Genomic DNA, 71,740 nt, shown 5'->3' on the forward strand with positions numbered 1-71,740 from the left:
TCCCCTTGCCGGTTTTCTCCTCCTTTGTTACTTCTTTAGCATCTTCACATATTTCAATCTCCCTTGACTCAACCTCAACATCACTTGCTTTATCACCTTTGTGCTTCTTGTCTTTTTTAACCTTCTTCTTGGTTTTCTCTTCATCATCATCCTTTTCTTCCTTCTTTTCTTTTTTATCTTTTTTCTTGGTTTTCTCTTCATCATCATCATCTTCACCTATTTCAATCTCCCTTGACTCAACCTCCACATCACTTGTTTTATCATCTTTGTGCTTCTTCTTCTCTTTCTTATCCTTTTTCTTGGTTTTTGCTTCATAGTCATCCTTTTCTTCCTTCTTTCCTTTTTTATCTTTCTTCTTCGTTTTCTCTTCATCGTCATCCTTTTCTTCGTTCTTCTTTTCTTTTTTATCTTTCTTCTTCGTTTTCTCTTCATCGTCATCCTTCTCTTCCTTTTTATCTTTCTTCTTAGTTTTATCTTCATCATCAGATTTGCCACATTTGTCTTTCTTCTTCTTTTTCGACTCTTTATCTCCGTCCTCTAATTCTTCACCTGCATCCTTCTTCTTTTCTTTCTTTTTTTCTTCATCATGTTCTTTATCATCCTTCTTGTCTTTCTTCTTTTTCAATTTTTTATCTCCTTCCTCTGATTCTCCACCATCATCCTTCTTTTCTTTCTTCTTCTTTTCTTTCATGTCAGCATTTTCATCTTCACCATCCGACTCCTTTTTCTTTGATTTCTTTTCATCATCCTTGTGTTCTGGCTTCTCTTTCTCAACTGACTTAATTTTTAAATCAATCTCTTCCGCAATTTTCTCTCCTTTCTCTTCATCCGCTCCTTTGATCTTGCACTCTGTTTCCAGATGAATCTCTTCCTTCACAACATGCTCAGCCATCTCAACTTAACCTTATATCCAAGTAATAATCTGCAGAGAAATATGTAAAACACTTCAAATCCAATACATGAAATAACGGATGTGCAATAAGCTAGATATCAAATACTCAAATAGTTGTAACCAAAACCATCAAAATAACCAACTTCACCAGCAATGCAATTACCATTGCAATAAGATTTTAAATCATTTCAAACTTAACTTTCCAGTCCACATACACCATCTTACTAATATTGTGAAACACTATTAACAAAACAATTCATTTTGCTATTATTGAATCCCTTGAGAACCATTTTTAATAAATAGACAAATGAAGATCATAGCATCAACTTGGGACCTAATTCAACTTACCATGTATGGAATGTGAACTACCAACTATATACTATATAGAGGTATAGACAATATAACTAGTACAATTATGGATATAAGATCAAATACTGAAGATGTTTCACTTCTCAAACAAAAATGAATTCAACTTTCTGATTAAAGTTTGGTTAGTTGAAACTTAAAACTTCATAACAAAGACTTTTGAACCTACCCACCTTGCAAAACCAACAAAACAACTTATTTTGAAATTAAAACATTAAAGACTAAATTTCCCACTAGGGCTGCCGCTCCCAAGCTACTGGAGATTGGATCGATAAAATCCATGAAACGAGCCAAGCTTTTTCGAGCTTGAGCCGAGTCCAAGCCTCAAATAAAGTTCATTTAGTTATTGAGCCTGAGCCTTGTATGGGAAACTCATTTTCGCTTGTCAGGCTTTAGCAAGCCCCGTGTATTTTTAAGTTCTATGGACTTCTATGTATTCATTTCACACTAGACAGCTAAGCTCGAGCTGAACTTTGGCTCATTTAAGGCACTATATAAGCTCAGAGCTCGAGCTTAGACTCGTTTAAGGTTTTTGTTTCTCAATATATATTAAAATAATCAAGAACCTACATAAATTAATTAATAAATATATTTTAAATACTCTATATAATAAATAGTAGCCAAGTTTTAAATTGTTCCAATCAGGTCACTCAAAATGTTTTTCTAATCAAATCACTAAAGTTTCCTTTGTGTTCTAATCCAATATATTTTACCTGGATAGCAGGTTATGTAGTTTTTTTTTTTTTAAATAGTTTGACATTACAAAATATTTTTTTAAAAAGTTGACAAAATTAGTAAAAATTGACAGAAAAAAAAAATTGAAGTGCAAAAAAAACAAAATCTGAAAAGTTGCAATATTTTTACTTTGCAATTTTTCTCAATGTCAAACTATTTAGAAATTAAAAAAAAAAACTACATAACCGGCTAACAAGGTAAAATATTTAGGATCAGAACACAAAAGGAAAATTTAGTGAACTGACTGGAACAAAATATTTTCATGAGTGACCTGATTGAAACAATTTCAAAACTTGTTTACTAATCCCATAATAAAACAAGCCGAGCCCAACCTTGAAAAAAAAAACAACTCACGGGCCGAGCCGAGCTCAAAGAGGTCGAAACGAGCTCTCGTAAATCAAAACAAGCCTAGCCCGAGCCCAGTCGACCTCGAGCTTGGCTCAACTCGTTTACACCCCAATTAATTCCCACCAAATTTAGCTTGGAATCCCTTAACTTAAAAGGAAGGTAGTATCTGGCCATACAGAATATAACACCAATTTCATCAAACAGTTGGTGTGCAATAATAATAAAAAAAAAGACCAAAATCACAAGATCACCAACTCAAGATGAAGAATCAATATATTATTATAAAAAAATATAATTCAAATGAAGCTGAAGAATTCACAGAAAGAAATAAGACGGTTGGTTAATCAAATCAAGCTTACCGATAAAGTATGTCTAGTCTGTCTGTCGGCACCGTTTATTTGAATCCAAGTTGAATAATATTATAAAGGGTGTTGATTTATAAGCATTTGTTATGTCAGCAATTTGTTGATCGGTGACAGATACGGATTTAACGCGCCTGGCTTTTAACTTTTAATTGAATTCAAAGTGGAAAAAACTGATGCTGTAATGTGTCGGTGTCAATAGATTTATTTGTATTCATTAATTTCTGGATTGATCTAAACTCTAAAGTATAGTATTGTGTGGGTCATAGTAACTACTCTGACTTACTGAAAATGTAACGCGTATTGCACGGGATATCTTGTTTGTTTGTTTGTTTATGTTCATTTGTGTTTGTTGATAAAAACAATGAATATGGACCAGGTATTAATAGATATTATAGGATCAATTAAGTATGTCTGTGTTCGTTCGTTAAATTTTTAGCGAACAAACGATCAAACACGAAAAAAATGAATGGGGTTTCTTGCACGTGTTCATTCGTTAAGAAAACGAACGTGTCCGTGCTCGCCTAGAGGTGTTCAAAAAAACCGGTTATAGAACCGGTTTGGTCGGTTTAACCGAAAACCGGTTAATAGAAAAACCGGTTATTAAAAAACCGGTTAGACCGGTTATTGAACCTCCGGTTAGTACTTCGGTTACTCATTCGTGGATAAAAACCGGTTATTGAACCGGTTAGTAAAAAAACCGGTTAAATTTAAAAACCGGTTATTAAAAAACCGGTTAACCTAAAAACCGGTTAACCGGTTAACGGTCAAAAACCGGATAACCTAAGGTTAACCGGTTTTTGACCGTTATAAAACGGCCATATGACCGTTTGGGTCCTTTTTTGCCCGTTTTTTCTTGATTTCTAGCCGTTTTTTTTAACATTTTACCCCCACAAACAACTATATATAGTTTAGGTTGGGTAGGTTAGCTCACACTCGATTATACAACTCTACTAGCTCTAAACGTTTATTTCATACGCGATTATTTTGTTATCTCACACTCAATTATACCACATTACCACTCCATACGCTCTTATTTCGTAGTCGTTTATTTCATACTCGTACTCGTTTATTTCATACTCGATTATACGCTCTTATTTCCGATCCTCGCCGCCATGGCCAAAGATTTACTAACGGTCCAAGCTTCCACGGTAGCTTCGGAGTCTGCTTTTTCTGTTTCTGGCAGGGTTATATCGATTAGGAGGACTCGACTCACTGCACCAGCTATAGAGATGTCGATTTGCTACAAGGATTACTTGGACTCTTTAGATAGGGCACAACATCAACGCTCACTCGAGGGGGAAATGGAGTATGAAGCGGGCTTGTATGAAGACGAGGTCAATGAAGGACACACTCAACCAATGACCGATGAAGAAGCCGCGTACGACGATTACCTAAGAAATAGCTCGGGATCGGGTAGCGAAGAAAATTAGTTAAAGAAACAGCAAACATGGAGGCAAATCATGAGTAAGAAACAACAAGTTGTTCATGTAATCGTGTCTAAGCATTCTTTTTCCTAATATGTGCTCTTATTTACTTGTTGATTTGGATTTTTCTAATTTAGTTAAAGAAACAGCAAACATGGAGGCAAATCATGAACAAACTGCGATTGGGAACAACAGGAGCATCTGCTAGTTCACGATTTAATGTTTGTATTTTTGAGTTAATCATGAACAACAGTTCTTGGCAGAGATTTCTTCAGTGTTAATGATTTAATGTTTGTATTTTTGAGTTACGAATATGCGATAACGATTTAATGTTTGTATTTTTAATGTAAAAACTATAAATGAAAGTTATGTGTTTTTAATCTTTGGTTTGTTGAAAACACATTCACCAACACACACTCATACTCATCTTCCAAGCAAAGAACCCTAACAATGAAAGCAAAGAATGGCTTCGGTCAGTCCGTTTTGCCTTGTAGTTACCGGTTTGCCTTGTAGTTACCGGTTTGTTTATACTGTGAAAAAATAATGGTCTTCATTAAGTACAAAATATAAAAAACAAATATTCGTATTTGAAACCGCGAAATTTAAAAAAAAAAAACCGGTTAATAAAAAAAACCGGTTAATAAAAAAAACCGGTTAATAAAAAACCGGTTTATTAACCGGTTCTAACCGGTTTCTAAACCGGTCCTAACCGGTTAGACCGGTTAGGGTTTTGACAGAAAAAAACCGGTTATTAACCGGTCCGGTTATTAACCGAAATGGTTTTTTTCCGGGCCAAAAAAAACCCGTCCGGTTAATAACCGAACCGGTTTTTTTAAAAAAACCGGTTTGTGCACCTCTATGCTCGCCTGCATTTGTTTGTTAAAGAATGTGGACGGAGCATGTGTTTGTTCCTTTACCTTAAAGCGAACCAATTATCGAACACGGACGGTTAAACAAATTGGAGTTTCTCGCATGTGTTTGTTCGTTAAGAAAATGAATACATTAGTGTTATGTCTATGTTTGTTCGTTGACGTAAAACCAATTGAAATAAAGTTGAACAACAATGTATTGACCAAAAAGCTAGCCTAAATTAAATTGGAATGAGCCTACAAAAATTAAATGAATATGTTAACGAATTCGATAAATAGTAAAAGGTTATATAATTATAATGAGCCTAAAAAAATAAATGAATATGTTAACGAATAAGATAAATGAACGAACTTAACAAACGTAAACTATGAACGAACATTAACATATTTAAATGGACGAACATAAACAAACGTCCATTAGCATAAATGAAAGAACAAGACATATGTTCATATTCGTCCGTTCTTAGATAAACAAACACAAATGAATTTTCTGGTCAAACGGTTCAACAAATGTTTGGTCCGTTTATAGAATATTATGGAAGTATGGTTGTGTGACTTTCGAAGTAAGGAAAGGGCTAGAATGCTTGCTAGTTAAGGAATTCTTGTTCTTGTTCCAAAGTCAAATCAAAAGCTTGACATCTTGAACGCATTAAATAGTTGAGCCTTAATTCATAAGAAAATGTAAACTAAATAATAAAAAAGAGTTTTTTTTTTTCATTCTTTTTGTGCAACGGCAAATAATAAAAAGAGTTGTAAACTGTAAAGTAATTTAAATGATAAAATATTTAATCTACAAACTTGTTATTAATATTATTAAATTTCAGTAAATTTACAATAACTTCACGTTGGGAAAAATTATTTTTATTCAACGATAAGAACATGGTTATTTACTTAATTATATAATAGATAACTTTTTAAAATTGTTTAAAGATGAATAATTTAAAAAACCCACACGCATGTGCGAGCGAGTATATATTGTTTTTAAAATCTGGGTTAAAAGAGTTATATACATTACAATTGAAGAATTTATTGAACTCTATTTTACACCCTAACCATCTTACCATCTCATCAAAATAGAAATGACATATTATGGTGGTTTATTTTAAAGCGTATTCATAAAAACCTTTTGAATAATAATCTATTTATGAATTATAATAGTTTATATTTAAAATTAGTTTTCTTTATATAGTAATTTAATATTCTATAAATTTGAAGACTTAAATTTTAATAAATATCATCTTCAAAGTTTCTAAAATATCATATTACTTCATAACACAAGTTTCTAATTTGTAGTGTAAAATGTTTTTGAGACCTGATTTGAGGAATATGATATTTTGCAAAGTTTAAAGTTTAAGAAGAAAATTATGAAATGACCACAAATTTTTATATTAGCATGAAAAAAGTTAAAATATAGTAAATCCAATCATAAGAAATTGTTTTAGTTATAACACTAACTTTTTAAAATAGCTAAAATTCGATTGGGTTGGTTCTGGATGCTGGGAAAGGTAATAAATTCGGTCCCGGGCTGTCCGGACCAAATCCTAAGGCTCATCTTAAGCCCCAACAAAACCAAAACCGAAACTGACCAAATTCAGGTGCCATAACGCTGGTAACTGAGACCGACCAAACTCGCGTCGAGTTACCGCCTCAATGTCTGAGACTGATAGCGCTTTAGTTTTACCATCGCCTGAATTTTATCGACTTGCATTGGCACAACGCGTCGGGTAAAACACTAGTTGTTGTACATTTTGTTTAAAAAATGTACACGTTTTGGGTGTTTAAGAACTCGTTAACAATGAAACCCTTTGGGACCAGTGGTGGATCCAGAAAATTTTCTCACAGGGGTCGGGAATTTTTATGGTCGGTACTAATTATACAACTATCGGGTCGAATCGGGCCGGGTCGAACCGGGTCGAGTCGGGTCATATATATAAAAAAAAGATTACCAAACAAAATATTAGATAACAAAGTTTTCATTTTTTGAAATATAACCATTACATCATGTACTTTAACATTGACAAGCAAGTCTTTCTCATTGTAACAAATACAATTGTCGCTTAAATTTTCATCACCCATTCGATTACGCAAATCGGACTTCACATACTTCATCACCGAAAAGGATCTTTCAACGGTTGCGGTTGCGACGGGTAATACGAGAGCTAAACCATTCAAGTTTGAACCAATGCAAAGGAATGGTGTTTCTTTGTTTGAACCATCAATTGAACAAGACTTGCTAAACCATTCAAGTTTTTAAATCGTTTATCTCATTTCAAATTATCGATGTATGTAACGAGTTCAACCGGGAGTATTCTTTTCTCACTTTTATCAAAATCATATGGGTACAACTCGACTAATAATAATATTTTTGGAATAGAAAATGCCCGAAAATTATCACAATGAGTCAAACAACTCAACGAAACAAGTAAGTCGGATGTTACCCCAAATTCCCCCAAATTTTTTTGCATAGTAGTCTAAATATCATAAACCTAAAAATCTAAAAACCAACCTAAATTAGACATAATTAAATGTATCATGCCTGGAAGGCTGGAAACAATTTTTGTGGACGTGAGGGTTGTTGTCTGTTGGAAACTTGGAAACAATTTGTAGTGCAGTAGTGGACGTGATATTGTGTGAGAAGATGAGGTGTCAAGGTGAGTAACTGAGTGCGCCGTACCCCTTGGTCGGAATTTCCGATTCCGAAGAGTGGTGAGATGAAGGACGAAGTGAGGCAGCAAAGGCGATAAAAAATAAGGATTGGATATTGAACTAATGGAGTTGTTAATATTAAAGTCAAATTTAATAGGAAAAATTGTTTATATAACTTTATATAATTATATTTATAAAATTGTCATTGTATTTTTGTTAGGGTTAGTCTAATCTCATGAGGGTTGTCTCAAAATTATACAGGGTACGGCTTTAAAGTTTTACAGGGGTCGGTGCCAAATTTTATAGGGGTCGGTGAGGAATTTTTCGATGTATTAACACTAAAAAAAATTTCACAGGGGACGAGGATACCCCTCACATATGAGTGGCTACGCCCCTGTTTGGGATGGAACTGGAATTGCTTTGAAACTTTTCATGGGTTTGGGTTTTGTAATATGCTCATACATGATAACGTAACCATGTTTATCCAATTATATTCCTTAGTTACCTAACATATTGTGTAATATATTAAAATTTATATATTTAATTATGAGTGAAACTGTTTTTTTTAATTATTATTTTGATAGAATTTGATAAGATGAAACTCTGAGCATTACTTATTTGTCAAAATGTGTTTATATCATTTATTTGTTGTAATTGGTCAGTTCTTGGCAACATCGTATTGTTAGTTCTTGACTAATTACCCAATGTAATTGACTAGTTATAAATTGTAAAATCCTGACAGGTATATCTAAAACCAATGTGTTTACCCGATACATGACCAATAATTACACGATATGTTTGGGATGAGTTTTACTACCCATGTAATTTATTATTATGTAAAATATTACATAAGTGGAGATCATAATGAAACTCAAAGACTTCATAAGTCGTAAAGAGGTGGCAAATGGGTTGGGTTGTGCTGGGTTGGGTCGAAACGGGTCATGGGTCGGAACGGGTTAGGGTCGAAACGGGTCACTTAAAAAAGGGTTGTTTTGGTTCGGGTCGGAACGGGTTAGGGTCAACAGGTTGGTTAGAACGGGTCAAGGTTGGAACGGGTCAAAACGGGTTTGGGTCAAAACTCGTCTAAGTGATTTTTCATTTCGTTTCAGCGCGTAACAGCTCGTTTCAGCGTGTAACAGCTCGTTTAAGCGATTTTTCAGTTCGTTTCAGCGCGTAACAGCTCGTTTAAGCGACTTTTCAGTTCGTTTCAATTCGTTTCAGCGCGTAACAGCTCGTTTAAGCGATTTTTCAGTTCGTTTCAGCGCGTAACAGCTCGTTTAAGCGATTTGTCAGTTCGCTTCAGCGCGTAACAGCTCGTTTAAGCGATTTGTCAGTTCGTTTCATCGCGTAACGGCTCGTTTAAGCGATTTGTCAGTTCGTTTCAGCGCATAACAGCTCGTTTAAGCGATTTTTCAGTTCGTTTCATCGCGTAACGGCTCGTTTAAGCGATTTTTCAGTTCGTTTCAGCGCGTTTAAGCGATTTTTCAGTTCGTTTCATCGCGTAACAGCTCGTTTAAGCGATTTTTCTGTTCTTTTCAGCGCGTAAAAGCTCGTTAATGCGATTTTTCAGTTCGTTTCATCGCGTAACAGCTCGTTTAGCGATTTTTCAGTTCTTTTCAGCGCGTAACAACTCGTTTAAGCGATTTTTCAGTTCGTTTCATCACGTAACAGCTCGTTTAAGCGATTTTTTAGTTCGGTTCATCGCGTAACAGCTCGTTTATGCGATTTTTCAGTTCGTTTCAGCACGTAACAGCTCGTTTAAGCGATTTTTCAGTTCGTTTCAGCACGTAACAGCTTGTTTTAGCGATTTTTCAGTTCATTTCAGCACGTAACAGCTCGTTTAAGCAATTTTTCAGTTCGTTTTAGCATCTAATAGCTCGTTTAAGCGATTTTTCATCTCGTTTCAGCACTTAACAGCTTGCTTTAGCGATTTTTCAGTTCCTTTCATCACTTAACAGCTTCTTTCAGCATATTTTTGTTTCGTTGTTGTCGACTTTTCAGTTTCGGTTAATTTGTCGATTTTTTTTGAACGAGAACAACGGACGAAACTTTTAAGTTTTTTTACATTTTTTGTTTTTGTTTTATTTTTTGAGTTATGATTTTTTTATTAATTTTTTTGAATATTTTTTGATGATTTCTATTAAGATCAAAATCCCTCAAAAAAAAATTCAGAAAAAACAAATAAAAAATCATAACTCAAAATATAAACGAATAACGAAAAAAGTAAAAAAAACCAAATATTTTCGCCGTTAACCTCGTTCATCAAAAAAAAAACCGACAAATTAACCGAAACCGAAATGTCGACGAAAACGAATCAAAAACCTTAATCGACCCGTCTAGTGCGAAAACTCGAAAGAAACCGAAACCCAACCCGTCCAGTGCTAAAACTCGTGTCGGCACGAAAGCTGATCCGAGCCGAAACCTAAACTGATATCGTTCCAATCTAAAACCCGTTTCAACCCAAACATGTCACTTTTCCTTAAGGCACTAACCCACATCGACCCATGTAGTTAAATTTGTCAACCCATTTTGACCCAAAAATAAGAATGTGGAATTTCAAGTGACCCATTTTGACCCATTTAATTAAAACCTATGACCCAAATCAACCCATTTGAATTTTAAAACAACCCAAATTGACCCATTTGGAATGGTTTGGGTCAAGGTTGCCACCTCTAGTCGTAACTGATACATACTGTATGGATATTATTTCGCAGCAAAATTTTATAATGTTTCTTTATAATTTGAGCTTTTAATTTCTCTTTAACCCAAGTAACCACTTGATAAATCATTCATTAGCTTAACCACTAGTGTGGTGCAGCCTTCCAAAGTGCTTGTAGACAGACATCAAGTTAACAAAACAGCACTACACAAAGTCCAACTAATTCAAGTAAATATAGCTACATCAAAAGATGCAACGCATCGTCTTTTAACTATAATTATGGGTCATAAGACATGCAGGTTACCTTAATCATCCCCGGTTTTATTTTGTAAAAAGATCAACGGTTGATTCCTTGCGAATGTTGTAATCAGCAAGAGTAGGACCGTCCTCTAGAAACCGTTTGTTAAAGCGCAGCTTCTGATCACACGGGGAATGACCTTCCTTAGCAAATATTTTGGCTTTCACATCACGGATGAGGCCAGAGGGTTTGACTTCCAACGTAATGGTCTTTCCGGTGCTGCAGATCTTGATGAATATTTGCATGACTCCCTTTGATACAGCCACAAGTGCGAGTGTGGATTCTTTCTTGATGTTATACTCAGCAAGAGTATCGGTGTTGTGGAGAACCATTTCGTCGAAAATCAACTCCTGCTCGTCACTGGGAATGTTTACCTTATGAATGTGTGCATTAGCCTGGATCTTGACTTTTACGCTGCTGACGGTGTCTGAGGGCTTGACATCCACAGTAAAGGCTGTTCCGATGAGAGGCTTGATGGATATCTGCATAAATCTGCTTGATACACGCTTAACTGTGAGTGTGGATTCTTTGTTGATGTTATAGTTGGCTAGAGTATTGTTGTTCCGGAGAACCATGTCGTTGTAGATCAGCTCCTGCTTGTCACGAGATATTTTTACCATATTCTTGATCTTGGATTTTACGGTCATGATTGTGTACGAGGGTTTGACAACCTTGCTAATGGTCTCTCCGGTGGGAGTATTGATAAATATCTCCATATAACCCCTTAATCTCCGCACTAGTGTAAGGACCGAGTTGTTGTTAATGTTGAAGTCGAAAAGGGTCCCACCGTCACCAAGAACCATTTTGTTGAAGACCAGTACTAGATTATCAACAGAAAAACCTTCTTTAATCATGATCTTTTGTTTCACGAAGGCGATGGTGTCAGTGGGCTTGACTTCAAAAGAATGAATGATCTTTCCTTCGGTATTCTTGATGGATATATTAATGAAGACGCTTGATTTGCGCACTAGCGTGAGGGTAGAGTCCTTCATGTGCAAGTTGGCAAGAGTAGCGATATCCTTGAGGACCATCCCATTTAAGATAAGTTCCTGCTCGTCTAAGGGAATGCGCGCCTTGGTCTGGATCTTGAGTTTGATGCTACCGATGGTGTCTGAGCCTTTGACTTTAAAAGCGATGATACTGGAGGTGCTCTCGACTAATATGTGTAGGAAAAAACAAAGAAAATGTCAACATTACACATGCATTTGAAGTCAAATAATAACTTTTTGAATTCAAAGTTAAACAGACTGCAAGACAAAACTTAGCATATCTAAACATCACATATTCAAATGCCATTACCCAATAGCTCATATACTTTCACAAATAAAAAACGGCTTAAAGCATCATATCTGTCATGACTTAAACAAAGACTGAACCAACCAGCAGCGTGCTCGAAAAATGAGAAGTCAGGGAGATACTATCACAATTAATAGTGATGTAAACGAGCCAAGCCGCTCGCAAGCTACTCAAAATTGGCTCACAAAAAAGCTCGAATCGAGCCTAAAAATTAGGTTGTTTACTAAATGAGCCCGAGCTGGAGCTTCACTTATCGAGTTCAAGCAGGCTCGCGTGCCTAAACGAGCTTCTTGCTGTTATAATCTTATTTTAATTAATTTGAGATATACTTGTTTGATAGTAATTATTATATATAAAACTTATGATAAAAGTAACAAAATAATATATGTTATGTCATATATAAAATTAGAATTAAAAAATATATACAAAAATCATTATAAATATATAATAACTAACTAATTTATACCAAACGATCCGAGCTCGAGCTCTCTATAAGTTAAGCGAGCTGAGCTCGAACCTACTCGAGTTCGTCGGCTCGTTTACACCCCTATTTAGGTTTCCTCCGAAACAAGATTTACAATCTAACAAATCACATATAATTAGCCCTATAACAACAAAATTTAGCAACAGGCAAACAATCGAATGAATCGCCACCTTTTATCATGCCAAGAAGTCAGATATCTAATAAATCACATGTAATTACCTATTACCCCTAAAAAACAACATTTAGCATACATGACTTAAACAAAGATTGAACCAATTAGCAACATGCTCAAAAAATGAGAAGACAGAGAGACATTATCATAGTGGTGTAAGCAAGCCAAGCTGTTCGCGAGCAACTCGCAAAAAAGCTCGAATTGAGTTGAACTTTAACAAGCTGGAGCCTAAAAGTAAACTCGCTTAATAAATGAGCCCATGCCAGAGCTTTAGTTATCGAGCTCGAGTCGGCTCATAAGCCTAAACGAGCTTGTTGCTTATTTAATTTTATTTAAATAAAAAATATATGATATAAACTTTTTTTTAATAATTATTATTATACAAAAAAAATTTATGATAAAAATAACTAAACAATATGTATCATGTTATATATAAAACAATAACTAAAACGTATATACAAAAAAATAATTATATTATAAATATATAATAATTAGCTAATAAATAGTAAACGAGCAGGGCAGAGCGTCACTTAAGATTGAAAAACTACTCACAAGCCGAAGTCGAGCTTTAGAAATAGAACTCCAAACAAGCCTAGATCAAGCTTGATCTCTCTACAAGTTAAACGAACTGACCTCGAGCCAACTCGGCTCGTTTACACCCCTAATTATTAACAGTGATGCAACGAAAGACACCGTGGATTACTCTTATTTCTTAGTGTTTGGTTATTTCGGTAAAATGTTACTGATAGAACACAGTTTCCTCTTAAACAAGATTTACAATCTCTTTAACAAATCACATATAATTAACCCTAAAAAAACAAAAATTTAGCAGATATTCAAAGAATAACCTAAGCCCTAAAAAATTAAGAATCTAATAAATCACATAAAATTAGCCTTAAAAATACAAAATTTAGCAGACATTCTAACAATCACAATAATCCGAACAGAATCCTCACAGGAATTTAATAAATCACATATACTTAGCCACCCGAGATCGGCTCGAAAAAAAAGGCTAAAATCCAACATAGTTGAAATGAGCTCAAGCCCGAGTATAAAAATAAACTTGTTTAATAAACATTCCCGAGTTCCACTTTAATAAAAATATGTAATCTTAAGCCATTTTTATAAATAAAAAAATTGCAGCAAAACCCAAATCATAACCAGATAAAAGCCCATTTAAAAAGTAAATTAAAAAAAAAATGGCCCGATAACCCCAAAATTTTTCTACCAAAGTTTTTTAACTATTCTCGACAGCATGCTTTCAATAACCCGATAAGCCCAAAAAAATTTTCTGCCTATTATTTATATTGTTTTATATTTAAATTAAATGAGCATGATTAAAACAACTGACATAATATTATTATCGATAAAAGAAGGCTTTGGTTATTCACACACCCTTTGACTTATTCACACACCCTTGAAACACATACGATCGTATGGGTCCTATACGATCGTATAGGACTTCAGCTTTTGTCAGATTCTCGCAGGCTTTGTCTGCTATCCAGAAACATTCCATACGATAGTATGGATACTATACGATCGTATGACTTGTTTTTTTAATTTTTTTTAACAATTTGCAACTTTTTAAAGAAGTTTTATATATTTGTTACAAACATATATATTAAATTTGCAAATTCAGTATGGCATATCAACATAAAGTTTTATAATGTATAACTAGTTGTTTATCCTGTTCGTTCGGCGCGAGACACGTATATTTAAAGGAAAAAATATGTAGCATAAACCCAATTTGCTAGATGAATACTATACCAATTCATACACAACATTCTTGGTGTAACTTTCTTGATATGATAAATAAATAGAATAACAAGATACAAAGAAGCAAAAGAAAATATCAAATAACATCATAACTAAACTTCAAACAAACATCCCTAATACATTAAAAAGAAATATCCCAAAAAATAATAAAACTCTTATCCATGTATTTCACATTTGGTTTTAACATGCACGGTTAAGTCATTCAATTTTTGTTTATTTTTTTGTTTTTTTTGTTTCCATATGATCGTATGGGAGTCATACTATTGTATAGGTCTGCATGTGTACTTTTTTTGTTTTTTTATTCCATACCATCGTATAGGTCCTATACGATCGTATAAAGGGTGTGTAAGTTTCTAGAAGGGGTGTATGAATAACATGACCCTAAAAGAAACAACATTTAGCAGACATGCAAACAATCGGAAGAATCTTTATTACCGTTGATCTCGAACACATCATCATCGTTGTTCTGCACGACATTAAAATCGTTTTTGAAAAGATCGATAAGGCTGCTGAGTTTTCTCTTCCGGTCCACCATTTTTTTACTCTAGTTTTTCTTAAGAGAGAAAGGTATAGAGGCAATGGCGGATCCAAATTTTTTTTTTTACAGGGGTCGGGAATTTTTATGGTCAATACTAATACAACCGTCGGGTCGAATTAGGTCGAGTCGGGTCATATATATATAAAAAGAGGATTACCAAACAAAATATTAGATAACAAATATATTAAAGTTGTTCTCTACGAGTTTTCATTTTTTGAAATCTAACCATTACATCATCTACTTTAACATTAACAAGCAAGTCTTTCTCAATATAACAAATACAACTATCGCTTAAATTTTCATCACCCATTCGATTACGCAAATCAGACTTCACATACTTCATCACCGAAATGGATCTTTCAACGGTTGCGGTTGCGACGTGTAATACGAAAGCTAACTTTAATAAATTATAAACGATACACCAATGCAAATGAATGGTGTTTCTTTGTTTGAACCATTAATTGAACAAGACTTGCTAAACCATTCAAGTTTTTAAATAGTTTATCTCCTTTCAAATTATCGATGTATGTCGCGAGTTCAACCGGGAGTCTTCTTTTATCACTTTCATCAAAATCATATGGGTACAACTCAACTAATCGTAATATTTTTGGAATAGAAAATGCCCGAAAATTATCACAAGGAGTCAAACAACTCAAAGAAACAAGTAAGTCAGATGTTACCTCGTTAAAACGGTCCCCAAACTCTTGGATTTGCAAATCTAGAACCTCATTAAAGCAATCATACTCATAATAGTGGAGATTTTTCATGTTTGTTTTTTTTACATAGTCTAAATATCATAAACCTAAAAATCTAAAAGCCAAACTAAATGAGACATAAATTGAATGTATTATGTTATACCTGGAAGGCTGGAAACAATTTTAGTGGGCGTGAGGGTTGTTGCCTGCTGGAAACTTGGAAACAATTTGTAGTGCAATAGTGGACGTGAGATTGATCGGAATTTCCGATTCCGGTGAGGCGGTGATTGGTGAGAAAAGGACGAAGTGTAAGGTCCCGAACCCGGTAGTCCTACTTTAGCGTCGGATTTACTCATAAACACAGTTCTTACAAATCAGAGTTCATTAAAACTTTCGCGGAATATAAAAACTTTCATGAAACGTTACAGCAATCCAAAACTTGCCTTAATTAAACATTCTTGTCTTTCAAAATGACGTCAATTACATTAATACATCTTGAGTCTTCAGATGCCAGTCTCCTATTCGCCCACCATGTGCCCGCTCAAGCTAGCTGTCTCATTCTACTCACCTGCGTGCATACTAAAAGTCAGCTACGCTGAGTGAGTTCTAGTTAATCGGACGCCACACAATACATACACATACATACATATCCGAAGATACATATCCATACTTAACTAGTTACCCTTCTGTTCTACATACATACTTACTACCATACATACATACATATCTACAATCACTAACCTCAGTCTACCGAGAGTACGTTCATAGTCCGCTGTCTATACCTGTACTCAAGGTAGTGAACACGTAAAAGATCCGCAGTCCTTACCTATGTTCACCATTTATGGTACGTGCAAGGTCCGCAGTCCTTCCCTATACCATCCTACATCCACAACACGTACAAGGTCCACAGTCCTTCCCTATGTTGCAGCCTAAACCATAGCACGTACGAGGTCCGCAGTCCTCCCCTATGCTACCACAATACAAATACATAGCACGTACGAGGTCCGCAGTCCTCCCCTATGCTACCACAATACAAATACTTAGCACGTACGAGGTCCGCAGTCCTCCCCTATGCTACCACAATACCAATACAGCACGTATAAGGTCCACAGTCCTTTCCTATGCTGATGCCTATCTATAATACGTATAAGGTCCGCAGTCCTTAACTACGTTGTCGTATATTATCTGTGACACATATAAGGCCCACCGTCCCTATCTACGTTTACATCTATCATCTATATTACGTATAAGGCCCGCAGTCCTTAACTACGCCATCACCAGCCGAGTCTATGTCCGACAGAAGCTAGAGGGATTTGCCATCCTAACTTACTATGTCGAATGTAGAACTCACATACCATTCGTGTACCTGTATACACATACCTCACATATACAATAATTACATTATAGCATAAGAACACTCTAGGCGTTCCTTACATCATTCATTTAACAACCATACCCCTTGTCGATACGTGCAATATCCGAAGATCGTTCACGCCCCGACAAGTATTCATTTGTAATGTTCATACATCTTCGATATATAATATTCGTACCTTTATTTTTAACCTGACAGTACGCGCAATATCCGAAGATCGTTCGCGTACCAACAAGCAATCATTCATATCCATCACATATATCACATATGGCATACACTTATCACTCAGGATAAATGTATTAACAACACATCGAGTATGCACACAGCCCCGAAAACATAACAAGGAATGGGGCTAGAAACTCACTTGAACTCTGCTTCTTCCTCCGATAGTTGTAAATCCCTTCTTTAACTGAGCTCGGCTGACTGTATAAGTTACACGTATCAATACTCGCCTGATCTAATCTGGTGGCCTAGTATTAGCTTACTTTTACTTATCGTTTTTAATTTATTTTCTAATCGGACTTGATTTTAGGCGAAGTTAAACCTTAGGCGGACTTAGCTTTAGGCGAAGTTAAACCTTAGGCGGACTTAGCTTTAGGCGAAGTTAAACCTTAGGCGGACTTAGCTTTAGGCGAAGTTAAACCTTAGGCGGACTTAGCTTTAGGCGAAGTTAAACCTTAGGCGGACTTAGCTTTAGGCGAAGTTAAACCTTAGGCGGACTTAGCTTTAGGCGAAGTTAAACCTTAGGCGGACTTAGCTTTAGGCGAAGTTAAACCTTAGGCGGACTTAGCTTTAGGCGAAGTTAAACCTTAGGCGAACTTAGCTTTGCAGGCGAAGTTGTCATCAGGCGAACTTAGCTTTGCAGCGAAGTTGTCATCAGACGAACTTAGCTTTGCAGCGAAGTTGTCATCAGGCGAACTTAGCTTTGCAGGCGAAGTTGTCTAGCTGCAGCTACTGTTCGTTCTTGAATCCCTTAATCATCTTCGTTTCTTAACCAAATAACTCGATTTAGGTATCCACGGAATCGTCTGACCAGCGCCTACAAACCCCAACCATCAAATCGACCTAACGTTGATGTTTAAAGGGTGCGATTTAGGCATATAGGTTACGGGTTCTTTTATCAATAGATTAACCCATCAAATCATAACCATTTTCAGTAAGTTTAGCTTTGTTGGATTCGTTTTTTCCATACAAACACAGATCTATCATTTCTATACTAATCCAAACCTAAACGAACAAGTTCTCGATATAAACGTACCGTAAATGAGTCGAACTACGAACACGAGCTGGTCTTGTTGCTTTGGTTCGTCACGACGATCTAGCACCAACAAGCTCGGGTCCTCGCCTATGGATCTTGGTTCGGGTTGTGTGTGTCTTGGGTGTGTAGAGATTATGATGGAAATGAAATGAGGGTTTAGGGTTTTAGGTTGGTTTAGGGGATATTTATATCTCTTAAAGCCCATGGACCTAAAACCCATTCTTATTTAACCCATCTCAATTAATCTAAATCCATGATCCGTTCTTTACTCGATATTAATTAATTAATAACGCGAAATCACTAAACGTAACTTTCTTTATTCAACATTATAAATTTTATGATGTTACACGAAGTGAGGCATCAGAGGCGGTAAAAAAAATAAATTTTAGAAGTTAGAATGAGATTGGGTTTTGGGCTAAAAATTGAGTAGGGTTTGAATTGAGTTTTGGGCTTAAAAATTGGATTGGATATTGGACTAATGAACTTGTTAATATTAAAGTCAAATTTAATAGGAAAAATTGTTTATATAACATTTATATAATTATATTTATAAAATTGTCATTGTATTTTTTGTTAGGGTTAGTTTCAAAATATTATGGGGGTCGTCTTGAAATTATACAGGGTACGGCTTCAAAGTTTCACAGGGGTCGGTGTCAAAATTTTACAAGGGTCGATCGGGAATTTTTTGGTATATTAACACTAAAATAAATTTCACAAGAGACGGGGGACACCCCTCGTTAAGAAGTGGCTACGGCACTGTATAGAGGAGTAATAGTATTAATGTATTACTATGTGAGAGTTTTGCTTTTTAATGGGGTGTTTGAGTCTTGCTTATTCACAAAAAAGTGTGTGACAAAACTTCTTCAAAACTTTACTTTCCAAAACTACTTTTACTTTTCAATAAGAAGCTCACCCAAGCACATCCTTAATATTATTGATTTTGACTTCGTTGCCTTGTTGGTCAATTTTAAAAGGTTGTATATTTTTTAATGAACGAGCTCGGTATTATATTGATACTGTTCCCGATCTGCATTTTCTTAAAATCCTGATACTTGTATTGAAAAAGCTCGGTCCAATACTGGTGTCGTAGGTAAAAGTTGTATCAATACTGATTTTCTTACAATCTTGATATCGGTATACAGTACTATTTGTCCACTATTTGCCCATCCATAGATTTTGCTATAAAACTTGGCGGCTTGCATACTGTAGGGTGGTAATTAACTCTTAATACTTTTTTGAGTTAAGTGTTTTTTTCCGTTTATGAGGTCTAATTAGTCACGGGATCACCCAAATATATTTTATTAACTAACTTTAGAAACACGCGATCATTCAAATAACAAAAATACAGTCAATGTTATTCAATATGTAGTATGTACATATATTATTTGAAAAATAAAATATATTATATCTATGCTTCTTCTATCTATACTATGTTATATGTATAAAGAAGTTTTGCATTTACAGTTTACAATTTTGTAAAAATCTTTTTGTATTAACATTAGAAGCATGAAAGAAAAAACATGTATTATATTACATTTAATAATGTTATATGAAACAATAGAATTCATAAATCTCTTAACACTATAATGCTCAAAAATTTATAAACCTGTAAGTTTTGCAAATTTTACAAATACGAAAACAAATTATTTTGCAAGTAAAGGACTCCTAGTGTTAGATGTAGACGAGCATCAAATTGCTTCAGTTTACTAAGTTGTTACTAAGTTACTGGAGAATCATCTAATATCATCAAACAAACTTAATCAATGAACAATAATTAAAAGACGCACATAAAAAAACACTTACCTTTGTAGTTTGCAATCGAACAACCAAAATTTTATCATTTCAAATAATTTGAGTTGTTTCGATTTGACGAACCAAACTGAAATTCTTTTAAAACGACCCGTTTTGGTCCGAAGGGGTTTTACGCAGAACCCGTTTTGACCCGAACTAAATTGCTATATTTTTAAACGATCACTTTTACATTAACTCAATTTACTTGAAACTTGTTCTAACCCAAACCAGTTTAGACTTTAGACTCCATCTAATATTTGGATCATTCATATCATAATAGTGGATTATAATATTGACGAAAATAACACAAATCATTCGCATCACATCAATAATATAATATTCTAATCCTCATCCACAAATTATTATTCTTTCGAAAGCATGGTTAATTGAATGGTTTACCTTTACTAAAATGGCTATTGAATGTTTTTATGTTGGTCGTCATATTTTGACCCTTTCTACTATAAGTTGATATTTTTACAAGAAATTTTGGTGGGTGTTACAGTTTGGCGCCTGGTAGAATGTACGTCGACGCCCTGTACTTTGTACTTGGTGCATGATTGTCCCGCGGATTATGTAGATCCGCTTGTGAAAGCCTCTGTTACCTCTTAGATGGGTGTAGGACCCTACCTCTTCAAGCACTATTTTCGTACCTCCATAACCATCTAGCAAAAAGTTTCAACAAATTTTCATTCTCTTTCATACCTTTTTAAACTGTCAAAGTATTCTTTATTATTGATCTTGACGGATCTTATAATGTGTATTATGGCATTGAAAAAAAAATATAGACTACCCAAGACCGACCATCTCTCTCTCTATATATATATATGTGTGTGTGTGTGTGGGTGGGTGTGTGTGTGTGGGTGGGTGTGTGTGTGTTCCTCGGGTTTCTGATTAGCAGTTAAATGGTTTCAGCCCTAAACCAGTCTAGTTTTGACCCGTTAATCACCCCTATATATCAAATCCACATAAAACACGATCTTAGTTTGATATGCACTTTACGAATTCACATATGAAGGTACAACGATCTCTTTAAGGTCCACAATGCAAACCCCAACACCACCACCAATTCAAGTCGAACCAATAGCATTATATGATGTAGGCTGAAAATTTGTGTAGTTGGGTTTCCTTATTTTTACCTCTTATGACTTATTCACTTTTATAGAAGAAAATAGTGTTTGAGTAATTTAACTTATTAAACAATTTAAAGAAGGAAAAAGGAGTTTTCATAAGTTAGGATTTTGTAACTTATGAAAACTCCTTAAATAAGGAATAAAGAGGTGTATATAAGGAATCCCAAACATGCCCTTAAAGAAGTATAGATTTTGTTTATTCTATAAGGAGGAAAATACTAACAACAATACTAGTAATTTTAATATCAATATAGTTTTATAATACTAATATATTATTGATCTCACAATATTTTATTCTTCAAATATTGTAATTATTTTAATCGAAGATATTTTATGCAAATAAAGCAATATAAAAATAATAAACAAAATAATAACTTTTATATCGTGTACCAAAAAGTGAGCACAAATTATTAAGAATAAAGTGAAATAATAAGTTACAACATATATCAATTTTATAATTTGGTGAGCAATCTATATAGCGGTGGTAACATGAAAAAATGGAGATTTTTTTTTATATGCAATTGTACTTTTCTTGTTATACCGGTGGTTTTTCTCATTGATTGATTGTAATCCGATGATGCACTTTACGTTTAGTCCATCATTGGTCAAGTAACAATAATGTTGTATTTTTAAATATATTATCATGGATATGATTAGTCTTTCTAGTCAATAATGTCGGTTTTAATAAAAATCCTCTTTGTTGTTCCTTAAAAAAAGATATGCAACTTTTCGGTGGAGGTAGCGTGATTGGAGGGATCATCAATTATCCATTAGTCATTATTCCAATCATTTGTGATTTAGGCAACATACAACATATTCTTTCATTTTGTTATCCCATGTTTATTCTAGAATTATATGTTACAGGTTGTTACGTTATATATGTTATATATATAATAATTATTGGATTAATTAACATCATCCCAACTATCATATATATACTTATTGATGTCACTTCCAACTATCACACTGATCCCCAATCCATGTGGTTGAAGTAAGTCAAGTGGTCTTGGCTTATGTCCCACATGTGAAAAGAAAAATAATAATAAGAGGTTTCAAGTTGGATCAATGAGTTTTTATTTATGTTAGGTTTCTTTCTAAGGGTGAAATAAAGATGATCGGATGACTTCGTGACCCATTAGGTAATTCAAATGGTCGTTAAAAAAACAAAAAAAAAACAAATTTGACAAAGAGAGGACAAAATCATTTAAAAATCGGTCAAACGATGAAGTGGCAAGACCTTTTAGATAACAATGATCGTAGTTGGTTTTATCGGTTAGACTCTTAGACCATATGATTTTTACAAAACACACTATTGTACATTATTCATGGAGTGATGGCATGCAGTTGGCCTTATTGTAAGGTCTGGGATCTTAATTCTTAATGTCTCAATTTTGAAACATGATTAAGAGGTTTTATCATTGTTGTGGGTTTCCTTTTTAGTGTCATAAACAGTATGGACGGTTAACGCCCTGTCTCAAGAAGACTCACCTGAATGTTGATAATTGATGGTGATTTCAAACGCTATTAAGAAATTAGAAAAAAGGTACATGATTAATTATTTATTGATACCATAATTAAAAAGATGATGATCACAGCTTTTGTAAGAATGTAAGTCTTGCATTTGCAATTCATGAATACTTTAACCAAAATATGATGGTGATTGCAACTTTTGTAAAGCTTGTAGTTTAAGGTATTGTTTCTTGATCCATGTTTTATGTAGTCAAGCACAATAATTTTCTAAGGTTTGTATAGGTCATTGAAATTGTGTTAGTTTACTACATTGTAAAACTATTTTCATATTTTAATTCCGGAAAAAAATATATATAAAGGCATAATTTAATATTCATAAAAATTTAATAAAACATTTTTTTTTCCTCAAAAAGCAACTAGTTAAATTATTTAATCTTCAATTATCCTTGGTTAAGTTGAAATTGATAGTTGAGTCAAGTGTGAGCAATGGGAATATGGGATGTGGAGGGGCTCAAACTAGGTATGTGTTAAAACTTTTACAAAATTTTGAATTATTTATGAAAATTAGTGAATCGTGTATGAAGAAATGGGACTAAGAATAAGAAGTAAGGATGAGCAAATGGTAGGGACCTATATTTTAGGTATCTGAGCCGGTATTTATTTTATAGGACTTTTGATACTAAGTTCATCCCTAATAAGAAGTGTTGAATCAACTTCATAAAATTATGAAGTTTTTTTAGAAGTTGTGAATTATCTATTTAGCTTAAGTAATATGCTATCAAATTATTTTCTTTTTTGAAATTACAAATCACTTAAAAAAACCTAAGTTTAACCTTTTTTCTGAATTTGTCTGTATTTTTTTTAATATTCATGTTTAATTTACATCTCATTGGGTTAAAACAAATGTTTAAAAACCGGATTAATCATTGAACCAACCAAACTAAAAAATGAACATTATAATTACTTTTTTAAAAATATTTAAATTGTACATTATTAGTGTGTAGAGTATTAATACTATTCCAATTACTGTTATGTTTGTTATAATCAATAAAATAAAACACTTTCATATGTAAGGTATATTAGAAAAAAAAATTATAGAAATTCAGAAATATAACACTTAAACATGTTTAAAGTGCTTTTCTCATTTACATGAGAGGTCAAAATATTAAATTTTATAACTTTAAAACTATTTTCACAAATTTTTTTTAATGTCGGTCTGATCACTTGACCGGCCACTAGTTCAACAACACACAACCACTCACCCCCCCCCCCCCTCGCTAAAAACCATTGACAGTTTAACCCATACACACTAACAAGAAAACCGATATTCAACCCAACCACCCTGTCCAATATGATTTTAACAACTTGGCTAATCACATACTAAATAAGAGAATGTCACCATATGGGCAACATCACAACCACATCCTCATTGCTCTCTTCAATTGCTTGTCTTTTTTTTTATTCTTCATTAACTAACGTTTCCGTTAATAACCTAGAATTTCTTCCTCCTCTTCCGACATTGAATTTGTGTTTTTTATATACGATCAATAATGCTCTTGTAGTAAAAAAACAAAAATGCTTAATCCAAGTTATTAGAAAGAAAAACTAGTCAGATAAAACCCCACAAATATACGTATCTTATTATAATAAATAAGTTAGTTAGTTTATTGAGGTTGATATCTTTGGAACACTATAGATTATTATTTTTCCATTTCTCCATCCTAACGCTCTCTCCTAAAATAATTATAATAAATAATTAAATTAAACAGTTAATTAAATACTGATATTAATCGAATAGTTTTTTAGAGCTTGCCAAATCACTGCAATACAATTATATTTTATCTTAAAGTATAGTTTTATAATCATTATATCTTCATCATTTGTTATTTACAATTTTTAAATATTATTATTTCTTATGCCATCAATGGTTAATAACAATCAACATATAAATTTTATAAAAGCTAATCATCTTCAAACGGTCGAATTTATTCAACTCGTGTAATATATGTGTTACTTAATGAATATTTTATAAATAATAAATAATACGAATCTTGTCTTAAAAAATAAAAAAGAAATTTTTCTGTATAATACTAATACTATACTTAATTATGGTAAATTATTTAGACTTAATAATAATAATAATAATAATAATAATAATAATAATAATAATAATAATAATAATAATAATAATATTGTGAAAACCCTTTTGATGCTCTTGTATCTTTCATAATAATAATAATAATAATAATAATAAAAGCAGGCTAGCCTTAGGCTGTCTTCACGTTGTGTCACCCAAATTCTCTCTTCACCTAATAAACCCTCACACACACACAAACCCAATTTTATTGATCTCCCAACACCAACACCAACACCAACACCAACAACAACCTTCGTCTTCTTGAAGCAAGATCTAGCTTCAATTCAATATGAACAATCTTTTATCTGTAAGTTTCTTTCTTTTTAATATAACTTCAATTCAATTGTTTGCTTATCTTATTATTTACATCTGGATATTTGAATAATAATTGAGCAGCATTGATTACAACTCTACACATTCCGATTGCTGCTTTCACGAGGATTTAGATTAGGGTTTTAGTTTTAGATCCTGTATTTTTTTAGTTTTTCTTTATTAATGCTTGATATGTTATATATAATTTAGGGGTATTAAGGTTTTCATTAGAAACCTTCAATTTTTAGCTTTAAATTAAATTCTTTGAAAAAAAGACATCACTTACTGAAAAAGTAATCTGTAGAAAGTCAAATTCATGCTCAATGCTGGCGGTGTGCACGGTTTGCTTTTGGCTAAAACCGAGATTTCGGTTTTTTAATTCTTGAAAACCGTTCGCTTTTGGTTTTTTTCAGTTTGGGCTAAAACCGAAGTTTGGGGTTCTGAATTCTTGAAAGCCGTTGGTTTCAGTTGGGGTTCGGTCTTTTCGATTTTGACGTTTGAGCTTAAAAATTTCTTGGCCGGAAATAATAAATTTGGTACTAAATTATTTTGTTTGTTAATGACAAGTTGATTATTATACACTTTTGGGCTAAATATGTGAGTTACATATCTATTAAATTCTTATAAATTACTTCTAATAATTAAAACCTATAAATTTGGTTTTTATTACGTGCTAAACCAAACCAGAACTGAAAGGTTGGTTTTTTATACAAAAACGCTAAACCAAAGTTACCAAACTGTCGGCTTTTTGTTTCAGTTCGGTTTTATCGGTTTCATGCACACCCCTACAAGCTGTCACTTTTTATCTAGTCAATCTTAGAAAGTCAACATTTTTATCTGTCATTCACGCATTTGTTCAGGATATTTACATTGATCTTATCAGACAATTATGCAAATGATTGCTATAATCCATCTTCAAGAACATATATGCATTTGTTTTCTAGTGTTTTGGAGATTTTTGTTCCACTCATAATTTGATTATTTTGTGTTGACATATATTTTTTGAATAACGTTTTGTAGGAATCATTTGAAAATCCTCGAGATCAAGAATATGGCGGTGAAGATCTTGAAATGGGAACGCAACGTAACAGAGATTCTTCAGAGTTAGGATTGGATGATTTTTTCAAGAAGGTCACAAATCTACTTTCTTGTTTTTACATGCCTAATGTCATTAACTTAACTCATAGAACTTATTTGTTATTTTTTTTTCTTTTACTAGGTTCAAGCCTTTGAGAAACAATACGAGAAGCTGAATAAACTACTCAAAAAACTCCAGGTCTCCTATTTGTAAAAATATTACTTTTTGAGCTATATTTAGAATAAAAAATGCTGTTGATATCGTGATAGTTATTATTACCGAACTAATTATGTTATCTATGTTTTATACAGGATGCTCATGAAGAATCAAAGGCCGTAACCAAGGCTGCTGCTATGAAATGTAAACTTCAATTCTTTTATTTTGGTTTTGTTGTTATTTATTTTTTTAATTATCGATATAGAATAGGTGGTTAAATGAATGTTAATATGCGCAGCGATCAAACAACATATGGAGAAAGATGTGGATGAAGTTGGAAAAATTGCTCGGTTTATTAAATCAAAAATTGAGGAACTTGACAAGGAGGTTAGAATTAGAACATATGCATCATATCTCTTTATTTTTATCTTCTTTCCTTTTAAAAACTATTTAATCTATAACTCTTCCTTTTAATCATCAAATAGAACTTGGCAAACAGACAAAAGCCTGGGTGTGGAAAAGGAACGGGAGTAGACCGATCAAGAACTGCAACGACACTGTAATCTACCATCTTCCTCCCTTTAAAATTTTATGAATGAAAGAAATTGATTGATTATTTTGACTTACATCTTTATTAACATTGCTCATCGTTTGCAGTTCTCTGAAGAAAAAGTTTAAAGACAAGATGGCTGAATTTCAGGTATTGCTTATGCGTGTATATATTATTCATCTGTTGTATGTATTTGCTATTGACTCAACTTATTTTACCATAATTCTTTAGGCTCTAAGAGAAAACATCCATCAAGAGCACCGTGAGGTGGTCGAGAGGCGTATTTATACAGGTTCTAAACTTAACTCGAACATCAAAAATAGTCAGCAACTTATGTTTTCACAATCACATTTCATATAAAACTTAATAACTTTTTATTTTTTATTTTTTTAACTATTTCAGTTACGGGAACCAAGGCTGATGAAGAGGTGTGGCATATTTTTATTTTCTCAAAACAATATTTATAATTTTGAAAAAGCGTACACATATTTTCTAATGAAATAATTCTGCAGACAATTGATCGACTGATAGAGACAGGAGACAGTGAACAGATTTTTCAAAAAGCAATCCGAGAGCACGGTCGAGGACAGGTTAGTCTTGTGTTGCAGTCACAGCCCCCCCCCTGGAAATAAATTAATAAATCGGATTCACAAACCTTGATTGATTTATATGTTATTTTGTTATTGTATTATTGTAGGTGCTTGACACGCTTGCCGAGATACAAGAACGTCATGATGCAGTAAAAGAAGTAGAAAGGAAGCTTCTTGACTTGCAACAGGTGTGTATATGTGTATATGATGTTAAATCATTTTATCATATTCATGTGGAGAAATTGATAAATATTTAAACTTTAGAGTTTAGCCAGTTGCCCTTAACAATCATTTGGTATATGATTGTTTCAATCATGCTACAGCTGGTTGGCCCCACATTCAAAACATATACATAATACATGTGGGAAAATATTATATTCCACTTTAATTATTGGAATGATTTTAGCATTATTCATGCAGATATTTATGGATATGGCTGTACTGGTGGATGCTCAAGGTGAAATGCTAGACAACATAGAAACACAGGTAATTAAACTGTTTGACTTTTTATGGTCAAACCAAGACTTTGACCCGTAACCGGATTAACAATGGCGTGTGACAGGTGTCGAGTGCTGTAGATCATGTGCAAGATGGGAACAAAGCTCTTTACAAGGCAAAGAGTTTACAAAAGAACTCAAGGAAATGGATGTGCATTGCTATTTTAATTTTACTCATAATCGTTGCAGTCGTCGTCGTTGGTGTCCTCAAACCTTGGAAAAGTGGTAACGGCGCTTAGGTTATGCCTAGTGACGAACGGAACAGATAATCGGAATGATTTTTAAGATGACAAGATAGTGATTTTTTGTTGTTGCATTGCATACCATTTGAGAGTTTTGAGTGAAGGGTATTATTATATATAGAACATTATATTCATTATTCTTGTGTAAAGTGAGCATTTTTTTTCTCTTATTCCATTGACTCTGCTTTATCTTTTGTCTGTAATTTTTTTTCTATATATTTGTTTTGGTTCTATGAGTTTTTGTTTTCTGATATCTTATATTGTATCAGTTTCTTATCAGTTACAATAAATTGCATGTCCTTTATGGTTTGAACTTTGAACCAATGTTTTAAAAATCGGTTTTTTACTCGTGTTGGATTGGTCAAAAATGGTATAACTAGTTGACCTGGATGTACCGGGAGGTTTAATCGGGAGCCACCACTATCGCATGTTGTTAGACCGTTCACCTATGAGGACCAATGACGTGGACAATGACATCAACCATAATCTCTCCACTATAATTATCAATGTAAAAAGGAACTCATGTACGTTCTCATTATGACTAACAATTATACTCTCGTACTTATTTGTAACGATTCTTAAGCCGAAGAACCCCCCATTTTGTGGCACGGCTGACGATGTTTGCTTTGTCCGTTTTATTGTGTATGAACTTAGCTACAAAGAAATAATGCTCTTCAATAAATCCATTGTCGTCCAGCGGTTAGGATATCTGGCTTTCACCCAGGAGACCTGGGTTCGATTCCCGGCAATGGATCCTTTTTGTTTCTTTTTTTTTATAACATCCTTCGGGTCAACCTATTCGGGTCCAAACCCACTAACTCACTTCAAACATACATACATACATACCAGCTGTTGAGGTCAAACAAACAGCTGTTGATGAAGCTCTTCAATCTTCATTACAACACTTTCAAAATCTAAACTTTTTGGTCTTGGAATAATAATCTTGCTCTGATTAATTCGGTTTCCACATAACAGGCAGGTAAATCTTTTGTTACTTTCATTCTTTTTGTGTTTCTTTTATTCTGAAGTTTTATTTACTCAAATCATCCTCAAAATAAGTTGATGTTTTTAAGTTTTGGATTTTAACTAGGTTAACTGGTTATTGTTGCTATTATAACAAAACTTGCTTTGGGAATTTGAGTAATAATTGAACTCTATTTCAACATTTTAGGGTTTCAAAACTAAAAATGTTTATGGGTCAATTCTGGATTTCAGAAAGGTATTTGCTTGAAAATCCAAATTCAAGTGAACTATTTTTCTTGCAAAATCAAGATTCATCATCAAGACTTTTAGAACTTTGGGAAGAACATTTGGATTTGGTTGTCACCTTTTGGAAATGTTTGGAAACTCCTAGGGGTGTGAAATAGCCAAGCCAAGCGCAGCTTTTTTTTGACTTATGAAAGCTTGAGCTCAGCTTGTTATGAGCTCTTTTTCTAAAGCTTGAGATCGGCTCGTTAGTCGTTTTTTTGAAGCTGAGGCTCAAATCGTTTATAATTTATTAATTAATTTATGAAAGCCTAAGAACGGCTCGAGCTTGAGTATTACCTTAAACGAGCCAAACCACGACTCGAGCTCAGTTGTGCAGGGTGCAAGCAATATATAGTAGTCCAAAAGAGGTAAACTGAAATAAACACAAGGGTCGACGACCTAAACAAGCTTCCCATACACGGCTCGAGCTCGGGCTCGATAACTGAATAAGCTTTGTTTGATGCTCTGGCTCGGAAAATCTCGACTTATTTCAGGCTTTTTATCGATCTGTTTCTCGAGTAGGTCGTGAGCTGGCTTGGCTTGTTTGCACCTCACTTGATATCGGCTTGTTAAAAGTCTAAATTGGAGCTCATCTAATAATCGAGCCAAAGATAAACTTTCGCATACCGAATTTGAAAGGCCCACAAACTTATTGTTTATAAAAATATAATATTTTATTTTGTATATTTGTATTAAAGTTTTATCTATAAAATTATGAATTTTATTAAAAACTAATATATATATTTGTTTTATGAAAAATTTTAAGTAGCTTTATTTATTTAATATTCCATAAATAATAAACGAGCTCGGACTTAAAAGCATGGTGAAATCAAGATAGAGCTCTCATAAATTAAACGAGTTAGGAGCTCAAATGGCTTGGCTCGTTAACACCTTGTTCACACATTCTTGGTTTTATTTGAATAATTCAATGTATCCATTTAACATTCATGCAGGCCTAGTGTCATGGATTCATCACCTACAGACGAGGTTACAGCGGACGTTTCACAAACTAACAACAAGAATGAGTGTCTTGAGGTTAAGGTACTGTTCTTCGCTCGAGCTAGAGATCTAACCGGGTTGACTGATATGAAACTGGAAGTGTCATCTGGTACCACTGCTGGTGATTGCATTGATAAACTTGTTGCAAAATATCCGGGCTTGAACGAGCTTCGTGGATGCATGGTTTTGGCTTTGAACGAGGAATACACGTCTGAGTCGACCCTTGTTAAGAATCGGGATGAGTTGGCAATCATACCTCCTATAAGTGGTGGCTAGAAATGTATCTATTTATATATGTGTCGTTTAATAACAACTGATTTGAAGTGCAAAACTGTGAAAACGTTAACACTTGTACTTATTGCTTTAAGTGGAATACATAAGGCTATCCATATATGTGTTGTGTGATAAGGTACCGGTTTGTAAGTACAAAACTGTGAAAAACACTTGCACTAATTGCTTTAAGTGAAATTCATAAGGCTATCTATATGCGTTGTGCAATGAGGAACCGGTATGAAAGTACAAAACATTTAAAGTACAAAGCATTTAAAGTACAAAACTGTGAAATGGTAACACTTGGTGCTCATTGCTCTAAGTGAAATACATAAGGCGATTGTTTAACCGCATACAAGTCTTTCATTAAGGAACCAATGCCAAGTACAAACACCTAAAGTGAAATACAAAAGGATGAGGGAATCTGGTGTGAAGACGACTCAGAGGATCAAACCCCGGCACCACCCCATACTAGGGACATGATTTACCTCCATGTTGGCCATGGGAACAACCAGTCGAGTGCACCATTCACATAAGACAATTATGTAACCGTGTTTCTTTCATACATTACATAGTCGGCTCTCATTGTTCTACGCTCAAATTTGATATATAATAAACATTACATTAGTTCTACACCATTGAATAGATATTAAAAGCGAACCCAAATATACTTATCCACTACACGCCACGCATCTAAAAATGATTTGTGTAGTTATTTTGATTGTGATAATCTATAATGGATGGTTTTATAAACTCACTAATATCTTGTAATAAACATACAAAAATAAATGTAAACATATGAATATGCCAGAATAATTATTATCTGAACATACACTCAAAATTAAACAACTATCTATGTTGCTTGCTGTAGATAAAGTTACAAAACCGCTTAACAAAACAGAGTTCAGAATTTGAACAAAATTAAAACTCTACGACTCTTGTTGCTCCCAACCTCCTAATCTCAACCCGGGATCATAGTTTGCGAAGAGACGAAACTCGTTTCCAAGCTTGCTAGAGTGCTGTGGACGGAACCCACATGGGCGCAGACCTAGGAGTTGGGCTGCTCTATCATGCTGCACTGCACCTGTACAAATAAGCCCATATATTAACATACACAACCTAAAATGGTAGACAAGAAACAAGACCATGTTATTAAAATAAAGAATAAAAATAATCGGACCTGTGAGTAAAAGCAAGTATGATTCTCCAGGTTTCTTAAGAAAACCAACCGTTTCAGATACTTTTTCCAAGCACTCCTGACTCTGCACATCATGAATACCAGCATAACTAAAACGCAGTTCATTTTATAACGGAAATTGCAAAAACAAGTTTGCAAGCTGAAGAATTCAGTTTTCTAAGTGAGAATAAAAAAAAAGCTCTCATAAAGTCATAATTGCAGTTCTGAAATGAGTTTATAATTAAGGAGATGCAAGTAATAGTACCAGGTAAGGAGGATCTGCAACAATGATACTGAATGATTGCTTCATCGTTGACGGGAGCTCTAATGGTTCGTTATAGTCATAGTAAGTGAATTCACTTCCGTATTGCTCGAACCGCTTGTCGTATTCTAGAAGTTGCACAGCCAAATCAGGGTGTAGTTTCTGAAAACAAGAATAAAATATTAATGTTCTTCTATACTCTGCCCTGATCTGATACAAACAGTAAGTCCTGCCATTAATATGAACCATATCACTTTACTTCAAATCTTTAATCGTCTAAAATTTACACTACAAAATTTCATCCGCATTTCAAACTCAACAGATCATGCATATTGCATTATTCCGAGAGTTATTTTATGACATTCATGATGATGAATATGGTTAATGCTGTAAATGAACCAAACGTTCGGCGAACTGTCCGATGGGAAGTTCGTTTATGTAAATTCATTTAATAAATGAACGAACAAAAACAAGAAATTTCTTTAGATTTAACTAAATAAACGAACACGAACATAGGCCAAGTTCGTTCAATTGTGTTCGTGAACGTTGAAAAATGTATCCGTTTACGTCCATTTATGTTCGTTAAGCTTGTTTGTTTATGTTTGTTCATTAAAGGTTTCTTATACTTTTCAATGACTTCTAATCTTATAGATTAAAGCAAAAATATTAACTATAAAACAAATATATATATATATATGTCAGCATTGTTGATGAATTTATATGTAAATTAACTAATGAATATTAACGTTAAAAAACAAGAACAAAAACTTAGTAGCCAGACCGAACTGTTAACACTGACCATTTGGTTAGCCAAATCAATTAAAACATTGTTTTGTGTTTATTTGTGTTCGTGAACCGTTCACGAACAATTCCAGTACCTTAATTAACACACACGAACAAGAAATTCCATTCAGTTAGATGTCCAATAAAAGCTTAACAAACAAACATGACTTGTCAGTGTTTAAAAAATCGCTTTTAATCAACAGCTAGTCAATAATCTGTGATGCACCGACGCACTCATTAATATTTTAGTAATCGGTCTAACTAATTGCTAATTGCTCTTATCGCCATTAGTCGGTCCTAATTCCGGAGCTAATTTCCAGCAGTTTCGGGCGATTTCGGTCCCGAGTGGGTTGAGGAGGGGTTAAAACTTGCCTACATCAAAATTTATATATAAACTGAAGCTTACATATACATTGCGTGTCAGATTAATAGCTAGTCGGTACCCCCACCAGCTGACTAGCGCTAGCAAGTTCTACAACACTGGTTCGACACGGTTCATTTACAGCTCTAAATATGATAATCCGGAAACCAATGTGGAACATGGATATTCTCATATATGCCATGTTCTAGATCAAACATATTGGAAGCCGAATACTAGATATTCAAATATGCAATTGCGCAGTTACACAAATATTATTATTAACACACTGAGTTATAAAATGTAAACTTTCAACTACCTTGAGATAAACATACAGTGTAGGACAAGCAATACACGCAATTGACGGCGTAACATCCATTGACGTACACAATACATGAACTTCTCTCGCCACCGTCTCCGCCGTCTCACAGTCGTACCAGAACTGGCTTAATCTCCAGTCCTCCGTCATTAACGGCACCTCTTTTCCGTCCGCCGCCGTAGCTCCGTCATTGTCTGCGGCAAGTAAGCGGTTTTGTTCCGATAGAACCTCTCTAAGAGCTTCAAGAGCGTGTGCACTCAGCGTCGGAGTGTCGTCGTCGGAACCAGCTCCGGCGCCGTCATTATGATCTCTTACGTTTTCAGCTTCCATTTGCTAGGGTTTGCGAGTCGGTTAACTGAGTCAACACAGTAGTCTACTACTATCCTGAGGCGGTTTAACAATATAGCCTACTGATTACAAATACAATTGAGGTTTAACAGTGGCGTGTGTTTACTGTTCAAGTCACGTGTTGGTAATTTAAAAACCCAGTTTGACCCAAAACGTATTCAATCCGACCCTACAAGACCGTTTGGATATCCTCATAGCGATCGACATATGTATTTTAGTGTATCGGATTAACCTGTCAATTGAGAAAATAACATTAAAGATTAAACGAGTTAGGTAACATCAGAGTGAAGACTTGATTAACACTAATATGAATATTTGGGGCTTATTATTGGATTTATGCTTGGGTTTAAATAATAATTTACTTGGACTTAAGTGTTATATTAATTGGACTTAATTGGATTAGGCCTTCGGTCGAAGTAATAATATAACTGATGGTGTTTGTTTGCTTGTTTTTTCGGTCTCTCTCGACTATGTACCGACACACACATACGAGTTACGAGTTCTTCTGATTTTTGATCGATTCAAAAAATCTCCAAAATCAAATTCCATCAACAAAATTCTCCGGGTTTCAGTTTCTTCATCTACAGTTGCATAGAAGTTAAGATTTGATTTTGGGTTTTTCGATAACCATATATACAACGATGACCTGACCGATTAACACAAAAACGAGTTTCAAACAGACCAAACCATCAGTTTGTATACCCAAACCCAAATCAATTTGTATGAGTAGGAATATAATTTTGAGCCAAAACCAGCTTATGACCCGAATTGGTTGCTCCTCAAACCGGTTTTGACCAAATTTATAACCCGACCGGTTATTCATAGATTAGCCTCAAAGGCCCATTTGCAGAATCAGTCACACTGGGAACAAAACTCGAGAAGCGTCGATGAGTTTCCATTTTCTTTTACAAGTAAACCAACGAAAGAGTGGACTTCAAAACACACTACTGAATCACCGAAGCAGTAAATGATGCGATCAAACATTGTCTCTGAGGTATTATTCATTCATTTTATCAAACACCTTCAATATTTATCACTTCAGCTGGTACAAATCACCTTCAATTTCAATTCCACTATCTCCGTGTGTGTTCATGTATCGCACTGTTTTCAGTGATTAATGGAAAAATATTACTAGTAGTTGAGTAAGATTTGTTGTTAATATGTTTGGAATTTGAAATTGGGAGTATGCGGTAGGGTTTTGAAGTGGTTAGATTACGGATTTCGAATGCTGAGATAATGTGGAATGAAATTGGATGATTGAGTGCTATATTGTAGTTTAGGTTTAATCGAATCGGCTTGATTGTGTTGTTATGTCGATGATTACTTGATTTAATCAAGTAAAGCTTTGATCCAAACCCTAGCTAGAGTGGAAATGAGTAATTATTAATAGATCAGAATAACTGATTCCATTCTAGATAACCAATCAAATTCCGAATACTTGAATTAATCGAATTGATATTCGACATTTTCAAATTTTGAAGCTGGATTTGAATTTGATTACTAAACTCGAATCAAACCGATTTGTATTGAATTTCAACTTTTTTGAGTCTGATTTGAACACACAACACCCCTTGTTGACAAATTGCTCTAGAAATCAATATGAAATAACAAACCATTAAATGAAGTAACAGACTAAATAAACTAGAAATCAACTACATAAACTTAAAGCCGATAACTAGATTATGGATTTAAAGTTCTACACATTTATTGGTATAGAGTAATTGTTTGATTGTTTCTTGGTTGATCATTGGATTGATTATTAAATGTCAGAATTTAAAGTCTTATATATATGTGTGTGTGTTTATTTATATAACTATGTCTGTATATATAAACTATAAATAAATTGCATAATTTGAATTTAAAATGTAAATTCGAATCGTATTCGAATATTCAAAAACCGAATTTTAATCAGGAATTTGAATTCGAATCGAATTTCGAGTCCACTTGAAAACTGAACATCCCTCTACTCAACAGGCAGGTTTACCTACAAGATTCAAGCAATGGTGGGAAGGCATACCATTTCTTACATCTGTGGTGGTTGCAGTTTGCTCTGTTATATACCTGGTCTGTCTTTTGTCAGGATACGACTCGTTTCTAGAAGTATGCTTCTTGCCCTCTGCTGTTATTTCAAAATTTCAAGGTTTGTAACTTTGTATTGATTCTATAATTGCTTGGCTTAATCCAAGTATTGTAATGTTTGCATTCCCTTTTCTTTTGCAGTTTATAGGGTTTTCACATCTATATTATTTCATGGTTCGATACTCCATCTTGTTTTTAATATGTTGGCGCTAGTTCCTTTAGGCTCAGAGTTGGAAAGAATTATGGGTTCAATCCGACTGTTATATATGATCGTTCTGTTGGCTACAACCAGTGCTATATTTCACCTTTTAATCACATTAATAGCTGCCTACAACCCGGTTTACTCATATGATCAATTCATGGATGAGTGTGCGATTGGCTTCTCTGGTGTTTTATTCTCCATGATTGTTATAGAAACAAGCTTAAGTGGAGTCCGATCTAGAAAGTATGTTAATTAAATATTGGCACTAAGTTAGTAATTTGGTAGTTTAAGTGTTTGATACTGATCTATTTGTTCTCCTTTGCAGCGTGTTTGGACTCTTTAATGTTCCTGCTAAGTTGTAAGTACTTGATTTCATATTTTTTTACATTTTGTTTTACAAAAATCGAGTACATGAGTAACATGATTAAATGCGCTTCAGGTATCCATGGATGCTGTTGGTGTTGTTTCAGCTTCTTATGACAAACATCTCATTACTTGGACATTTATGTGGGATTTTATCTGGATTTGCATGTAGGTTTTTTTCCACCTGTGTTATTCCATATATGTTTTGTTTTTGTAACACGTTTTTTTCTCATTTCAGATACTTATGGTTTATTCAACTTTATTATTCCGGGTAGCTCTTTCTATTCGGGCATAGAATCAGCTTCTTGGCTTGTAAGTATCATTTTGAAATTGAGTTTTGTTTGTGGTTCCTATTTAGTAATATCTTCAAGCGTATACACAAGCAAGATCAAAAAAGTGGATGATATATAAAGTACTAATATTTGTTAAGATAAATATTCAATTAAATGAACGGTTTGTAACATTTAGAATTGCGTAATACTTATTCCATCTTTGTGTTTATCGTTATCCAAATGAAGTATATCAAGAAATCTTTTGCAAAAGAGTTATCCAGAATAACAACAGTCATAGACATTAATTTAAGGAATCTTCTAACTTGTGTCATCCACTGACATTCAATCAACATTAGCAATAACAGCGTGCGCTCTTCATATTCAGTTGACCTTATCAAAAAAATTGCCAAATGATGATAATGTACACAATTATCTATTATATTTAGTTAGGACTAGTGGTAGACCAAAATGTATCAACTGTATCTGTTAATATTCCAGTTTTTGTTGTTTTGCAGTCAACTTGTGTGCGTAGACCAAAATATATAATGTGCACAGGTGGTGATCCTTCTGGTTATATCCCTACGTATTCTACTCGTAACACAACATCCAGGTAGTTTGTCTCTTATTTCTCAACCTTCACCATTTCTTCTATTATATGTAATATTTTCTCCAATATATATTTATAATATTATCAGTGAGACTTTTGCTGGAAATTTGTGGACAAACTTGTCTTCTTGGATGCCACGTAGAGAGGTGTCTCCTCAGGTATCAAACTACTTACGATTTTAAAATCGCAGTACTTTCATTAACTGTTTTAAGAAAACTATATTGAACCGTAATCTTATGTATCTACCATAACTTGTGTAATTTTTTAAAACTTTATATAGTCAACTGAAGAAAATAGCAGATTCCCAGGCGTGGAAGGACTCTTGGTGCGACTCAAACTGAAACAGGCCCCACCAATGGTTCTGACTCGAGCCTACAGGCTAGACTTTTGGAAAGTGGCAATAGCCCGGTTCACCCTTCGAGTCAGGAAGCAATAGGTGCAGGACAACAGAGAAACAATAGAAGGTATTGCTATTCTAAGTTAGTTAGTTAGTTTGTAATTGCATTTAACTCGTGAGTAGAGGCGTCAAATATGGCAGCAAACATGATAACAAAGCTCTTCTTGCTACTTATGTGAACCCCATAAATATCAAAATGCACATATGGAAAGTGGAAACTAGTTGTTCAAGTTGTCCACTTGGTTCTAGATAGTTGTAAAAATGAGATATAACGCTAAATTCGTGGTGGTTTATATATACCATCATGTTGTCATTGTTTACCAGAAGCTTGGTAATCTGTGTTGGGATAACTTTCATGTTTGGATCGATATCTATGATCCCTTTAACGAGTAAACCAGTAAAGAAAGTGGAAACGGATATGGTCAAAAGTAGTATCAAGCTACTCCATTCTCTTGCTGCCAATGCATAAGGTATCTTTATAATCTTGGCACCTAAGAAAAACATAGAATAGTTTTGGTTGTAAAATACCTATTTATGAATTCTATAGTCAACATCTTAAAGAATCATTGATAAAAAGTTGGAAGTAGATTTATCTTGAATAAAATCTAGTTTTAACTTTTTATTAGTGTTTTTGTTACGAATGTTTGACGGTACGACTCATAAATATGTATTCTACAACTGAAATAGTTACTTGTTTTGCTTAGGTATCGGGATTATAATGGTACCTTACTCACTGTCAGCATGCGTGATGCGTATAGTGATAGCTAGATGCTACTTTTAACCATATTCGTTTCCGCTCTCTTTACAAGGTTTAGTCATCAAAAGGATCCTTAATATTGATCCAATCATGAAAAAAGTTATCCCGAGATGGGACACCAAGCATTTGGTAAAAGTGACTGCATGATTGTATTATTCACTATGAATTTAGAGTTGCGTTTGATTTCTACATCTTGTTCCCCGAAATGCATAATTTAAGTGACTTCTGTTACATGCGTTTTGAAATTTTTTAGATAATTAGCTAGTTTATTTTCAGGAAATTAGTTAAATATATTATTTGCTATATTATTAGATTGAGACAATGAGTTTATGGGATAATCTTGAGGTTTGGAGATAATCTTGAAGTTCAAAAGAAACAAGAGTAAGAGATAGGGTCGAGCCTAACCGACTCAACAACTTTTTCCATTATCCCCTCCTGTAACTGATTGATACCGACTCAACCCCTTCCCTTTGTAGAGGACCTTAGGGCAGCCTCGCAAGTGATAGGAGGATCTTCGAACAAGCCTCGTGTGTGATAGGAGGACCTTTGGGCAGCCTCACACGTGTACTAATCTTTTTGTTAGTACTTTTAACTTAGTTTTCTAAAATGGCATGATATTTACCAAAAAAGCAGTTTGAAATACTAAACGTTGGAACTCATCAGCTTGAGCTGACCTGTTTTAGCATGTATTTCAGGAGTGCTTGACCCTTTTGAGTAGCAATGATAAGGGAAAGGTGAATTGAGGGCATTTGATGGCTATTAGAAAGAGAGAGAGAGAAGACTTGGGAGTGGACATTTGATGATTATGTTTAGTTTTTTCGAACAATTCAGTTGAGTTGGGATTTATGGGTGATTCTACATTTGTAAGACATAAGCTAAGACTTTGTGTTGCATTAAGCGAGATTACTTTTGAGTTTTGAAATCTGTAAATCGAAGTCACTCGCTAGACACCATGTGACAATTTGTTTCCACAAATGCATTTTGATATTTATGGGCTTTATATAAGTACCAAGAAAAGCTATCTTATCACGGTTCAAACTGCATCAAAAAACTAATTTGAGTCATTAATTTAAAGGTTATTTGAATCGTACTTATTGCGTGTTTATAATTTAGGCAGCCAGAGGTAGATTCCAGATCAGCAGCAACTTTGGGCGACCCCCTCAGTCAGGTTATACATCTTATCCTTGGTCTCAGACTTATGATTATGTATTAGTATTTTACCTCACGTAACTAAATATATATTATTTAATTTTATATGAAGCAGCGTGCTCCTCCATCCGATGAGGATATTCAAAAGCTTTTAGCAATGGGTTTTGATAAGGTAAAACATTCATTCGCTAATAGAAAAATATATTATCAACCCTCCTGTTTTTTGAATGTTGTTTTGGGGTTGTTTCAGACACAAGTTGAAGTCGCCATTGCAGCTGCAGATGGAGATTTGAATGTAGCAGTTGAAATACTCATGACGCAACAGGTGTGACTTTAATAATTAATGTTTGTCATTATAATAATCATCTAATTAATCTTTAGAAAGTGGTTGCAAGTTTTATCTCTACTGAGCTGTTATTTGTGTGCAGGGATGACATGTACAGGCTGGTTGCTGATGAGTACATTAAAATACGACACGCGTATGCAGCTCAAGTAGGTCCCATGTTTGCGGGTATCTGCATCTATGTCCAGTGATGTTTCTAATTTTACCGTCTTTTTTTAAAATCTTCTTAGTTTCTGTTTATACGATTTTAAACGTTAGTAACACTTTTGAACAATTAAAAAATGGAAAATATCTGTTCATGATCGGAGTTTCATGTACTTGAAAGTTGTATATGATTAATGCTTGTTGGAACACTCTTTTCACCCACAATTGGTTATTCTAGAGGTGGAAATTGGCTAATTAACGGGTCTAAACTTAGCTTTTGGTACATTTCAAATGGTTTAATCGTATGTAACCGGTCAAAATAGTAACTTTTGGTGCGTGTAGTAACTAGTGTCAAATATCATTACAGTTATATTGCTTCAATTTTAATTTCAGTTTCTAAATAGGATAATTTAGAGGGTTTTATGGCCTTGTACCCGTTTGACCCAGTTGACCCTTTTAAAACCGTTTTACCCATTAAAGATAGAAACATAACCTGTAACAATGGATTTAGCTTCATACTTGTGTACAATTGTTAAAAACAAACTTGACAATGTATATGTAAATGATATGGCCAGCCGTACATGACGTATATTAACTAGTAAGAACCATACATAAACTCCACAACTCGATTTATTTCCACGACACTGACACAATATACGTGGTTTACGACATAATTAAAACACAATCAACACCATACTTGTATGACTCGCTGGGAACGATCAATGTGCATTTAGTTCAGCCTTGTGATGTCTTTTGTGGACGAACAATAAGAACCGGACATTTGGCATGATGTGCACAATAATCGCTAATGCTTCCAAGTACAGCCCTGTGAACACATGATTATCACTTATAATGTTAAATGTATATGCACAATATAGTTAGTTAAAATCTTATAACTTGGTAAACATAAATTTCATGCTTACACATTTTCCATCGCTTATTCTTAGATTTAGTTTAGTTTACGGTATTAATACTTGTATGATGTATCGCCTTTTCTCTCTCGAATACTATATAAGATAATTAAACTGATAATTATCGCTTTTAATATAGTTTAATATACCTTTTGATCTGGCCTAGGCCTCTGCTGCCAACAACAAGAAGATCAATATCCATTTGCTCTACAGCTTCAACCAGTATCTCCTTTGGCTTACCCTTTAATACCAAGTACTCTGCTTTTATCTGTCAGAATTATCAAACAAATTTTTTTATATATGTATTTCTATCTAGAAAATAAAATATTTTCAAAATATGAGACTACTAGAAAATAGAAAGATCAAGAAAATGTTATATAAAATGGGGTAACCTTATGTTGGTCGCATATTTCGGAAGCACGAGCAAGAACTTTAGCGGCACTTTCTTCCTCCGCTTTCGCCACTGATTCTCTCGTCCCAGATGTCGCAAATAGAACTGCGTATAAGAAGTTGTTGATCGGGTTTAGACGAGTTATAACGTTGAATGTTTTGTGTATAAAAAGAAATTCTTAAACATATCTTATTTTATAAATTATAAGATTTTAAATTGATCTTCTAAATTGCTAACAAATTATTTGTTATCCCCTCTAAAAAATTATATTCATTATCTTGTTTTCCTTTTTCTTTATAAAAAACAATATACATATTTTTTATTCTTTTAAATATAAATATTTATACATAATTAATTATGACATCATCCAGTTTTGTAATATTCGACTAGTGAACCAGTAGCATGGCTAGTTCAATAACCGGTCTAATTTTCGAGCTCCACCACTTACCAGGACCCGTGGAAAGGCAGTGTAAGTCGGTTGAAAGGGAGGTTGCACGTGAACCACCGTGACACTAAAATTGGACTTCTTATCGACGACATTATGGTGGTGGAGAAGATGTTGAAGGGCCCACTCGAGGGCGTAAAAACTCCCTTCACTCTCATCCACAGCTATCCATATCTTCATTGTCGCCGTCTCCTCACCATTATCTGCCATATTCACCTCTCTCCCCATGGATTGCACCGCGGTCTCCACAACTCCGTTGGTTGTTTCCATACATGTTTGACCTTTGTTTCAATGTTGGAGAAATGATAGTGGGTCTATACTTCTATCATGTTATGTGTATTTATAGAGAATTGTGGGTCTCCTTTTTGATGTCATAATATTTAGTTTACATATCATTTTAACATTTTTTTGCTATTAATAAATTTATCTATATAAAAGTAATGTAAGAATTAAAGGAAAAAAAACATTGTTAAATTAAAGATTTGATAACTTTGCCTAAATGTGAGTGGACAAATAGCAGATACTCATATTTGAATTGAATTAAATGCATCATACGTTGTCTAGTTAGATGGTGTCTCTCTTTAATAATGTTAGTCCATTATGATAGGAGTAATGAATTACATGTCCCGGTATGTAAAGCCACATTAATCTTCTTGTTTTTGTTGATGGGGCCTAGTAGTTGCTAGTTCGTCTTTGTTAATATAATGTCGGCATTCAAAGAAAAAAAAAGAGTCCTCCTTTGTATATATAGAGACCCTTGCAATTCATTGTTGATGTACAAAAATATTTATCATAAACTTTTTTTTGGATAATGTAACCCTTTTCATCTAAACACATAAATGAAACACATCTCTCATGTTCTATAATGTTATCCTTGTAGATCACACATGCATAATAATAATAGATTACAGTATAAATTTTATACTATACCTGTACGCAAAATAATATGAGACATGCATGAAGGTAACACAAAGGTTAGCTTAAAAAGAAAACGTAAGAAAATACCATAAAAACCTTTTTAAAACGTAAGAAAATACAATAAAAACCACGATGTCAGTAACAATAATGCAATCAGTGTCAGATCCAAAAAAAAATTCATGAGGGACGATAAGGGTGGTTAACTAAAATTTTATGTGTGGCGATCGGAATTCTATGGTATAAATTTTCACGAGAGGCAATAATGCAATCAGTCTCAAACCCAAACCTTGTATGTAGGTCCACCCGAATGAAATATAAACAAAGATTGAAAAAAGAGCTTTTTGTCGGATTCAACTTATCAAAAGATGGCCTCTTTATATCCACTCTTTTGATACTATAGGCTATAATTTATCGACAAAATATCAAATCTTATAAAATTGACATGCTATTTAATATTGTTAAAACCATGAAAATATACGTAACGTTTTTCAAGAATGAATTTTATTTAATAAAAAACTGTGAACTGTAAAGAAAAACTTTGTGCATAGATCGGTTTTGGAAACACACCAAACCAAAAACCGAAATTTGATTTTTGAGTTTTTGAAAACGGATCATTTTGGTTATTTCTATTTCGTCAGACCAGCTGCTACGGCTCTTTTTTTCTTTCTTTTTTATTTCAGTAGAGCTTGATATTTTTTGAAATTAAAAAACGGTTGTGCCAAAATAATGAATTTGTGTGTAAATGATTTTGTTAATTATAACTAATTGAACATATATAATCCTGCTAAAATATTTTGGGTTACATATTTATTAAAATCGTTATAATTTACTTAAAACTAAAAAAAATGAATTTAATAAATTTGGTTCGGTTCGGTTTTTTCATTCGGTTTTTACAAAAACACGGAACCAAACCACAGATTTTTGTTTCGGTTCATTTTCATTTTTATGGTTTCATGCACACCCCTAAGCCGTACCTTGTTTAGTTGTTTATTATCTTTCATAATTTCCAGTAATATACTTCATATATAATATCAAATATTTTTGTAACCAGTTTGCAAGAAAAAAAAAACAAAGAATAATGAATCATATATACCAGTTTCTCATAGTTAGGTTCCAATAATACATGGTGAAATAGACTTTGCTTTAAACTTTTGTGACACTAACACAATTACAAAGTTATTGATAAAAAGCCTACCTTTATAAGTCCAGATTATAATTTTCAACCAAAACAACATATACAGGTGTACCTACTTTATATATAGGTGATAGTTACTCGTACGTTATCATGACAAAAAGATGCAAAAATCATAGAATTTTCCTTTTGATTTGTTGAAGATAACGTCTTTTAAGTATCCCTTCATTGCGCGTGTCAAATGATCTATAAATCATTTGAAAACATGTTAATCGTCGATGAAGCATTGTCCAAACACTAAACAAACAATGTATAAACTTAAACCGTAATACAGACTCAGATAAGTCACCTCACGCAACAATATTTAACAATGCTAAGATGTTATGCAAATTAACAAACTAGATGTACAGAAAAACTACTAGTATTCCACTAAAAATTATTTCAGCACGAAAAAAACCGACGAAGAATATAAGGTTTATAACAATCACCAGTAAATTCTAATACCGCTAAGTGTTCACTGAGTAGGGTTTGTATGGTTATAAACATATTTATTTATCAGCTAAAAAAAGATTTTTTACGAAACTTTTGATGTGAATTAATGTTTTTACTGAGCTATGAGATATGTAACTAATAATTTATGAGTTTTTATTTTATTTGACGAGAACTTTGCAACGAGCTAAGACATAATCCAAAATTGAGTTAAAATAAATGATATAACAATTCTTAAAATAATGTATGAAATGAAATTTGGTTTGTTCAAATGCAAATGCAAAGTTGGATGGTACCATTTTGCATCCTCGAGCATCCTGCTTCTTTCCGCCTCCGGTACCAAAATGTTGGGCGGTAATGAAGGCGGGATGACGCGAGACGTTAGGAGTGCTCGAAAAGGGAATAATGAGCTATATGAATATTTTTACTAGTTTAATCGCAATGATGGTTTATTTTACTATTTTAACTTATTTAATTATAACGGTTGTTTATTTGTCCATGAAATACAAGACTAATGAACCAAGGTCTCATAAGGTTATGCGTAATGGGCTATAAAAATGGGCGATAACGACTTTTGGAGGGGAACACCGCTCCCCCGGGTTACAAAAGGGGACAATGGTGAGGGCGACAAATACACGTCGCCTAAGTTGTTTTGTGGTTTAAAATATTTTATTTAGTATGTGTGATATATATATATATATATATATATATATATATATATATATATATATATATATATATATATATATATATATTGTTTCGGTCAAAAATTGACAAAACAACTTTTGACCAAATTAGTGCGTGAGGTAGAGTGCTTGTTGATAATAAGATCGAACACAACGATATGATTACGAAGGAAAAAAACCCTTGATTATGATAATCTTCGTTTCGGTCAAGAGTTTACAACGTAATCTTTAGTCGAATCGCTTCGGTTAAAGATTATGAACTTAAATTTTGGTCGAATTAACGCTTGATTATTATGATCTCCGGCACAAAAAACCCCCGGACGGTGAAAACTATCACTGTCGACTTTATTAATATCGAAAATAGGTGATTACAAGTGGTGGAGCTGATAAGTGATCGAATGCTAAGTGTTACAGAGTATACTAGTAGCTAGGTGAGTGAATGTGTGTTCTAATGATATTATCAGCTCATATATATAATAAAAAGATTATAACTGCTATCCCGAATAATCCGGAAACCCTAGACTGAGTCTTTCACTTATCCCTTGCTGCCCACGTTTAATTTGACGAAGTCTCAGCACTAGCTGTTGCAAACCCACGTTCATATTAGCATATTAAACACGTGGTCTTATCTGCAAAACAAATGAAACAATAAAGGACAGTTGGATATCCCGAAGTCTAATCCTCAGAATACTTGTATCGGCAGGATAGGCTGAAATCCCTAACTAACTCTCCGAGTATCCCGGAACTGAAAGAGTCTTCCAATATAGCCGTTGGGGAGCTCTTCTTTTGAGTCTATCTTCGTTCATCAATGTTCATACACGTCTTTGACTGATTCTTTTGGGAGTTACTCACCAACATGGTCCCACACGTGCCAATATTAACTATAAGTGCGAGATTTCAGGATAATAGTTAATGGTTAATCATTAACCATTACTTGACCCTTAATGCTAGCGGTTATAACTCATTCCACACGTTTTATGTAACCACCAACCGTGTATTTCGCATGGAGTAAATCAACAATTAATATCTGCAATTATAAATCAACACCAAGAGAGAAATATCTATTTATTAGCATTAATACTCAGGATACTAAATTTATTTGAGAATCCTGAACATATTCGGGATCCCGAGCATATTTAGGATCCTGAGCTGACCACAGATCCGACTATAAATTTTGGGCCCTAACAATTGTCCCCAAAATTTGACAGCTGTTTTTACCAATTTCAGCTGTTAAATTTTTTAATGACAAATTGTTTTCCATGTAGCACCAAAATTTTATGATTTAGCACCGACTAAAGTTGACATTATTAGGAGAATAGATTAGTCATTTGAAATCCCTATTTCCGTTATTAGAAAAAAATTTAAGTTTGTTAAAATATTTCTTAGTAATAACTTAAGTTTTAGCCAATAAACCAATACCAAGTCATAAACTTCATTTTGTAATTAATACAAAAGATAGAATATTCACAAATAGTAAATCATACCAGAACCGCATATCAATTAACCTGGATAATGTCTGGACCATCTTATTTTTGCATTAAGACCATTGTTTAGGATGCTCCTATAATCCTGGGGATATAGCGGTAGAATTGTAATATCATCATTATCATGAAAATAATTTTAGAAATTCTGGCGACAATGCCTAAATAAACTGGCGACAAGGCCCTTTAGAAGAGATGAAAAATCACTTAAACCATTAGAAACGAACTTGCGATAAGGCCTTTTAGAAGAGATGTAAATCTCTTAAACCTTAGGAATGAACTGGCGACGAGGCCCTTTAGAAGAGATGAAAATCTCCTAAACCTTAGATTATGGTACGTCTACCATAAACTTGAGATTCAAACCAATAGCCGAGGATAACGAGGTAACAAGTCACTATATTTCATGTGCTGGCCCCGCCTCTCGAACTAAGGTCGAATAAATCATGTGCTACAGGCGAATTTAAGAAGAGATGAAAATCCCTTAAACCTCGAGATTCAAACCAATAGCCGAGGATAACGAGGTAACAAGTCACTATATTTCATGTGCTGGCCCCGCCTCTCAAACTAAGGCTGAATAATCGTGCGCTACGGGCGACCTTAAGAAGAGATGAAAATCCCTCAAGCCTTAGAAGAGGTGAAAACCCCTTATACCTTAAGGATAAGCTGGCGAAGAGGCCCTTAGATACTGGCAACGAAGGCCCAGGTTAATTTCATTCTCTCATATCTACAAAACAGTCAACTCTAAGTGAGGGGTGGGTGTTAGCCTTGCTAACACCCCTCGTGTTAACCTTGCTAACACCCCTCCGATACTTAAGTCAGTACCTTGTTTGAAGAATAATAATATTAAAAATGAATAAAAGTATAAGTTTGAGTACATACCTTGACTGTTTAGTATAACAGTTATCATCGGGATAGAAGTCTTACATGAAATATTTTTGAGATGTATAGCATTCCAAGCCCTTGGTAGTAAGTCACCATCCAAAGTAGACAATTTGTATGCCCCCTTTCCTGCTTCTGAATCGATCAAGTAAGGACCTTCCCACTTTGGTGCGAGCTTCCCATCCGTAGGGTTGGTAGTATTTTGAAAAGCTTTTCGGAGAACCAAATCCCCTTCTTGAAACCTTCGAACTCTGATATTCTTGTTGTAGGACTTCGCTATCTTCTGTTGATAAGAAGCTATTCTGATCTTTGCCAAATCCCGGAGTTCTTCTACCGCATCTAGATCTTCAAGTAGACTTCGAGTATTATCTTCGGGATTTTGATGACTGACTCTGGCCGTCGGGATAACCATCTCTGTGGGGATAACTGCTTCAGTTCCAAATACTAATGAGAAAGGAGTCTGACCAGTAGCATTCTTTAAAGTGGTCCTATCTGCCCAAAGAACAAAAGGTAGTTCCTCGGCCCACTTTCCTTTCTTAGACCCCAACTTTTTCTTCAGGTTATTGATAATGATTTTGTTGCTTGATTCAGCCTATCCATTAGCCTGAGGGTGAACAGGTGTTGATGTGATCATCTTGATTCCCCAACTGGCACAGAAGTTAGTTGTTCTCTTGCCGATGAATTGCGAGCCATTGTCACACACTATCTCTGCCGGAATCCCAAATCTTGTAAGGATATTGCGCTTGATGAATGAGATAACTTCTTTCTCTCTGACTTGAACAAAGGCTTCCGCTTTGATCCACTTCGAGAAATAATCCGTCATAGCCAACATAAAGACTTTTCCTCCTAGGGCTCTTGGTAGTTTCCCCACAATATCCATTCTACACTTCATGAAAGGCCAAGGGGATATAATAGGATATAATGGTTCTGCTGGCTGGTGCAAAATGTTGCTGTGTCTCTGGCATGCATCACATTTCTGAGAATAATCCATAGCATCCCTCTTCATCGTTGGCCAGAAATACCCCGTCCTCAGGATCTTGGAGAATAGTGCTCTGCCCCCAGTGTGATTCCCACAATCTCCATCATGGATATCCTGAAGAACTTCTTGAGCTTCTGCCTTCTCCAAGAACCTAAGATATGGTCCTGCAAGAGATTTTCTGTATAATATATCATTCATTATAGTATACGGGATTACCTTTGTGCGAAAAGTTCTTGGGTTTTCATCCTTGGGGATAATTCCATCCTTAATATATCTCCTGATCGGGATAATCCAAGAATCTTCATTATCCTCAGGATTCGTGACTCCCATATCTCTACCATCTTCCGATATTTCATTGACACCTTGTTCTTCTATTGCTGGGCTCAGGATATGTACGATAGGGATCTTGACACCTTCTGGTATCCTGAAGGATGAAGCTAAATGTGCTAGGGCGTCTGCTTCAACATTCTCTTCCCTAGGTATCTGCGAAATATTAAACATTTCGAAACACTTTGAACTAGCTCTAGATATTTCATTAGTCTTTCTCCTCTAACAATGTAAAAACCATTAAAATGATTAGTTAATAATAATGAATCAACATGTACTTGAATAAACCTGATTTTCATGTCGATTGCTAGTTGTAATCCTGCTATCAAAGCCTCGTATTCTGCCTCATTATTTGTGGCTTGAAATCCGCAGGATATGGATTGAGGTATAATGTCCCCCTGTGGCGATTTCAGCAGAATCCCGATACCTGTTCCTCTAACATTTGAAGCACCATCAGTATATAGAGTCCACTTATCTTTGGTTTCTTCAAGTTGTTGGACTTCCAAGTCTGCCTTTTCTTTAAGTTCACTGGTGAAATCAGCCACAAAGTCTGCTAATGCCTGGGATTTGATAGCAGTCCTAGGTTCATATGTTATATCATATGCACTTAGCTTTACTGCCCATTTTGCCATTCTACCTGACATTTCTGGTTTTCTCAAAACAGACTTAATAGGATAATTAGTTTTAACACATATAGGGTGAGTTTCAAAATAATGTCTAAGTTTAGTAGATGCCATAATAAGGGCTAAAATTAATTTCTCAAGATAAGAGTACCTGGTCTCAGCATCCAAAAGACTTTTACTTACATAATATATGGGATGTTGTTGACCTTCGAGATCCTTAGCCAAAACTGCACTTATAGCATTATTTGATACAGCAAGATATAGAGATAGAGATTCACCTTCCTCGGGTTTTACCAGTAGAGGATCAGAAGTAAGATAAGCTTTTAAGGATGCTAAAGCTTCCTCATGTTTACTGGTCCACTCGAACCTCTTGTTTTTCTTCAGGATATCATAAAATTCTTTGCACTTTTCTGAGGATTTGGATATGAATCTGTTGAGCGCCGCTATCCTGCCTGTTAGCCTTTGAACATCCTTGACTGAGTCTAGGGATTTCAGATTCAGGATAGCTTGTATCTGCTCCGGACTTGCCTCTATCCCCCTTTTGGTGACCATGTATCCCAAGAATTTGCCAGCATTCACTCCGAAATGGCATTTTGAAGGATTCAGCTTCATGTTGTATTTGTCGAGGATATCGAATCAATGTGTGGTAGAGGGAATGGATCTTTAGGACAAGCCTTATTCAAGTCTGTGAAGTCTACACAAACTCTCCATTTGCCATTCTTTTTTCTGTACAACCACCACATTTGCTAACCATCGGGGATATTGAACTTCCCTAATCATTTTTGCCTTCAAGAGCCTTTCTACTTCTTCTTGAATAATTATGTTTCTTTCAGGTGCAAATTTTCTTCTTTTTTGATGGATTGGCCTGAAAGAATTATCAATTTCAAGTTTATGTGTTATAATATCTTTGGAAATACCTGTCATATCTTCATGTTTCCATGCAAATGTTGACAGCCTTGATTTGAGGAAATCGAGCAATTTCGACTCAATATCCTCAAGAATGCTAGTTCCTATCAGCACTTTGACTTCAGGATCCTCGGGATAAAGAGGTACTTCTTTAATTTCTTTTTCCCTGGCCTCCATTACGCCTCGTGCTGGCTTCTGTAATTGCTACGCCTGCTGGGGTTTGGCAGTACACTTCATGGAAGAAGTGTAGCAATTCTTTGCGTCTTGTTGGTCACTGATGATTTTGATAACTTCCCACGGACTTGAGAGTTTCACACATTGGTGATAAGTGGAGGGAACTGCTTTCATTTCGTGTATCGAGGGCCTGCCTAATATAATATTGCAACAAGACAAACAGTCAATAACACAAAATTTTTGCATTTTATTTACCCCTTCGACATATATTGGGAGCTTAATCTCCCTAATAGTGTTCTTAGTTTCTCCACTGAATCCAACCAATACTGAGGAAATGGGGACGATCTCATCCTCAGGAATATTCATCTTTTTCAGCACGTCTAATTGAATAATGTTGACAGAGCTTCCGCCATCTATGAGGATCCTACGAACATAATGGTTAGCCACATATAAAGTTATTACCAAACTATCATGATGAGGATCCTGAACATCGACTCTATCACTTTCATCGAAGGATATAATCCTCTCTTGAGTGAGAATAGATGTCTTTGTTGGCCTGTCAGCCACTTCTAACTTTCTTTGGTCAGCATTTCTCTTTGCTGCAGAATAAGAGGTTCCACAGATGTCGGATTCTCCGGATATGAACATGATTGTTCTCGCATCTGTTGGTGGAGGAGTCGGCTTCTCAGGAATTTTCTCGAGATCTTGCTCTCTTCCTTTCTTCCTGCCAAGTAGCTCTTTCAAGTGGCCCTTGCTGAGAAGATAGCTGATCTCTCTTCTGAGTGCAATGCAATCATCAGTCAAGTGCCCAAAGTCTTCATGGAAGGCACATCATTTTGATTTGTCTTTCCAAGCTCCTGGTCTCTCCACTTTCCTTGGCCATCTGGCTTTCTCACCTAAATCCTGCATGACACACACTAATCCACCAATATCAACAGAAAAACAATATTCAGAGATCTTAGGATATTTTTTATCATTTTCCTCATCTACTGCATTAATCTTGGGGTTATCAGGCTTGTAGTAAGGCTTTGCTCGATATGATTTTCCCGGGGATTCAGATTTCCTGTTCGTCTGATCATACTTCGGGATATCGAGCTTGGAGTTTTTCTAGTCGTCTTCTAGCCTGATAAACCTCAGAGCTCTGCTTCTTGCTTCGTCTAATGACCTGGTAATAATATCTCTCAAGGATTCCCCAGGATTCTGGGTAATCCTATAAAGATCACCTGTCATTTTCTCAAAAATTCTACAGCAAGAAAACTGATTATTAAACATGTTAAATAAATGAGAAAAAGAATTGATAGTGTTAGGAGGAATACTCAGTAGCCATTTCATGGCTGCTCAAGTCAAGGTAGACCCAAACCCTTTGCAAAGACATGCCTCTTTGATTTCCATAAGGATTGGATTGATCTCCATACGTTCTCTATATTGTGCGACGTGTTCCTCAGGATCCGTTGAGCCATCATATAGTTTCATATTTGGGTTTGAAACCGTTTTGGGATCTGTACGTCGCTAATCGATGGCACAAACCGGGATATCCTGTGACTATCAGTGGGAACTTCATCTATGGGACGGATTACGTAATGGACATTCGATATCATGTCCTTAAGTTTTTTTAATTCTCGGGCTAAACTCGAACTTATGCCTGCATCCTGCAAAAATCCTTGATTAGCATTAAAAGGAATCGTATTGAAAGAGTTACCCTGATTAACATTATGAGGAACAGTCTGTACGTTGTAGCTCGTATTCCCAAACATAGTATTTCCAGGGGTGGTAAACGGAGCAGTTGGAGCATTGGCCTGCATCGGGATAAAGTCCCCCTTATGCACATCAGTGGATCCTGAGGGCTGCTGAGCTTGAGCTAATCCTGAAGATACCGCCTGCTGATAAGGACCAGCCTGATGGAACAATCCTGAGGATCCGGACTGTTGAAACAATCCTGAGGATCCAGGCTGTTGGAATAATCCTGAGGATCCAGATTGTTGGAACAATCCGGAGGGTCCTCCTGGCTATGACAATCCTGAGGATCCTGCATGTTGAAAAGGCCCAGCAGATGACGAATACGGGTATCATTGAGATCCAGATAAGTGCAATCCCGCAGATCCCAAATGCTGGAAAGATGGGGGTCTAGGGTTGTACGCCGTGGTCGGCTCTGGATGCACCAATCCTGAGGATCCTGGAGGAGTGAAATCCAGAGATCTCGGGATTAGTGGTGTGAATTCTTCCGCTGGCTTCTTGGCTTTCTTGAAATCTTCCAATTCCCTCACGAGCATCTGGTTGGTCTTGTTCTGGCGATCCATCTTTTCTTGTAGCCGTATGTACAGAGACAGAAGGTCGTTGTTGGACACCATGATGGGATCCTGGGGAGATGGCCTCGAACCTGAGAACACAGGAGTAGCAGGTTTCTTCTGAGCATTGTCAGGCTTCTTCGGAATACCACCAGCAGGAGGGAGAGGTATAGGCGACCTCGCTGAGGATTCTGAGGCTGCGGCAGAAGAAAAAACAATCTTGGGTTGGGAATACATGTTGTGGATATTGAGAGTAGGGTTTAGTTTGAGAGTGAATAATGATCAAAGCACCGTTTGCCCAACGGTGGGCGCCAAATTGTTTCGGTCAAAAATTGACAAGGCAACTTTTGATCAAATTAGTGCGTTAGGTAGAGTGCTTGTTGATAATAAGATCGAACACAACGATATGATTACGAGGGAAAAAACCCTTGATTATGATAATATTCGTTTCGGTCAAGAGTTTACAACGTAATCTTTAGTCGAATCGCTTCGGTTAAAGATTATGAACTTAACTTTTGGTCGAATTAACGCTTGATTATTATGATCTCCGGCACAAAAAAACCCCGGACGGTGAAAACTATCATCTTCGACTTTATTAATATCGAAAATAGGTGATTACAAGGGGTGGAGCTGATAAGTGATCGAATGCTAAGTGTTACAGAGTATACTAATAGCTAGGTGAGTGAATGTGTGTTCTAATGATATTATCAGCTCATATATATAATAAAAAGATTATAACTGCTATCCCGAATAATCCGGAAACCCTAGACTGAGTCTTTCACTTATCCCTTGCTGCCCACGTTTAATTTGACGAAGTCTCAGCACTAGTCGTTGCAAACCCACGTTCATATTAGCATATTAAACACGTGGTCTTATCTGCAAAACAAATGGAACAATAAAGGACAGTTGGATATCCCAAAGTCTAATCCTCAGAATACTTGTATCGGAAGGATAGGTTGAAATCCCTAACTAACTCTCCGAGTATCCCGGAACTGAAAGAGTCTTCCAATATAGCCGTTGGGGAGCTCTTCTTTTGAGTCTATCTTCGTTCATCAATGTTCATACACGTCTTTGACTGATTCTTTTGGGAGTTACTCACCAAACATGGTCCCACACGTGCCAATATTAACTATAAGTGCGAGATTTCAGGATAATAGTTAATGGTTAATCATTAACCATTACTTGACCTTTAATGCTAGCGGTTATAACTCATTCCACACGTTTTATGTAACCACCAACCGTGTATTTCGCATGGAGTAAATCAACAATTAATATCTGCAATTATAAATCAACACCAAGAGATAAATATCTATTTATTAGCATTAATACTCAGGATACTAAATTTATCTGAGAATCCTGAACATATTCGGGATCCCGAGCATATTTAGGATCCTGAGCTGATCACAGATCCGACTATAAAATTTGGGCCCTAACATATATATATGTATATATATATATATATAATATTGGCCTATAACATTACTACACCCCTAAAACAAAAACTCCTCATTTGCTTACTAGACGACACATGACACAAATTGCCCCATTTATAGCACTTCCACTACACATAGCCTAATTGTTTTTTTAACACCTCTGTTACTTTCTTTTCCCTAAAACTTATAACCAATCATTAGCTTATATGGTTTATATTAGTTTATTTTTTTTGTAATTAGATATCATTATCTAGTTTATGTAATGGTTTACATATATGTAATTAATAATAATTTCATACATGTAATATGAACAACATATGTGTAATACGCATTACATATACGTAATACAATATTAAACATATGCAATGTAAACAAATTGTAAATATGAATTACAGTTGTGTAATGTACATTACATACATGTAAATAAGATACATGCACATATTTTTGATGTGGATTACATACATCATCATCATCATCGTACTCAGTATATCCCACCATAAATAGATAATGTAAACCATTACATCGTACTCAGTGTCTGAGGAGGATTACATACACATAATACCAAATTTATTGAAGAATTCGAATGTACACACAGTTATGTTGTGTTCCCGAGTCTCATTTAACGGGGGGAGGAAAAGAGGGGAAAATATAAAAAATTCATGTTTCAGAGATTTTTTAAGAAAGGAAGGGGAGGGGAAATGAGAGAAAATGTTAGAATATTTAAGCATATTATCATCTTTCAAAATTGAAGAGGTTATGAAAGAAAATATCTATGTGTAATTATAACTTTTCTCAATTCCTAAATTACCCTTAGTTCTAACTTCATGTAATGGTTTACTTAAAGGGCATAATAGGAAAATACATCTTTCTTTTCTTTTCCTCTTAACTCATGAACACCTAAAATGTTTAATTTCCTTCATTTTCCTTTCTTTTTCATTAAACTCGGGAACACGAAATAAAATCACATATTTTTTTTCTCCTACCTTTCTTTCCTATCTAATTCCCTTTCCTTCCTCTCCCCTTGTTAAATGAGACTTGGAAACACAGTGTTAGTTTTCTAAATGTTACATTTTTTTTGTATTAATAGGTGGTCAAACATTTTTTGCTCAAAGATGATGGTAATGAACTAATGATCAAGAAATGAAGACACAGCTTAGTTTTAGCATTTTCTGTTGGTTATTGTTCATAGTAATTTTTGGGTATTTTTATTCAAATATATACATTCGTATTAACTTTTTGGTTTAAGAAATGAAGACAAATCTTTTGTATTAACTTTTTGGTTTAAGAAATGAAGACAAATCTTTTGTATTAAGTTTTTTGTTTTTCTCTCCTCTACTACTTTTAATTTAATAATTATTTTGTTTAATTACAACCTTAAATTAATGGATATTAATTAATTAAATGTGTGACTTAAATTGGTTATTAAAGTTTTTACAACTTAAAAAGTTATCATATTATCCCTTCCTAATATATATCGTATACTAACTTTAGAACACGTGTGATGCACTAGAAGCTCAAAAGAAAAACAATTAAGCTATAGAATATAAAATTAAAAACCTATATTTTATCAAATTAAATAGTTTAATAAGTTCGAATTAAATTTTCTAATGGAATCGTCATACGAATATGTGATACATAATCGCGCAATTTCTTCATAATCACGAAAAATATGCATCTAATGATTTTATAAGTTATAATTATATTTTTTTTAATTGAAAAGCTAATTCTAACAAAGATGATAAAATATTTCATTATGAATGACATAAAAAAACATCATATATAAAATTAGCATGACTAAAACATGCTTTTGTATTACAGTTTTGAAAGAGATAGATGAGAATTTCATGGATCCATGAAGGTTGATGAATATGTGAGAATAGAATTGTTATTCATTCATAATTTTCTTATTGTCTTTGTTATGTTAAACCTATAAATATTGTTCATTGACTTTTACCACATTCATCTCTTACAAGTTTCAAAGTGTTTATCAATCGATTTAATAAAACAAAATATATATATCTGATTTCATGAAAAATATAAGTATTTTGATTATACTGACAAAAATAACCGCATATTTTTAATCTATATAATTTCGAAAATTATTTATTTGTTAAATGATAGATTTATATATTTTGATAAATGATGGATTTATATGTTTTGATTAAACTGACTTAAATATGTTTTCATTAAAAATAGAAAATAGTTTGAGTAGGAAATTTTAGCTAAGAATGAATTTTCAAGTGTATATGGATGTAGACATCAATCTTAAAAACATATTTTGTATATTAAAGTTATAAGAATAAGAATGTGATAAATTCCTAAACATATTTATCCGAGTTTGCCACTATAAATACAAGATTAGAATTTTATCGTTTTATTACAAATCGACGTTCAATATATCTTGAAGACTTGAAACAAATTTTCTATAAGATTGCAGCTATTTTAAAGCTCAGAATTTGCTACACTTTTAGCATAAGAACCTTGATAAAAACAACATCAACAATGTTGGAATTTATGAAAATTGTGATTTATTCGTATGGGGCTCATACATCAAATTAATGCTTGTGTGAATCGAGTTTATTTTGTTCAGCATAAATACGTTATTCAATGACAACATATTAATAATAGGTTTTATATCTTTAACACAAACTAATATATGAACATGTCTGAGTTTAACTATTTTAAAACAATTTCAACTATTTTAAAACAATTTCAATACACATACGCATAGATATAATAGATTAATCAATATCTATACTTATTTTGACAAGTTTTACGCAAGTTGTCACTAGAAATTTCATGATATCAAGATCTTAATATAAGTGACTTCCATTTTATTTAAATTTATTAGATAGATAGATAGATAAAACCATTCAAAATTCAACAAGGGTATTGACAATGACATATAGTTGGACTAGTGCATTTTGCTTTAGCAAGGCTTCCCCTTGCGAAGAAACAAAGCCTTTGACATTTTATATCGACACAAGGAACATTTGTCCATGGTATATCCGCTGAACAATCACCTAAAACATGCAAAATCGATTATTTTTAATCCCATTATATTAAAAGATAACAAATATGATGAATAGAAAAATATGTAGTAAAACCGACCACTTATTGATTTCATCATTGTTAATGCTAGGACAAGCAATAAAAGAAATCCGTAGACGTAAGTCAGCTTCATTTCTACCTTCCAACGTAGTTGTAATAAACGAATTCGCAAAGAAGACTAATAACAAACTTACGTTTATATAATGCCGCCGTCTTGAGATTGGTTAAGAATTAAAAGATACCATTTAACATAAAATATTTATTGTAAGAAACATTACCATGCATTTTTTTTAACGGCCAACTAAGTAACGTCGGGTACTCCATACGCGGCCCCCAATGGCTAAAGGTAGCCCGAGCCGGCCACTAGTCCGGACGGACGGAGCCCTTAGCGGTCCACTTATTGAGGGATTCACTGGATAAAACCAGACCCCCACGCCCGCCAAACGGCACGACAGCTAGGAGCCGGTAAAACCGGGTGAGATCAGGACTCGAACCCTGGAAAGCCAGGGTCATCCCTCCTATCTCCCATATAAATTGGTGGTAGTGAGATTTGAATCTCATACCTCTCACTAGTAAAATGAGTGCTCTACCATTGAGCCACAATCAATTTATAACATTACCATGCATTTATCATTGAGCTTAATTTTGCTCATGATGCATTTATTATTGAGTTTAATTTATTGTAAGAAATGAATGCATTTATGTTGGAAATTTGATAAAGTGTTGATAAATATATCCCATTTTTCTTTAGTTTTACTAAATATATTCATTCCTTCAAGTTTTATATTAATATGATAAAAATCTTTTTATTTTGTTTTGTGTTGTTTTGTTTTTATTTTGTTAAATATGTATTTTTAAAGAACCTTTTTTGTCATACTTTTTATTATAAATTATTAAATTTTTTATAAGTATTTAAAAATAACCAAAAAAAATTATGTCGAACTTTTTTTCTTAGTTCAAAAGAAAAAAAAAACGCATTCTCTTTTCTACAATTGTTTTAATTTGTAGAGTTTTTTATATTGATTATTAGAGACAACTTACCTTTAAAAACTCAGTTGTTTATTAATAAACTAGATTAGCTACCCGTGTAGTACACGGGTTAGAATAAATAAATTTATTTAAACAATAACATAATGTGACATACAAAAAAATATGTTTAACAAATATAAAAATATATTATATGGTATAATAGATTACACACTATACAATATGAAAATAGAAAATTTATAAATCTCTAAATATTTCTTGATACATAATATGTGTTGTTTTATTTGTAAATTTACTTGTTTTTTCAAAACTCACATTGTTTCTGATTCTAACTCTAGATAATACAACAAATAACTGGTCATGAGTTAAAACAAATTGTCTAAAAAACAAACCAACAATCTACAATGATTGACCTTTGCTTTTGTTAATATTCATTTCAAACAAAAATTAAGTGAAAATTTCATTCTTTAAAATTAGTACTTTTATCTAAAGGTGTAGGATTTAAAAAATAAATTAATAAAATTGTGAGTTTTAATATTATTTCTGGATATGATTTCAGCTTCTATAGCACGGTTATCATATTGTATTTTCACATTTAGCTTAATTTCATTGCATAGACCAATTTTCTAGTTAATATTTTAATCAATATCAATTCAACATCAGCTTATAGAACTAACCTATGACTTAACAACCTTATATTTTGAGGTCATTTAAAAAGTCAAGAAACTAATACTTTCTTGTAACGTATCATTTTAAGTCTGATAGATACCATGAAGAATATAAGGATATACAAAGTCAATTCATCGTTTGATTAACAGTGTGCTAACGTTTAACATTTGTATTCCAAATGTAATAAGTTGTCTTTACCGCATTGAAAACCAAAACATGTAGTATAGTGTTAATATTTTGTGGATTTTTAAGATGATGAACTTAACATAAATGATGGGTTGATTAAATAGCAAATTAAAAAAAATGTTGTAAATGGCTACTTTTTTAAACCTACCCGTGGATCGAAACCCATTCTAATAATAAATTGTTTTGACTTGAACCATGTTTAATACTTTAACCGGTTAAAAAACCACTCGTTTGAATTAACATAAATACCGAGAATACTTCAATAATTAATTTGTCTCTTAAGAGTTTGAATAATTAAAAAGGAAAAAAAATGTATTTAATATGAGAGAGAGGAATGAAAATTTAAAATACGAAATTATTAATAATAAAGATAAATGTATTTAATATGAGAGAGAGAAGAGACAATTTTGTAAAAATTAATATGATGATGACATATGGCAATAAGAAAGTTTTGTTTATTATATAGTATAGATAAAATAACTAAATAAACATACCACTTGATCAACAAGTTGGTTCTTTTCTCATCTGTATTAATCTCATGCACCCGAACCTAACAAAAAATATTCAAATGATTTATTTTTTTCGAGCGAAAGACATGATAAGATAAAACAGAAAAAACTTTTTATCGTTTTTATAAATACGTTATATCATTAGGGATGAGTATTTTTTTCCTAAATACATGTGCCCGTACCTGTTCAGTACCCGTACTTGTACCTGTACGTGTCTATTGGGTACAGGTATGGGTACGCAAATTTACTGATTATAGGTACGAGTATAAGTACGGGTATTATGGGTACTGGTACCCGTTTAGAATATGTAGGGTTTTTATTAGATTTCCAACACTTATGACTTAAATTTCAAGCGGGATTTTCAAAACATAATATATATTAGTTGAATAAGTTCATATTCAATTATATGTGTATATTCATATATTGTGTATTCGTATATTTTTATTTCATTAAAACGTGTATGTGTAATTGTATTTATAATTAAATAACATGTATTAACTTTCTCTTGTTTTTCTATAGAAATTAAGGAAAAAATAAACTAAGAAAATGAAAAGGGAATGAATTTTATATTATGACTAATTTGTTTAATTTTTAGTTTTGGTTGCGGTATTACATAATTGGTTGTCGGTATCGTACCGTTACCGATACCTAATTTAGTGAAGATTTAAAAAAAACAAAGAGGTACCAAAGCGAGTACCGTACCCAAGATACCTGTATGGGTACCCGTACCCGTACCATATAATTCGGGTATGGGTATGGGTACCAAAATTTACTAATTTTAGGTACAGGTACTTTCGGATACAGGTACGGGTATAGATACGAGTACGGTTCCGATCTCATCCCTATATATCATAATTTCTTTAAATACATTTTATAATACGTCTAATAGTAAATACTAATTCTATGATAAAAAAAAACAATAAACATATCAAGAAAGTTAAAAAAACTTTATAGTCTTTTATTTGGTTTTTCTAAAGGGAGACACTAACACTACAAGAAGAAAATGCAGTTATTGCAACCCCGTTAAAATGTTGCATCAGACTCTGAAAAGGTTGCATTAGGCCTAACGCGACCTTTTACAAGGGTTGCATTAAGTGCAGTTGCATTAGACCTAATGCAACCTTTTTAAGACCTAATGCAACCTTTTTTAATAGTGTTGCATTTACCATCCAAATGCAACCTTTTTAATATGCAATATTTTTACATTCTAATGCAACATTTTTAATACTCAAATGCAACTTTTCTTTTAGTTTAGTTACAAAAATGCAACAATTTCTACACCCAATTGCAACTTTTTCTACATCAAATGCAACCTTTTCTAAATCAAATGAAACCATTTTTGTAGGTGAATGCAACCACTGTTTTTTACATTTTTAGTTGCAACAAACGCAACCACTTTGTTTAAAGTTATATGAAATGTTATAACGTCAATGTTTAAACTTTAAAGAACTACAATTACTATTATACAAATTAAAATGACGGTAATAACATCATGTACATCATAGATAATGTCACAATGTATTTTAACATATACATCCAAACTCAAAATAACAATATAGTAAAGTTATCAATTACAATAATATTAAGCATTGAAAACCCTTCTACTCATAGAGATGTTCAAAACGGTTTGGGACTAGGAACCGGAACCGGTTCCTAACCGGTTCCTATATTCAAAACCCCCTTTGAAACCGGTTCTAGGCTCGAACCGGTTAGGGAACCGAACCGGTTCTCCCACCCTCGGACCCCTAACCTATGGAACCGGTTCTTACCGGTTCCTAAACCGGTTCCTGCACTGTAACCGGTTCCAGTGTAATTTTTTTTTTTTTTTTCGTTTTTCGTTTGCGATTTGGATTCTAAACTACGATTCGTATTTGTATAGCATGAAAAATAAACAAAACAATTAACATAAAATTCATTTTATTTACTTTAAGAAGTTCAAAAAAAAAAAGGTTACATGTTTTAAAATATTCAAAAACAAACTAACAAAACATTAAACTTATAAATATAAAGTTGTGACATATTGTTTCTAGAAAAGCCTTCTTGTTCGTCGTAATTATTGAGCGGCGACTTCTTCCTCGGAATTACTTGTAGAAATGCCTTCTTGTTCGTCGTGCACTCGAACATCAAGTGGTGTTTCATCTTCGAGAGTGGTTAAGTGTTGAATACGATCGATTGAGTCCAAGTGATCCTTTAAGCAAATGCACATCTCCACCGACTCCGAATTTAGTCTTGTTCTTCTCACCGATATTACCCTGCCACTAAGAGAAAAAGCGGATTCCGAAGCTACCGTAGAAGCTTGGACGGTTAGTAAATCACGGGCCATGGTGGCAAGAATCGGAAACTCGGTTTCCTTTACCTTCCACCAAGCCAAAACATCAAAAGTGCCATATTCCTCTTCGGATAAACCGGTAGAGTAATCATTTGCACTATACCTTCCTAGTTCGCTTGAAGGGGTGTTACCCCTTTGTTTTTTAGCCGTTACGTTGCGAACGGTGTTCATAAGGCTAATCATGGGATCTCGTACTCTAGTAGCACTTGAACTTGATGAAGACCCCCCCGGCATATGCATGTGTATGTTTGACCCATATTTATTTAAATAAAAGTCATACATAAATTTAAAATTTAAGTTAAAATAAATTTTTTGCCTCTGTTGAAAAGTTTGGGTCAATTTCATGCATATCTAAGGCTGAAAAAATTTCGTCTATCACACATTCAACCCCCGTAACATTTAACATTGGGTTTAAAGCGGCGGCGCAAGTAAAAACCGGTGGCAATTCAAGAAAGTATTTTTTTAATTTAAACTTCATTGGTAATATGATGTTTGAAAACATTGAACTTTTATTTTCAAATTCTTTAAGATTGTTAACCATTAAAAATACTCCGAAAGAACCAAGGGACTTGTCGGATAATACGTTCCCGATAGTTTCGTAGTTGATGTTTTAAAAACTTCAAGAAAAGTCGATAAGTCATTGATAATTTCCCATTTCTCATTTGAAAAGGGGATTGCCAAATCATTCTCGACAAGACTAGAATGAAACATTTGTAAAGTTTCTCTTTGTTCCAAAGCACTTTGAAACATTATGCAAGTGGAATTCCATCGATGAGGTACATCCCAATTAGCTCCCAAAGCTTTTCTTCCCGTATCTTTACAAAATTTTCTATAATCCATTTGTCTTTTTTTACTTTTCTTAAAAACTTCATGTATCATTAGTCTAAAATCGTTTATAACCGATGTAACCTCATCCGAAGCAAGTCCGTCTTGCACGATTAAATTAATGATATGTGCAACACACCTTGAGTGAAAAAATACACCATTGCAAATCGGCGTATATTTTAATTTTAATTTATCAACCGCCGATGTATTATTCGACGCGTTATCAAATGCCATTGAAAATATTTTATTTTCTAGTTTATAAGTTTTTATAACATAATCTAAAATTTCAAACAAATTATCTCCCGTATGTGGATACTCAAAGAGTTCGAAAGCAATGGTGCGTTTCATCATTTCCCATGATGACGGGTCTACCCAATGAGCGGTGACACAAAGATAAGATTCGGGTAGACCATGTGGAGCCGACCAAACATCACTAGTTAAGTTTATTCCCGTATTTATATTTTCAAAATATGCAATTAGTACCTCTTTGGCCTTCTTCCATAATTTTAAACAATAACGTTTAAGAGTATGATGACTTACGTGAGTGTATTGTGGTTGAAGCGTATATCGAATCATGGCGGTTAAGCGAGGGTTGTCGAAGTGGCTAAACGGCAAAGCTTCTTGAATCACAAACTTCGCCATACGATCTTGAACTCGATCAATTTGGTATGTAAATATTCCGCCTTCACTATCCATTTGCGTTTGTTGCGAATCGACGTTCTTTTTTAACGCCTTGCAATACGGTTTTTCGATGTGTTTCTTCAAATTTGAATTCGAAAGTGGGTTTAAATAAACCCCACAAAAATTGCACCGAGCCTTCAATGAATGGTCACTCAATTCAACCAAATCCCAATTGCACCAAATCTCTTGATTACGATTATGAGGTACAATACGAACGAAACTTGGTTCGGCGTTGGAACCTTGACCAACCGATGATTGTGAGGCAGCCATAACAACAAATATGAATATAGAAGAAGAGAAAACAAGAGATTAAAGAACTCAAAACGTTGTAATAGCGTTTTTTGTATTTTTTTGCGTTCGGGTTTGCGTTTTGAGTGTTGTGATGAACCCATGACACCAAATACCTATTTATACTAGTAGTGGGGTGCTTGGGGGAGCCAAAAAAACGGCTATTTTTGACCCCAACGGTCAAAAAACGGCCAAAAAACGGCTAGAACCGGTTCCTAACCGGTTCCGGTTTCTACCCGCCCCCACTCAGAAATGCAAGAACCGGTCACGGATCATCGGGTTGAATCAGATAGGGTCCGGTTCCTACAAAAATCGGGTAGGAACCGGTTCGGGTCCGGTTCGGTTCCACCGGTTCCGGTTCCGGAACCGGTTTTTTGATCATCTCTATCTACTCATGTTAAATCTTGGCTTCCAAGAGTCGTTGTTCCATATGATTCCGTCTCGTAACTTCAAAGTTTTCTCAATGTTTGACAATATCTTCTCACACAAGCTTGTTCGAAAACAAACCTTTTGGTTGCATTTCATATGCACTGATTTGTGATCTTGATTAGAGGAAACACGTCTATGATCGCCATTCTACCAAATAAGTCTTTTTAGACCGTTGGAATTAGAAATAGAACAAAATGTATGAACATATCCTAACCCCAAATATTTTCACACACATTTTCAACATGTATAAATGTAAACAACAGAAAATACAAAATACTAACAGAAATCTATATGTTGCCTCAATACAGAAGAACCTTGCTAAACTGCCGCAACCAAAAAGACCACATTAATAAATTATTTACAGTTAAATGATTCAAATAAACACACTACAACTTTAGACCACAATCATATCATGAATTGAAGCCAAATGCTAAAATCCTAAACATTGAACCAAAATATAACAAATCGAAAAAAAAATAGAAAATTATCAAAACTTAAACCACTCAAACAGCTAAATCAAAGTTACAATAACCATTGTGTTCGTGTAAATTAAGCCTTTTTAGAAATTACCAACAACTTTAATGACAACAAAATAAAAGGTCAAATTAGAGTACTTTTGATTAAACTAAACCAACACTAATGTGTAGTCAGGGGACATAATAAAACATATGCAATTCTTGCAACAAAAAAGTTTGAATAATAATAATTCGTACCAGTAGTGGTTTTCAAAAGCGAAAGCCATTGTTTGAACATTTTTTCAGCAATATGATGATTTAATTTAATAACCAAGCAGCATACTTCGCTCATTTGCAACAATTATGGATATAGACAGCGGCTTTGCTCTTGTGGCATTTCATCAGTTCATCAAATACGTTGTGAGCAGGACTAATACTGTAATAAAACTGATATTAAAGCAACTTACATTAGAAACTGTAATACCAAATCAAAAGATATAAAATATAAATCTGGAAGAAAGATTGAAAGGACCATTATATGCAAGGTCGATTAAATGAAGAAGATGAAGGTTTCCACCATGGCTGCTGTTCTCGATAAATCACATACACAGTAATCGAATTATAGAGATGAGGGGTAGAGCAAACATATATTGATGATAGATTTGATTTGGGAGTAGTGGGAGAAGTTAATTTGGGTGACGACTCAAAATATTGGCAACTAAATTGTGAGGGAGTTTTGGTGTTAAAAGTTTTTAAACTTCTGATAATTTGTATTCTATAAATTTTAAAATAGTTTTAGTTCAACTATAGTTTATTTAAACTTTACGTATACTAGTTTTAAATGTTTAGATGAAAATATAAAATAGAATAAAAAATTAAAATATGTCGAATACTAGTAAAGTTATAAGAAAATTATAAAATCCACATACATACAATCTTTTACAATATGAGTTGAATGGGATGGTAAAACGGTTAGTATGTAGAAAGTGATGTCAATAGTTTAATCTCTACATCCGAAAAAAAAAGTTGTGACCATCCTAACCAAAGTTGTAAATTTGCAATCTTTCAAGAAAAGGTTAGCAAATTTTAGTAAATTTCGCAACTTTTAAATAAAAATGGTTGCATTTCAATCAAATTTTGCAACTTTATACGAAAAAGGTTGCATTAGATCTTTTATTGCAACTTTTATGTTTAATAAAGTTGCATTAGAGTCAAATGCAACACAATTGAAAAAATTTGCATCTAAAAAGTTGCATTAGCTTCATTTTCTAGTAGTGTAAAATGAAAAAAAAAAAAAATTGGAGAGAAATAATATGTAAAAAAAATTAAAGGAATTGAAAGTTCAAGGAAATAGGTATGATAAGGAAGGGAGTGTACGTTTAGCCTAACTTAAGTTTGTTTGGAAAATCTTCTTGATTTCATTAATGCTATAAATGTAATAAGTATCACTTAATAAATAATATAATACATGTATGACAAGTATCATTAGAGTAATTACAGTTTTAACTATAGTAATTATGTTATCAAAAATAAAATAGTGTAATAATAATTACTATATTTCAAAAGTTATAGTGAAATATTAATTACTCTATTTATTTATATAATTCTCACGATAAAAGTTATTTATATTTGATCCAAACTCTATTATCGTATATATCTAGCAAGTTGGTAGAAAACCCAACCCAAGAGTTACAAAGAAATTACAAAACAAATAAATTAAAATTGCACCAATCTAACTAATAGTGACGGATCTAAGATTCTTTTCTTATAGGTTCGTCTTTTTCAACTACTAGATTTTTTTCAACCAAATGTAAGAATTTTGGGCCGGTCCTTGAGTATATAATAAAATACAACATCATAATAAGAAAAATGATAGTTAGAAAACACCCAATTGGATTACGATGTGATTAGTAAATAACAACCCGCCAAACCCGAGTTTGAAAAAACAGTCTACGAGCCAAGCTCGAGCTTTAGAAAAAAGCTCGAAGCAAGCAAAATCTAGATTAGCTATCGTAACTCGTAAGTCAACACTAGACGAGAAACAAATGTTCTATCTTTTTTATTTTTATTTCCTTAACTGCTTAATTAACATTTCTAGTGAACCACTTGCCTCTTATATCAGGTTTGATACCACAAATAACTGAATACTTTTGTAGGCTTCTTTATTCTGAACAGAATCACTAGTGTAGTATGCGAATAAACTCGTTGAAGGGCTAAAGCGAGTTGTTTATGTAGTGAACTTATTAAGGAGCATACAAGATTCGAAATCGGGTTCATCCACCAAGGAAGGTCAAATGGACAAGCTCTTGAGCAGTACACCAACATTGCGCTTGTTGGTACGTGTTCACCTCTAAAATTATTACGGGTTCAAATAAGGAAATCAACAAGCAACCGAAGAAAATGTGAGTTTTACAAAAGTATTCAGTTCTGAAATTGATTTGAGGAGTTGATGATCATGCTACTGAATCCATGAAGAAGAAATTACTAGTACAAACATGATTCAGATGATAAAAAAATTGGTACTATTTTTAAATATATACGCTTCCCCGACTAAGTAAGCTTTCTAGCGTCACATCGGTATAGGGACCATAGTTCACGAAGAAGAATTTGACGATCTTATAATAATACGCAACAAATTAAGCATATGAACCTTGATAGAACCACATCAGCAATGTTGGGATTTTTGAAAATTGCGATTCATTCGTATTGAGCTCAGACATCGAATTAATGCCATTGTGGATCGAGTTCTTCTTAATCAATATAAAACACGCTATATAATGACAACATATTAATAACAGGTTTAATATCTTTAACACAAATAAATAAATAGATAAACATGTTGGACTTCATCAATTCAAACACAAATAAGTGTAGATATTAAATCAAGTTCGTAAAAATTACCATGGGAAATTTCATGATATTAAGATCTCAATATAAATGACTTCCATTTCATGAAGTTATTAGATAAATAGATTAAAGCTTCCGAAATTCAACAAGGGTATCGGCAATTACATGTAGTTGGACTGGTGCATTTTGCTTTAGCGAGGCTACCCCTAAAGAAGAAACAATATCTTTTGCATTTTATATCGACACAAGAGCATTTCTCCATGGTACATTCACCGAACATGCATGTAATTTATTTGTCATTCCCAATTTTGTATTGCCTAAAACATGCAAAAACGGTTAATTTTACTTGCATCATAATAAAAGACACAACATATACGACGAATAATAAAATATGCATGAAAAACCGACCACTTATTGATTTCGTCATTGTTGATGCTAAGACGAGCAATAGAAGGAATCTGTAGACGTATATTAGCTTCATTTCTAACTTCCAACTTAATTGTTATCAAAGAATTTACAAAGAAAACTAATAACAAACTGATATTTATATAGCGTCTTGAGATTGGTTAAGAATCAAAAGGATATGATTTAAAATGACATATTTATTGTATAGATTGGTTAAGAATATCAAAATGTATGATTTGACTTGACATATTTATTGTAAGAAACGTTGGAGTAATTTTGCTCATGAGCTATTAGTAATAAATAAATGAATACAATTATTGTAAAAATTCGGTAATAAGTTAGTGGAGAATCTCCTTGATACCGTCAATTGCTATGAATGTAATAAGTATCATTAAATAAATAAAATAATATAGAGATGTCTCTTATGATGTGTTAAACGAGCAGAGATCTCAGTTAAAATAGAGACTCCAGTAAATTTTTGTCGGATCCGTTGAAAGGAGGTTTACTCTCTGACCAACAATTGTTCTTGTGTTTGGATGGATAGGGGGAAGCACGCTTGTGTGGACCTTACTGGAGTGTTCACTCTCTTCAGGCTCAAGGACAACGAGTTTGTTGCAAGGCAAACTGTGTTGAAAGCAATGTTGCAATAGTCGCTAGGCGGATTCTAGACGGCCGACTAGTAAGTTGGGTGTACTCGGAGAGTACTCGGATATGGTAAATATGAAAAAAAATTTTTTATTAATTATTATATATATATATCAAATATAATAAGTTTTGCAAATATTTATAACAAAATAGGTGAATGCCAATATAAATTAGAGAACTACATTTTTAAATAATAATTATTCTAAAAATTGCTAATAATTAATTAGAAAAATTGAAATTTGTTATTTAATATTATAAAAATACGAATATGTTATATATTTTTTAAGTTAAAATCGGCCCAAGTTCTTCGACTAGATGCGATTCTAGCTGAGTTTGACCAAATTTGATCGATTCGTAGTAACTATGCGGAGTTAAAGAAACTCGCCTTGGCGATATAATTTGTAGCGAGTACTCGGGGTTTATTCAGCCTTGTAAACCTACTTTTATAGCATTGGTTGAAAGCAGAACGAGGGAAAGTTGCTAAGCATAAGAAAGTCTGTGTTGATGATCAACATGTTTTCATTCCATTTGCTTTTGATACTTTTGGGTCCCATGTCCCCGAACTTTTGTGTTCCTAAAAAGAATTTAGCGGTCATGCACAATAACTTATTGACAATGAAAAACCATAGCTTTGTTTTCAATATGATTGGTTTTACCATTCAAAAGGGGAGTTGTGACACACTTGTTATAGAGAAAAAGGAAAGAATGAGGTTCCAAAGGAAGAACAAGAAGAGTGCACAATTTGAAACACAAAAAGAGCAAAGAAAAAAAGGCGAGTAATGTGATAACACCAAAAATAATAAAAGAGATAAAGATACGATTAGGTTAATTTAATCTCACGTAGTTCTTCTTTGCAGTTGTACCATTGTGTGGTTCAAAAATGGGTTCTGGGAGGACGTTGTCATTTCATGTGGATGTCATCCCTAGTACAATAGCATGCCCATAAAATGCATATTGATGTACCAAAGGGGATAATAAAAATAGACTATGAAACAATTCACAAATTGCTAGGGGTGTCCAATTCGGGAATTAATATTTTAGCGGGGGTAATGTTGGACGAATGGCAAGAAAGTGTAAATAAATGGAGAAAAGATATCCGAGCAACCAGTTTGTTGCACCGTCAAATATTGTAAGTTGCCAGCCCTTGACTAAATGATCCAATGCTACAGATGAGGTCCGTAAGTTGTCACAATATATTAGTTTCGAAATGATCACTAACTCGTCAATCCGACACGGCCAAGGTTTCACATATATTGTCATCAACAAACTTGATCAAAAATATGTACAATTTCTTTCTTTTCTTGAAACGGCACATTTCATTAAAACATCAAAACTTCAAAACTTCAAGTAGGAACTAAAAGCTGAAAGAAAAAAATTACATGTAAAGAATGAGATTTTTATTCACTCAATCCATGAAATTCTACATTTTCGCTAATGACTATTGTACCATAAAAACGAAAAAATCTTATATCATCAAATAGGGTCTCACTCTAGTGACGTTTCTCTATTAAAACAAAGTCATTTTGAATCTCTAGATTGCCCACCAAACCATGAAAAAAAAAAAGAATTCGTGACATTATTCTTACCATTTTGCACTTTTGAGCCTTTTGGGCCACTCCATCAACGAACTAGGAGATCTATCAACTGGAATAGACTAACTGAGCCACCCTGCTAGAGATTCAAAATACGAGTAGCCAACGAACAACAAGCCATCAGATGATTAATATTTTTTTACAACTGTTCATAGAAATAAAGAAAATATTTATACTTTCTTATTTTGACAAATTTTACTCAACTTGTCATGAGTTAAAATATAGATTACTTCCTTTTTATTTTAAGTAACCAGTAAACGTACTTGCACGTTGTGACATGGTTTTAGATTGAATAGTAACATTGTGAGATAACTTAATTTTCTTAATTATTGTGGAGGTAGATACTAGATAGCTCATATAGCACAAGACAAATCCTCCGCATCGGAGATTTCCCCGCGGTACCTCACTCGCAGGAAGAATGCCTTCCATGCATAGACACCAAATGACAAACCTCCCGAGAAAGAAACACTTGGCAATTATAACTAAAGAAGTGCAGTGGAAGACTTGTCGTGATAAAGCACATGCTAACACGTGGTTAGAAAAGAAAGACCAATCACAGGTCAGGATCCCAGTAATGTCCACGAACGCGGTACCTGCACACGACAAGGATTTCCGTACGCCAGACTGTCCAACCAATCAGGAGCCATTATCATGCACAACAATGGGAATGGAAGGTTCTATTGAGTGGGACAGCTGGCCCAATCATTCTCCTACCCTTCGTCTTAAATAACGTGAAGAACAACGGACACACACTCTCATTCTCCTAATGAATACTCATTACTTATCATACTTATTCTCACGTCAGAGGGTGGTTACGAGAAGACCCCCTTATTCTCCTTCTCGTAACGAGCTCATGGTGTTCGGTTTTGCAGGTCACGGCAGTCGGAGCTCTAAGCCATCATTAGTATTGTATCATCGAAAAGCATTAAGCTAAGCCCACTAGTTGTTAGTTTGGTGTTATTCCCTCATCGGTTGATATATTAGGATAAGTCTAGGAGTTAACTTAGTATTTCTTCAATTACTATAGAAAAATAATAACTATGATTGTGTTTTGTATGAATGAATCCATCATAAAGGAAAAAAAGTATACATGATTAATTTAAATTATTATCGGGGTGGGCCTATATTAAATACGTACTCATTTTGGTTTGATATAAAAGGTAAAAATATAAATAAAAGAAAGTAATCCACTAATCAATTGATGCATGTGATACAAGCCTAATAGTTATTAATTTTTTTGTTACAAACTAAACTAGCATTAAGCCCCACCGTGTTGCGGTGGGGGCGAAAATCATTAAAAAAAGTAATCTTGAAACATTTATCGAACACGTGTGTTAATGGGCCGGGGGAGTTGGACCCGTGCTTTGTGATAGGATTGTTAAACCGAACAAAAGTAGACCTAAAAACGTCCAATCACGGCCCTTTGTTGCTGCTTGTTAACACGTGAAAAATAGACAGAAAAATAAAAGACAAAAAATAATAACTAAATTGTCTTATGACTGAAAAGTTGAATGGGGAAGGTAGACGTAAGAACGTTGAATCTCTCTCTATCCTCCTCTC

General features: G+C 33.9%; 5 protein-coding genes, 1 non-coding gene and 1 pseudogene across 7 annotated transcripts; 4 read left to right on the top strand and 3 right to left on the bottom strand.

The window, feature by feature from the left end:
* Nucleotides 1–6,256: 6,256 nt before the first annotated feature.
* On the bottom strand, nt 6,257–14,865 carry LOC143582232 (polyubiquitin-like). Its single transcript, XM_077064846.1, has 4 exons — nt 14,766–14,865; nt 10,637–11,758; nt 7,983–8,016; nt 6,257–6,311 (listed from the first exon to the last, which is right to left on the bottom strand). Exons 1-4 carry the CDS (start codon nt 14,863–14,865, stop codon nt 6,257–6,259), a joined length of 1,311 nt encoding a protein of 436 aa, XP_076920961.1.
* Nucleotides 14,866–23,070: 8,205 nt separating this feature from the next.
* On the top strand, nt 23,071–28,337 carry LOC143582233 (syntaxin-132-like). The gene is made up of 14 exons (XM_077064847.1): nt 23,071–23,104; nt 25,447–25,511; nt 26,054–26,164; nt 26,253–26,309; nt 26,423–26,471; nt 26,566–26,654; nt 26,753–26,826; nt 26,925–26,967; nt 27,049–27,109; nt 27,220–27,245; nt 27,330–27,407; nt 27,515–27,595; nt 27,828–27,893; nt 27,970–28,337. Exons 1-14 carry the CDS (start codon nt 23,071–23,073, stop codon nt 28,141–28,143), a joined length of 1,008 nt encoding a protein of 335 aa, XP_076920962.1. The 3' UTR covers nt 28,144–28,337.
* Nucleotides 28,338–28,828: 491 nt separating this feature from the next.
* On the top strand, nt 28,829–28,900 carry TRNAE-UUC (transfer RNA glutamic acid (anticodon UUC)). Its single transcript has one exon. It is a non-coding gene; the product is annotated as a tRNA-Glu (tRNA).
* Nucleotides 28,901–30,357: 1,457 nt separating this feature from the next.
* Nucleotides 30,358–30,669, top strand: LOC143582235 (molybdopterin synthase sulfur carrier subunit-like). The gene has a single exon (XM_077064848.1). It carries the CDS (start codon nt 30,358–30,360, stop codon nt 30,667–30,669), a length of 312 nt encoding a protein of 103 aa, XP_076920963.1.
* Nucleotides 30,670–31,426: 757 nt separating this feature from the next.
* On the bottom strand, nt 31,427–34,003 carry LOC143582236 (uncharacterized). The gene is made up of 4 exons (XM_077064849.1): nt 33,563–34,003; nt 32,106–32,264; nt 31,844–31,925; nt 31,427–31,747 (listed from the first exon to the last, which is right to left on the bottom strand). The coding sequence occupies exons 1-4, from the start codon at nt 33,890–33,892 to the stop codon at nt 31,593–31,595; spliced, it is 726 nt and encodes a 241-aa protein (XP_076920964.1). The 5' UTR covers nt 33,893–34,003; the 3' UTR covers nt 31,427–31,592.
* A 766-nt stretch (nt 34,004–34,769) lies between these two features.
* On the top strand, nt 34,770–40,437 carry LOC143582237 (rhomboid-like protein 15; annotated as a pseudogene). Its single transcript, XR_013143945.1, has 13 exons — nt 34,770–34,904; nt 35,885–36,050; nt 36,131–36,434; nt 36,517–36,549; nt 36,631–36,722; nt 36,793–36,866; nt 37,342–37,436; nt 37,522–37,591; nt 37,714–37,897; nt 39,701–39,755; nt 39,852–39,908; nt 39,987–40,061; nt 40,165–40,437. The product of XR_013143945.1 is annotated as a rhomboid-like protein 15 (transcript).
* Nucleotides 40,438–40,790: 353 nt separating this feature from the next.
* LOC143582238 (uncharacterized) lies at nt 40,791–42,373 on the bottom strand. The gene is made up of 4 exons (XM_077064851.1): nt 41,977–42,373; nt 41,527–41,634; nt 41,284–41,402; nt 40,791–41,049 (listed from the first exon to the last, which is right to left on the bottom strand). Exons 1-4 carry the CDS (start codon nt 42,238–42,240, stop codon nt 40,959–40,961), a joined length of 582 nt encoding a protein of 193 aa, XP_076920966.1. The 5' UTR covers nt 42,241–42,373; the 3' UTR covers nt 40,791–40,958.
* Nucleotides 42,374–71,740: the final 29,367 nt, after the last annotated feature.

This window comes from Bidens hawaiensis, unplaced genomic scaffold, assembly GCF_021521415.1.
Source record: "Bidens hawaiensis isolate Kalapana, Puna unplaced genomic scaffold, B.hawaiensis_p1.1 tig00031507_1, whole genome shotgun sequence".
Classification (NCBI taxonomy): domain Eukaryota; kingdom Viridiplantae; phylum Streptophyta; class Magnoliopsida; order Asterales; family Asteraceae; genus Bidens; species Bidens hawaiensis.

Excerpts from the sequence above, each read along its gene's own strand:
- LOC143582232 (XM_077064846.1), bottom strand. The coding sequence starts at position 14,865 with ATGGTGGACCGGAAGAGAAAACTCAGCAGCCTTATCGATCTTTTCAAA. Across the intron at positions 8,017-10,636 it reads GGAATCAACCGTTGATCTTT|GGGTATCCTCGTCCCCTGTG; the intron begins TTACAAAATAAA and ends CTCATATGTGAG. Across the intron at positions 6,312-7,982 it reads CCTGTGAAATTTTTTTTAGT|GTCTCAAAAACATTTTACAC; the intron begins GTTAATACATCG and ends TCCTCAAATCAG.
- LOC143582233 (XM_077064847.1), top strand. The coding sequence starts at position 23,071 with ATGGGAATATGGGATGTGGAGGGGCTCAAACTAG. Across the intron at positions 27,596-27,827 it reads AGCTTCTTGACTTGCAACAG|ATATTTATGGATATGGCTGT; the intron begins GTGTGTATATGT and ends TTATTCATGCAG. Across the intron at positions 27,894-27,969 it reads TAGACAACATAGAAACACAG|GTGTCGAGTGCTGTAGATCA; the intron begins GTAATTAAACTG and ends GGCGTGTGACAG.
- LOC143582235 (XM_077064848.1), top strand. The coding sequence starts at position 30,358 with ATGGATTCATCACCTACAGACGAGGTTACAGCGGACGTTTCACAAACT.
- LOC143582236 (XM_077064849.1), bottom strand. The coding sequence starts at position 33,892 with ATGGAAGCTGAAAACGTAAGAGATCATAATGACGGCGCCGGAGCTGGT. Across the intron at positions 31,926-32,105 it reads TTGCAGATCCTCCTTACCTG|AGTCAGGAGTGCTTGGAAAA; the intron begins GTACTATTACTT and ends CATGATGTGCAG. Across the intron at positions 31,748-31,843 it reads ATACTTGCTTTTACTCACAG|GTGCAGTGCAGCATGATAGA; the intron begins GTCCGATTATTT and ends TTATTTGTACAG.
- LOC143582238 (XM_077064851.1), bottom strand. The coding sequence starts at position 42,240 with ATGGAAACAACCAACGGAGTTGTGGAGACCGCGGTGCAATCCATGGGG. Across the intron at positions 41,635-41,976 it reads ACACTGCCTTTCCACGGGTC|GCAGTTCTATTTGCGACATC; the intron begins CTGGTAAGTGGT and ends AACTTCTTATAC. Across the intron at positions 41,403-41,526 it reads AAATATGCGACCAACATAAG|ATAAAAGCAGAGTACTTGGT; the intron begins GTTACCCCATTT and ends TAATTCTGACAG.